Raw genomic sequence first — 66,060 nt, 5'->3', positions numbered from 1 at the left:
TATAGTGTTATATTATATATATGGTCTTGAAAAATAATTTTTAATCAAGAGACTTGAAAATTATTTATAACAAAGAGTTAACATGTTCTTTTCAAAACTTTTAAATTAAATTTCTAAGATTTGACTTGGTTTTGTATTGCTATAATGAAAAGATTTTTATAGTGTTATATTATATATATGGTCTTGAAAAATAATTTTTAATCAAGAGACTTGAAAATTATTTATAACAAAGAGTTAACATGTTCTTTTCAAAACTTTTAAATTAAATTTCTAAGATTTGACTTGGTTTTGTATTGCTATAATGAAAAGATTTTTCTAGGAGATTTACTTTGGAGTTATATATAAAAACGTTCTCTTGAGTATTAACAAGCTTCAATTAGAAATGTCTAAATATATTAAAGAAAATTAGTTATTTACTGACTTCTTTAACTTAGCAAGTTGACCGAATTTTGTGGGTACATTCACTACAAACCCTCACGTGACTATAACTCGTCCACTAGGGTAACCTAGGGGTTTAAATGCTTGTTGTATGCGCTAAATACAACTAGGATTCCTGCGAAAGTGAGTTAAGATATTTTTTTCTTTCTTTGCTAGAGGACTAGTAAAAGTTTAGGTGTGGGGGTATTTAATAATCACATTTTATTACAATTTACACCCTAATTATCTAATTATTTCAAGAAATAAATCTGCTATTATCACATAAATGAATAAAAATATAAATAAATATTATTAAATGTAAAAACCCTCAAACTCTCTCTTCTCTATTTTATTTCAGAATTGTGAAAAGCCCAAAGCCCATCAAGAAATTCAGCACAAGTTTTTTCTTTTTCTCAAGTGAAATTTCGAATTTTGAAGGCCCAAAGCCCGTCAAAAAAAAAAAAAAATACACCAAGGTCGCTGCAGCATGAGCTTGAACTGGACACTCCACGATGAAGGCAGCATAGTTCTCCAAGTTGAAGAATAGCAGCCCATGAAGCCCATGAAGCAAAGCCCAAAGAGGAAAACGATGAAGAAATGAAGCAAAGCGCAAAGGAAAATCAAAAGGCCCAAGAATCCAAACCCAAAAGCTCAAAGGCTAAAAAATGATTCCTTAGGGCTTAAGTCTTCATCTAATAGCTCTCATTCATTGTTGTTTATTATAAATAGGGATAGAGAGTGAGGGGTTGAGGGTGTGAAAAATTTTATAACTTCATTTAGAGAGGAGGGTTACTCTTAATTGAGAAGACCTTCCAAAAATTATAACTTTTTATTACAACCAATAAAAAAATTCACCACTTTAAATTTTCTTCTCTTTGTTTGATGATGATGATGGAAATGACGATCAATTTGAAGGTTTTCTTCTATTTTATTTTTCTCTTTTATTTTTTATTTTATTTTAGTAATTTCTTTCTTATTGTTTGTTAGTTTAGATTTACATTCATGTCTTTTAGAGTAGATTTATTTTCTTATCTTTATTTTATACATTTTTAATTTGCAGAGTAGATTTATTTTCTTGTATTTTTATTTCTTTTACAATTTAGTTAGATTTATTTCTTGTTCATAGTGTAAAGTTCCTTGTTCTTATTTCTTTTCTTTGTAATTAGTTCTTATTCTTTTCATTTCATTCATTGTTTTTATTTCTTAAGATGTGGAACTAATTCTTGTAGGAATCTTAGAATTGCATAAAATTAGCTTTATTTACTTTATATTGTATGAATTATTCTCTTATGTTTAAAATAATCATGTATAGGATAATGCACTAGAGAGCTAATTGGTAGAAAAAGAATTTGATAATCTATGCTTATCTTGAGTGGTTTGATAGATTATGCTTATGAATTCTAGAATTATTATCTAGTTGTTATTCTTGTCATGAATATTAATTTTGCTTAGATGATAATTTGATAGGTTATACTTTTCTTAAATGGTTTGATAGTCTATGCTTAATAAATCTAAAGTAAAATATGATAAAAAGAGAATAGTTCATATTTTATAATTGAAATTAGCTAGTGGAATTCAATTCTAGATTTCTCATATCTTTAATTGAATCATTCATCCTTTCTTTCTTGATTTTTCCTTAGTTCTTGATTTTCTCTTATTTGTTTCCTGATTTTTATTTCCTTCATCTTTCTTTCCTTATGATTTCATTTATTCTTTATCACATCCACTCTTAATCACCTTTTATGCTTATTTACACATAGCCACTCTCACTCTTTCTATCTCTTCACAATCACAATTTTCATCACTCCTAATTGTCACGCATACAACATAAGAACCGATTCTAATTTTCTCCTACAATACACCTTCCTCGTGGGATCGATAACTCTTTATACTATAACTTGATTAGTTGTGTACTTACAACTTTTGGTACATGTTTATGCCCCATCACACCCCCAGAGCCGCACACACCTGACGGATGAAAGAGTGAAGTGGAAATTGGAGCCCATACTCCGAATGCTTCAGATGGATAGGTTGAAATTACCCTGGGGGTGAATAGGATATTTGCTAATCTAATTTGATATTAATACTGATTTAAAACTTATTAACAATTATATCCTAGCAAGTATGACATTCAACAAGATATGAGTAAAGATATGTAATTAAACAATGGCGAAATAAACTATGATGCAATGGTGATAAACAATGAGCACAAGAAAATGCACCAAGGCAAACACAAACACAAAAGAAATGATCACGGAGTTCAGTCGACCCACGACCTACATCTGCACTCCTCACCCTCGAGGAGAATCTCCACTTTCAACACAAAAAGCTATACAATCAGTTTTCAACGCTCACCGACAAACGTTTACAACACTTACAATATAATCATACAATACACTCTCTAAGTGTTGGCTCACGTGTTCCCTTCCTCAAGTTCTCGGATTTACAACCTCTCCCTAGGCTTTACAACCGCCGCCACTCCTCTTGGAATTAACCACGTCTCTTACAAACCACTCCTCTCGGTGTACTTATGTATTACAATGTGATCTCAACAAATAGTCTCACAAATACAAAGTTTTTATTCTCTAACAAGATGTGAACTCAATTAAGCTCACTCTCAATGTTACAACCCCACAACCTAATAATTATACTATATGTGAAAATACTTAAGCTCAAGGAGTGTGTGTGTAAACAATGAACAATAATCAAAACTAAACTCAATATGAAATCTAGCTTAATGAAATGGTTAATCAATAAATATATATATAAAGCTAGAAATTGAGTTTAGAGAAAACTTCTCTGAAAAACAAGAGTGAGAGAGATTGAGATTGAAGCCCAAACACGAAATATATGATCTCTTCTTCTTCTTGTGAAAACCACTTCACATAAACACTTGTAAAACACTTGTAAAACACTTTAAAACACTTTAAAACACTTTAAAACACTAAACAAACTTGCCCAAAACTTGTTTTTATTTTTCTTAGTTAGTTTAGAAGTTTGTGGGTAAGGGGTATATATAGGATCACAAAACAAAGCCTAAAAACCAAGAAAATCCAAGGAAAAAGATAAAAACCTGAAAAATCAGCAAACTGAAAAAACTATCCATTACAGGCCATCAGTCGACTGATACTGTTCATCAGTCGACCGATGAGCTGACCGTTATAGGCCGCTCATCCGTCATCGGTCGACTGATGAACTCATCAGTCGACTGATAACCTGCATCGGTCGACTGATGGTTCATCAGTTGATTGAGCAGAAACAAAATACACTTTCCAGGCCTTTTCTTCAGTCGACTAATAACACTGTTCAGTCGACTGATAACATGAACAGAGCCTGTTTAAAAATAAAAAAATTGATTTTTAAAGTGCCTTTAAAAATAGCAAATAAATCCCAAAAATTATAAAACTTTGGGAAATATTTATAAACATGAAATAAACATGTTATAAAAGAATTTTTTAAATTGTATTTCTCATTTATGAAAACTCGTCATTTTGTAAAATTGGTCAAAATACGAAATCTCAAAAACACATGATTTTGACAAAATGATTTTAAATAAGTTTCAAACTTCTTTTAAATAGATTAATAGACTTTATAAAAGATGTAAAATAATATAAATGAGTCTTTAATCCTTAAAATACATATTTTGCAAACTTGCAAAAATATGAAAACAATAAACATGATTTCAAAACTAAGATGATAAATACGAAACATGTATATGTGTATATTTGAGATTTAAGTATAAACACATAAAATATAAGATCTAAACTAGAAACAATATACCCAAGCTAAGAGATCTTCAATTAGGCTCGACTTGGTTGCGGATGAAACGATATTGGATATTGATTTGAATTGCATATAGCTTCATTCCGATATCCGTCAATCTCCTTTGAATGTCATCATTAAGCTCAATTTCATCCAACCTCAAACATAGGATCTTTGTGTAGGATACCTAACAATCAAATATAAATACTCGACAAACATTGTTAGAAATTATTTATTAATCATCTAAACTAGATTAGATAGTAGACTCATAAACATGAGACCTAATAATCTCCCTCTTTTTGATGATGACAAACAATCTACACAAAGAGATATAAGACATGCATGATATCAAATGAATATACAATTTATAACTCATGCATGAAAATAAAATACTCACAATCCACTTGTTTCTCCCCCTTTGTCAACATCAAAATAGGGAAAACAATAAGAATGAAGAGAGCGAAAGCACCCCCTACAAATGAGCATAGGTGAGTATAAAACAATATAGGGAAAAAGCTCCCCCTATCAAAATGCCTTAATGCATAGATATAGAAGTGATAAGGCGAAAATGTGAGCAAGCATAGATAAAAACATGCTAAACAAAACTCACATTCAAAGAGATCAAGTGAACATCTAAAGATATATCATTATGAAAAAGGTGTTACAAGGGTCTTAAACATAAATATATCAAAACAAAAAAATTCCAGAAATAGAAATCAAAGATTCAAAAATTAAAAATCAATTGTTTAATCAATAAATCTAATTTTTTATAAATTATCAAATATAAATCTTGATTGATTAAGAACATGTATAAATATATTATTATTGAAAAACATGTCAATAAAAACAATATGTATAAATTTATGAAATCAAATGAATAGAAAAATATGAGAATCATGAAAGATATTTTCAAATGAAAACAAATTATGAGAACCATGAAAATCATGATAATCATGAAAGTCCAAATAAAATCAAAACAATCAAATGAAATCATGAATCATGATCTAAACCATAATAACATTAAAACATACTTAATCTACAAATTATCATTTTTGAAGAACAAGTGATCAAGCAACTAGTAATGTCAAAATATTTATATGTTTTATCCACAAATATCGAAAGAATTATGACAAAACAAATGAATATGAATAATATTATTTTTGATAAGAAAAACAATCATGCCAAGATCTTGGAGTTTGTTTCAACCCATATAGAAACATTTTGCACCCGGTAAACATGATATGAAAGAATACCAATGAAAGATCAATAAATCCGGGTTGCTCAAACATAAACCTCTTTATTTATAAAAACCATTTTGAAAGACATTTCTAACATGCATTTTAAAATAGTTTGAAATCTTTAAGACTATCAAATGCTAATACATATACGAATTTGACTCTATCCTTACAACTAGTACAAAGGATTTGTCACACTTAATGCCCTCAAAGTCAAAACCAATTGAAATCATAATATTCAATGAAACCCACATATATTTTTTAAAAAAATAATGTTTGATCAAGATAAACAAATATTTTAGTAAAATTTAATCAATATACATTTTTCAAAAAGAAGTTTTGCAAACATATTTTTCCAAAAAAATAAAATAATAAAACCGAGAATATGCTAAAAACGTGTTTTAAATTTTAAACTTGTTTTGGTACCCAAATACTCTTGGTACCGAAGAGTTTAGGGACATGACCCCTATCATTAAAGCTCAAGGCCCTTGGATTATAATCCCATTTGGGCACATGTGATGCACGAATCCAGTCATAACAATAATTACTCAAATGACCATTCCTATTGCAACAAAGTGCAATGAAATAGACCCATTTATTTTTGTGGACCATGAGATTGTGCATGAGGAACATTTGCAAATAAAAATGATCTTTTAAAATTATTTTGTAAATATGAAACTCTTTTCAAATCAAAACAAAATTTGGCCAAATGGCCAATTCTACCACAAAAATCACAATTATACACATGAGCATGCTTATGATAGGCATTGTGTGCATGCAAGTGTATGTATGATGAAGAAACTTTATGAGATTCACATGGATTAATATTAGACTTAGTAGATTTTTGTGATTCATAGCAAAATTTTGCAAGGTGACCTTTACGACCACAAATAGTACACTTATAAATTTTGCTATATATGTGTATATAGTGAGTGGATGATTTTGACCTATTTTCACTTGACTTAGCACACATATTCACAAGATTCTTATGATTGTTAATGCATATAGATAAAGTTGAATGTAAAGAAGATATATGGGTTTTTATAAGATTCAACTCATTATTAGGCACATATGCATTGTCATTAGAAGTAGAAAGAGCATGATTATTTTTGAAAGAATTAAATTCATGTATAACATTTTCTACTTCTAACATGACATCATTTTTATCATTTGATAAGCTAGATATTTTAGAAATCAAATTTTCATCTTCCAAGTTTAATTTATCATTGTTTTCTTTAAGTGTCACATTTTCTTTTGCAATGATGTCATACTTGAATGCTAGCATATCATGATCAGATTTTAATGCAACATGCTTGCTTTTTAAATCAATAAAATTGTGATGCAATTTATTATAGGTATGCATTACTTTCTCATATGCACAAGTGAGTTCATTAATAGATAATTCATCATCGGAATCAGACTCACATACCTCACTACAGCTATCGCCTAGTGGTCGTGTGCATGATGATGCTCCAATTGAACTTTAAGTGGAATCCGCCAAAGCTCGTCGAATCTCCTCTAAGTTTTCTTGATGTGCTTCTATGAATTTTCACAACGTGTAAGCACTATCAAACGAATCAAGCTTGTTAGATATAGATGAGTAAAAAATATTTAGCAAAAATTCTAACAAGAGCTTGTTCATTGTAAACATCCTTTTATCTTCATTGCTCCACTTGGATTTCTCCAATATGGGTACAATATAAGCATATTCAATTATTTTCCACAAATCAAAAATTCTAGATCTAACAAAAATTTTAAATCTAACACACCATTGAGTATAGGGGAAATTATCAATTCTTGAAGCAATATTAATGACATAACCTAAGCTAAGTGCACCATTCATGTCCATAATAGATATATGCAAGCAAGATAAAAATAATCTTAAAACTAGATTAGCAAGATATAAAAATTTGGATCTTTGACTCTAGTAGATTAAGCCACAAATCAAGAGCACCAAGCTCTGATACCAAATAAAATTACCCTAGGAGGGGGTGAATATGATATTTACTAATCTAATCCGATATTAATGCTGATTTAAAACTTGTTAACAATTATATCATAGCAAGTATGATATTCAACAAGATATGAGCAATGATATGTAATTAAACAATGGCGAAATAAACTATGAGGCAATGACGATAAACAATAAGCACAAGAACATGCGCCAATGTAAACACAAACACAAAAGAAATGATCACGGACTTCGGTCGACCCATGACCTACATCTTCGCTCCTCACCCTCGAGGAGAATCTCCACTATCAACATAAAAAGCTATACAATCAGTTTTCAACGTCCACCGACAAACGTTTACCACATTCACAATTTAATCACACAATACACTCTCTAAGTGTTGGCCTCTCACGTGTCACCTTCCTCAAGTGCTCGGATTTACAACCTCTCCCTAGGCTTTACAACCGACGCCACTCCTCTTGGAATCAACTACGTCTCCCACCAACCACTTCTCTCAGTGTACTTGTATATTACAATGTGATCTCAACAAATAGTCTCACAAATACAAAGTTTTTATTCTCTAACAAGATGAGAACTCAATTAAGCTCACTCTCAATGTTATAACCCCACAACCCAATAATTATACTATATGTGAAAATACTTAAGCTCAATGGTGTGTGTGTAAACAATGAGCAATAATCAAAATTAAACTCAATATAAAATCTAGCTTAATGAAATGGTTAATCAACAAATATATATGAAGCTAGAAATTGAGTTTAGAGAAAACTTCTCTGAAAAACAAAAGTGAAAGAGATTGAGATTGAAGCCCAAACACGAAATAGATGATCTCTTCTTCCTCTTGTGAAAACCACTCCACATAAACACTTGTAAAACACTTTAAAACACTAATCAAACTTGTCCAAAACTTGTATTTTATTTTTCTTAGTTAGTTCAGAAGTTTGTGGGTAAGGGGTATATATAGGATCACAAAACAAAGCCTAAAAACCAATAAAATCCAAGGAAAAAGATAAAAACCTAAAAAATCAGCAAACTAAAAAAACTACCTGTTACAGGCCATCAGTCGACTGATATTGTTTATCAGTCGACTGATGAGCTGACCGTTACAGGCCGCTCATCCGTCATCGAACTGACCGTTACAGGCCGCTCATCCGTCATCGATCGATTGATAAACTCATCAGTCGACTGATAACCTGCATCGGTCGTCTGATGGTTCATCAGTCGACTGAGCAGAAACAAAATGCACTTTCCAAGCCTTTTCTTCAGTCGACTGATAACACTGTTCAGTCGACTGATAACATGAACTGAGCCTGTTTAAAAATAAAAATTTGATTTTTGAAGTGCCTTTAAAAATAACAAATAAATTTTAAAAATTATAAAACTTTAGAAAATGTTTATAAACACAAAAATAAAGATGTTACAAAAAGAATTTTTTAAATTGCATTTTCTATTTATGAAAACTCATCATTTTGCAAAATTGGTCAAAATACAAAATCTCAAAAACACATGATTTTAACAAAATGATTTCAAACAAGTTTCAAACTTCTTTTAAATAGATTAATAGACTTTATAAAAGATGTAAAATGATGTAATTTAGTATTTAATCCTTAAAACACATATTTTGGAAACTTGCAAAAATATGAAAATGGTAAACATGATTTCAAAACTAAGACGATAAATATGAAACGTATATGTGTGTATATTTGAGCTTTAAGCATAAACATATAAAGTATAAGATCTAAACTAGAAACAATATACCCAAGCTAAGAGATCTTCAATTAGGCTCGACTTGGTTGCGGATGAAGCGGTATTGGATCTTGATTTGACTTGCACATAGCTTCATTCCGATATCCGCCAACCTCATTTGAATGTCCCCGTTAAGCTCAATTTCATCCAACCTCCAACATATGATCTTTATGTAGGATACCTAACAATCAAATATAAATACTCAACAAATATTGTTAGAAATTGTTTGTTAATCATCAAAACTAGATTAGATACTAGACTCATAAACATGAGACCTAACAGAGGTGACCTATAACCTCCGTGATGATACACCGCTTCAGATTCCCCCAGCGCTAACAAAGTAAAAGTCTTGGGAAGATCAAAGCGCTCATAATAAATCTCGAGCTCCGCCGTACAAAGTTTCGAGTGGAAGGGTCAAAGAAGGTCGTTCCTCATCTCATTATGGTCAGTGGTGAAAGCAACGAAAGCCATAAGAGATCGTCAAAAGTTAGAACAGAAGATCAATAAAAATAAGAAAGTCTAATCTAGGAAGCTAGGGCAAGAAGTGGGGAAGAAGAATCTCTCCACGAAGGGGAAAATATATATATACCTCGATGGTGACACGTGTCAAGACCGGAACAATTGACCCTACCCGGGATGAACGACTGAAATTGACCTTGGAATCTGAAAAGGCCTTACGAAAAATAAAGTGTCACCCTTCATTTGATGTGACGCCGTGTTCAAAAATCAAAGCGGCAATGATGCTTGTCATTTGATGACGTCAAAATGCCACCTCAATAGCCCCCCATCATTTCCTCCATAAATGCTCCTCGAAACTCAACAACCGACAACTATTCAAATCTCAGCTTGGGCTGAGCCCATCAAATTTAAGCGACCGACTCAATGGACCGATAGCTCATGTAGCCGACTAAAAACACGGTGTTAGTCGGCCCTCAATGAAGTCGACTCGAACAATAAAGATATTTGTAACAAGTTATCATTAATTCTCAGTCCATTATCAGTCTATTCAATTAAAATATCATTCATTAAGCCTACTCTAACAAGCCATTCCGATTCAAGCCTATGTGTACCTAGACTTGGTTGACTCTAATAGAGAACACTTCTCATTTTTCATGAGACAAATATAAAAAACGCCCAAGACACCGCCAAACCGACTAGTAGTTCAAGACTCAAAATTGAGTCATCCCAATCCATAAAACCTAGCATAGTTCAACATGAACACAAAAGATAGTACCGATTGACCAAAAAAAAACATTTTTATTTATATTTTTAAAGCATTTATGATACAATCTACAAAATAAAAATATATGGATATACAAAAGTCTTAAGGAAGATTGGAAGACCGAGATGGATCGACAGTAGGACTAGGAGACGACAAGGGAGTCGACTGTACTTCCGGCTAGGCCCCTTTAATTTTTTGGGTGAAATTACCCAACTATCTCTAGTCGAGCCCTCATCGGCCTGCTTGGACAAGCCCTCGCCTTACTCGCTAATCTCCTCGACATTAGCCTCGTCATCCGTGTGCTCATCCCCAACACCGTTTCTGCCTAGATCAAGTCCCCCACCCTGTTTCTCTACCTCTAAGAGCGTATCCAAGCAATTAACGACCCTCAAACAATAGTGAAAATGGTCAGGCACATTTCTCATTTTGGTTGGAAGCCCAGGAGATAATCATATCCCGCCATGCAAGCCATCGTGACCTCCACCCAAAAACACTATGGAGATCATCCTCAACGATTTCAAATCGATGAGCTTCAGAATCCAGGTGAGCAATACTGCTCTGGGCCTCGGCGAGGGACAACTGCGTTGGCCACTCTCTTCTTGGAGCTTCCTAGGGTCGTCCACTCCTCTTCTTGCTCAACCTTCAGATGTTAGGCGACATGACGATCTACCTCGGCTTGCTCCAAAGCTCGATTCCTTTCCCGCCTCCCATGCACGACCTCCTCAGATAAATGTCTTACCCTCTTATTCTGTTCGAGGAGCTCACACTTAAGCTTGTCGATCCCGATCGACTTCTGATTATCCGAGGCTATCCAACCCTCAATCATACTCTCCCGCACCTCCATCTCTTGACGCCAGTCGCCTAGTTCATCCTCCTTACTCGATAGTGATAGAAGATCCTTTTCTAGATCGGCTTTTTGGGCTTCTGACTCCTCCTGAAGTTTGAGATAGGAAGACCGAACTTGCTCCATTCGGCCACATAATTCTTGTTCCACAAGAGCCCCTCAAACCATGTAACTCCTAAGACTTAGGTGAAGGCCGACATATGGAACTTCCACTAGAATCTATGCATCACAGGGAAGCCAAAATTACTCTACCACTTTCGATTGGGCAAGTCGAGACTCGAGGACCGACCCCCTTGCATCAAGATGATGATTAGGCTGGTGTCTCTGCTCCAGGGTCGGCTCCTTCTTATATTGAGGGCTAACCCTGGAGGATCTTATCAGTAGCATCCTCAGCCTATCAATGTCTCAAACTCAATCTCATCAATGCGGTGAGGATATGGCCATCCATATTCCTCGAGAGGAGATGCCCCCTTTGTGGCCAACTCCTTCCCCTAACGATGGGTCGATTCGACAATACTCGGGGCCCCTTCGTCCCCTGCTTGGGCTTCGATTTAGGCTGAGATCTCACCTCCACTAGGAATCCCAACTTCAGCCTCGACCCTCTAGATACCGGGCCCCTCTTCTCGTTCTAGCAACCCCTTGTTGATACAAACGACATCAAGCCTCAACCGCCTTTTTTGGCGCCCTTGACTACCCACTTTTCTCAACCTTTTCTTCTTCTCGACCTGAACAGCCCAAATGCATCGGGAGCCCGCTAGCCTAGTGACTATCTGGCTGCCCTGATCACAAGCCACCGCCACTTCCTCAAGTGCCAAATCCTGGTGGAGACATTTCATTGGCCTCATCGAAAGTCCTTCCTGAGCCCCCTCCCGAGCCTCAGCTAGCGGGGCCCTCGATGCCTCGATGTTTTCCTGAAGGTTAGTGAAGTCGCCCTCGCTACATCCTTAGCAGGAGGAGAGTCGTGGGAGATACCGACTACTAGCAAGATCAAGTTGTCGAGTAAGGCTTCCATCTTACAAGAACCCGAGTACGCCTTAATTCACTCCAACGCCCGTCTCTCGATACTAGACAATAGCCCCTCCTTTAGAGCCTACCTAGAGATCTCAGGCCAGTCCGAGCAGCCCAAGTCCGAGTCGTCTCCCGAAACCCATAGAGCCTCTCCTTCCAGTCTTTATTCGACTCGGAGGGATCAATGACTATCTTGTATCCCCCTAAACCTAAAGGTGGAAATGAGCTTCTTGCTGATGCACCTTGACGATGACGAGGTGGCCAAGAAAATTCAAGGTTAGGTTGACTCCCAAACCAGTGACAAATAACGTCAAACCCCACTAGGATAGCAATTGAATTCGGCTTCATCTACTTGGTGATATCCTTAAAGCCTCAAAAACACGATGGAGAAAAGGATGCGGCGACAGACGTAAATCATATTCCAAATGCCTTATATACACCGTAGCCTAAATTGCATCATGGTTGAAGACCACCTCAGACTTCGCCAGTGCTATCAGAACGAACGCCCGTGGAATGTTGAACCTCTCATGCAGCGCCTTCAACTGTGGCACTGTCATTTTGGAGTGAAACTTCTCCGACTGACGATGTCGGACCGTAAGTGCAGAAGCTGTCGAAGTCGCCATCGGAATCATTCTAAAGATCACCGGAAAAGAAGATGATGAACCAGAGTCTTTTGCAATTAGGATTCAAGGATCTTTGAAAAAAAGCACCTTCCTCCATACCACAACAGCCATATTTATAGGTAGACTCGGTCAAACGGCTGTCAAGATCTCAATGGTTGACACAGCTCTAAGCCAACGGCTGAGATTAACCTGGGAATCCAAAGCAACCACTCCAGACTTGAGGCACCCCTACCTTAATTAACCCACACTCCGGCATGAAAGACGAGGTGACAACAGCCAATAATTATTCTTTAGCGTCAGCAACTTCAGATCCAAAATGACTTCTCAGTCACCTCTCATTAATGCACCCCATGACTCAACAAACCATGATTTCATTCGGATCCGGCCTACACCGAGTCCAAGTGAAAAGGGCCAAAAAATCACTAAGCATTAATATCCATTAAGACGCTGACACGTGTCCCTACATGCAATCAAATAAATCCCTAATCGAGACAACTCAAGCCATTTCCGCAGCCAATTCGATCGGCCAACAACTTGCGTAGCCGAGTCAAAAGGCGGAACTTGTCGGCCAACCCACCATATTAACCCGTACTCGGCCTACTGATCAGCCGGCAACTCGCGCAGCCAAGTCAAAAGGTGGTGCTAGTCGGCCATTGACCAAACAAATAGAGAACAAACAATTATCTCGAAACCCTTGCTAGCCGACTGTCCCTGTATTAACTGCTCTGACAAATTATCATTACTCTATTCCCCATAGTCTGTATGACTCACCGAACCCAGTCAGCGCCAAGCACCTGCTGTCGTTCCCGCATTATATGACCATATGAATCACCATCTTCTATGGCCGACACCTAGAAAATGATTGCCGACTCATCTACCTAGCTGGACCCCGCCCAAGTTACCTCTTTGCCCTTCTAATTCACTATAAAGAGAGTAGCATTGCATGCGGTAAGGGTGGGTTTTTTCAGGCAACTTCGAATTACCATCTCTATATTTCCCACTCAAGATCAATTACTGATCTGATCGTTGGAGGAACAACCAGAGATCCCAACTCCGCCCTCTTACGAGCTCTTTACGTGCATGGAAGAACAATAAATCCCAGAACCTGCCATCTGAAGGAGTTTGGGGACCTAACACTCTCATAATCCTCACATAAACCCCCTGTTTATTAACTGACATCAACACTCTCACTCTCAGTTTCTTGTTATTTGCCAAGAGTCATCAAACGTGAAGACCGATGTTCACACAAAAAAGCTCAAGTCATATTCAAAACCAGTTCCTTTTGGATTCACAAACAACAAATACTTAACGCGAAAGTAATATAAGCTTCACCATGATCACAGACCCCAAATTATCTAAATACCATAGTTTAGAAGAGTTTTGAATACTTATTCCACAATCAACCAACAAGTTTTTCATAAACGGCAAATCCCATAATACAGGCAATAAAGATTTAGAAGCAAAGCACAAACAGTCTTCTATCAACATGAGCTACACATTGTTTCCCTTTTTTTACCTTCACGACTAAAAGACTGAGGAGGGCAAAAATCACAAAAGAGAAAACCTGCTCGTTGCCAATGACCATCACAATGCCAATCACGATTCTAAAAAACAACCATATACAATGCCCAAAATTACCAACTAGTTAAACCGCAGACTCACAATGAAAACATCCATTATGATCATATTACTACTAATTTTTCTCGGGGTTTGATCCGCTGGGGACTTCATGCTTGACATCTTCAAACCTTGAAGGCGAAGACAACGGAGGCTCCTCACGATGGAACATCCACCTCCCGATACGACGACGAAGGGGGAAGAACACGCCGAGCCAGCAGACAAGGCCATCGCAGAGTCTCAACCCTCTACGGATTCTGTCATCTGAAGAACGAAGACATGAAACCAGAACAAGAACAAAAGCAGAGTTTCTTCTGTGGCTATCATCTGGTTCCATGCAGACCCTCCTCAAAATTTGAGGAATGGAAGAGTGCTCCAAATCCTTCTGAAGCTACCTATTTAAAGCACACGCCAACGCTGTAACCGAGGTAGCAATTGCAGGGGTTTTTTTAAAATTAAAATCAACAAAAAGAAAAAAAAAGTACTTTTTCTACACAAACGCAAGATGATGACAAAAGAAGGCGCGAACAACTTTTGGAAGCATGCATGTCAGGACCAGTAAATGAGAGATGACACGTGTGGCTCTATTGGGCTCGAGGCTCTCTGCAAAAGAGGTTCCTTTTCCCTCTGTTTCCAGAGTCAAAAGTCTCTGTGAGTTTTTGAACCGTAGAGCCTGAAAATTTGTGCAGAGAAGAACAACCATACACAAACACAAGTGCTCGGGGGTCTCCGGGGGAGTACGAGTAATGTGAATCAGTGCGCTTGTTTATTGCTAGCTGTGTAGGCAACGGTGCAGTTCACATCATCACAGGAAACCAAGAACCAACATGAATAGCATGAGAATGTTTAATTACGAGGTTTAATGACTTTAAAAAAAAATATGTTTTAGTTTTGCATAATCTAAGTTTGGTGAGTACTGAAGGCTTTAACATAGGAAATGAAGCCTATATGATGAGGATATGTATCGTGTTGGATTTTTTCTGGGTGTATGGTTGCTGGAAGACGCTTGCTATTTGGACTTTCAGGGACCTATATGAAAAAGATAGGTGAGAAGATTTGGTACCCACCATGTTCTCTCTCTCTCTCTCTCTCTCTCTACACTATTATACCCAGAGATTCTCTCTCTCTCTCTCTACACTATTATATCCAGAGACTGTTTCTACAGTTTGTGAATCCTACAGGAGGGAGAAAACTGAGGTGGGAAATTATGTGTTTGTGTCAACTTTCCATCGATGTCATAATTTGATAACACTCACACGCACAAAAAGAGACTACTATTTGCTCTAATCCAGTTTTGAATCAGAGACACCTCATGCGTGGTTGGGAAACATTACTGTGAAATTAATCCGGGCTTTGCTACAAAGACCAAAAATATGAGACCAACAGGGGGATAGGTGAGGTGTCCCCTCCTATTGCATAATGAGCTGGCCATGCAATAGGAGGGGGCACCTCACATGTCGCCCTGTTGGTCCCATATTTTGGGTCATTAGGGAATTTTTCTTGAAATAACACTAATAGGCAGCAATGCAAAGAGGGCAAAAATTTTCTGCGATTGGCCTTCCAGTTTGAAAAAGTGCAGAGTTATTCAGGAAAGAAAAGCAAAAGGGAGATTCCTGGGCTCTGTATTAATCGATATCAGCAAGAAAAGACAAACGGTTGCTCTTCAGAGCACACCATGCATCTACAGGTCCAACACATCATGCACGCCTTTCTTCATTTATTGTCTACTTTTTTTTTTTTTTTTTGGTTCTGGGCAAACAAAGGTCAAACTATTTCTTTAGTAATAATGCAAGATTTAGTATGACAATCTATCAATCTGGTGGAGCCCTGATGCCAGTTTCAAACCTTGGTGGTGATAGAGGATCGAAAAAAAGGAAACTGACACTATCTGATCAGAGATTATGTAGAAAGCCCTGCTAAGAGATCATGAGTATAATTCCTATCATAAATAAATAAATGTGTCGGGGTGATCTGATCCATCCAAGCGCGCGGCAGTGAAATACTGATACGCACCCCTGTGTCGCATCTTTATAGTAATAACCACAGCTGCCAAGGATTCCAATAATTATTTGGAACAAGGCTGAAAAGTTATAGCCTAGTAGTAGGCTACTAGCTTCTTTATCTGCACTCTTTAGGACTCCAGCTGCAAATTCAGGTTGAGTCTTGAGCCAATCACCTAGCAAAAGTGAGCATCCTCCTGACCCCTTTTTCTTTACTAAGAAAAAAACAAATGTTACAGACTTTTAACTTGGAAAAAACAAGTCATATCCTGACTTGAAGGAACTTGATAAAATTAAGAAGGGAAAACCAAGCATTTATTTGAAAGAGAGGCAAGATAAAGTGGAGGCAAGATCCTTGGGAGTATCAGGAGTATGCGATATTCATCTATCTTTTCAGAAAAAAGATAATAATCAACTATTGCTAAGATAAAATTAATTGGCTTCTAAAAATTCCATAGAACACACATAATTTGCTAAGGATATTAAAAAAAAAATTAAGGTTTTGAGAGTTCTTCCATCACTATATTCGTGATTAATGAGTAAAACTCTATTAGTCGTTTGCCCATAGACGTAGGCTAAAAGTCAAACCGTATTATTTTGTGTATACTCTTTTTTCCCTTCGCAATATGTTTTTGTACCTGTGCTTGACTGCTTTGTATTTTTCTGGGATTTGTAATACAATATCATACATAGTTATTAAATTTACAAACCCCGCAGTTTGCTCACAAGCTTAAAAACAAAAATACCCAAATATTGTTGCTAATACCACATTTTGCCTTCTACCACAGATACGTCCAGCCCAATTTATAGACTTGTTTTATAGCGCACTACAAATAAAGAAGACCTCCTAAATAATTATGAAGTTCGATAACTTGAGAAACATGAAGTTCGATAACTTGAGACAGGAAACTATGAAGGAAGCACAAAGACCTCACAATATATACCTTTCAGAAAAGAAAATTCAGTAAGTACCTCGATTGAGTTCAATAATCATCTTAGTTGAGACAAAAACATAATCAATAGTTGCTTTGAATTGGTCAAGAATATCACAAGTTAGAAAGTTGATGCCTTGAATAAACACATTATTCCACACAATCAGAAGGCGACTGCTTCACAAGCTCACTTCATATGCGAAAGAATAGAAGGATGCGCAACAAAAAGGAGTGAGCATCGGTAATGATATAAGAAATGTACTTGTACTATTTTCTTTTAGCCTCTTCATTATACTTGAAGAATCACAGGCTATTGTGCACAAATGGTACATGTTGCGGTAAAAGATGAAAAGAAGAATAATGAAAAAGGAAAATATCCACACAAAAAAAAGTTCACCTCCACCCCAACGACTGTCTTATCCCGGTGAAAATAAGCCCCAAAGATCTCCCAATCATACACATAAGAAGAAAAGACACAGCATTCCTGACCTTGGTGAAAATTGTTTTTACCAAAGGCATCATTATATCAGAAAATTCCAGAAACAAGCTGAAGTAGTACCTCCTGCAACCACAGAACATTGACAATCAGCATAATAGTCTACTTCTACGAAGATCCTTTAAGCAAAATGGTTTGTTCAAATGTCAGAGATAAAAAAGATGATTTAAAAGTACAAAATGACTGCGAAGCTCAGTATCAAGACAAATTCAATTGTCATTCATGAATAAAATGCAAACTATTGAGTAATTAAGAAACCAACCTTCCCAAAAGATGTTAGTCAATTACACAGACTAGATTTGGAAGTGTTCAAATGCAACTGAAATTAAAACGAAAATGTATAGGATGTTGTACTTTCAAGGCAACTTTGGCTTGTAAAATGGTGCACATTAAGATGATAATAGAATCAACAATTGCCTAATTCTCTATTCTCTAATAAATCCTTTCAGTTCAGTTGCTGATCTCATGTCCTTACTAATACTCTAAATAAACTCTTCTCAATTCCCAACTTTGAGTTAACTCTTTTTATAAATCCTTCCACAATTACTGCACGTTTTCAACGATTAACACTACACATCCTTTCCCGTTATGGAAAGTATAGACAACAGTAAAGCCACTACCTCACGTGGGCCAGGTTAGTATGCTTCCAAATAATAGAATATATCAGAACACTCAGAACATTTTTAAAATAAAATTACTAATCATCTAGTGAAGTAGCTTGAAGCTATATATCTGATACAAACTGTTAGTCTGCTACATGTTTTTGTGCCTCAGGTGGGTGGAAAAAGTGGGTAGATGGATGCCAACTTGAGTGATACGTTCTCTGTGCATCAGTATATCCAACAAAAGACTTAAAAGGTGAACATACGTTATTTTGTTCAATGAATGTGTGCACTTAATGTATAATAAATATTTCACATGAACAATGAATTACCATCCAATCAAGGCTCTTAGCTCCTTAGTCCGTTTGACTGGCAAAGAAACTGGACTGATCAGAATATAATTCAATGAGGGCAGTGTCGCTGCCTTCCTGAAAGTAAATTTCTTCCACCAAGTATATTTTTCACTTTGACTATCGAGTGGATCCTCATGTTTTTGGCTGCAGAACACAGACAACGTAAACCGATCCTCGTACATTGAGACAACTGACTCAAAGTTTTGCAGCAACCACCGGTTTAGTGCCACCTATTAAAAAGATAAATCAGGAACCTAATATAGGAAACAGTAATAATCCCATGCTAACATTGATTCAGCATCTACTATGCCCCGTCCGTTTACAGTGCATGCACATTTTTGACAAACACATAAGAAAGAAAATGATAGAGGCCAGAATCAAGATTGCACATTAAAGGGCATAAAGTGTCTTTTTTTCAGTACATGAACTCCACATCAGAACACATGTAGACTAGGGCATATTTGAATAATAATAATAATAAAAATATTACGTAGCTGACTTGTACAAACAAATGGCCACTGGTGTATTGTATATTGTAGCATGCTCAGACCAACAAATAGACACTGATGAACTTGATATTTATAGCCATGATATACTGGTAGGCTTCTGATGATTCACCAAAAAAATTAATGATAAAAATGAGGATATTTCCCCCAATAAATAGAAGCAACGAAACACGTGCGTGCACATGCACACACACAAACAAAAAGGACAACACCTACTTGAGGTGAGTGCAGAAACTTGATGCTTTAGACATCTGAGAACATTATTCTATTAACTCTGTGCAAAACTTTGGTGATGTGAAACATCACCTACTGGATTTCAAAGCCCGAACCTGCTCCTTGCCAATTATAATCAATGAAATGACAAGCTAAAATTAGGTTCAAAGATAACCAATTATATTTTCTTCAAGAGTAGTCAACCATCCACTTTACCTAAGGTCAATAGAAACTCTCTATGCACCAGACTATATAAATGTCGTCCAATAAATAGGTGGATACCCTCATCTAATTCAGTGATAGACTTTATGTTGAAGAGCATGATTCATGAAGAAAAATGAACTTGAAAATGACATCAGAAATTTACATAGCAAATGAAAAAAGTGACAAGCTAACATCTGATGCTATAACCAGCACCCTAACGAAATGTCTTTAGGCAGTAAGCTGTTTACCTCATTACGCAATCTCTGAAGTTCTCTAGTCGACAAAGAACACAAAGTTAAACCCATGGCATTTATTTCAGTAGACATGTTACTGTCCACAGAAATAAGCTCTAGGTAAGTGCTAGCAATTCCATCCGCCAACATAATCACCAAATCTTCTAGAATATCAATCCCATGTTGTGTTAGAAATTTGGAATCGTAGCAGCATGTAGTCCTGATAAGAATAGCAAATATAATTATTAAATTACAGAACGAATATCAGCATTATACGCAAATTTCTTATTACAGCAAACCTAAATAAATTCAATACAAACTGAATAAAGAAATACATAAATTATATGAAACAGAAGGAATGGGTACCGGTAGAGGCAAATCATCAAGATAGAGGTTGGGTTCATATATTGGCAATTTGTAGTGTTAATATGATATGCATGTTACACAAAATGCAGTTGCTTAACATTACAAGTTATTCATTCGGTACACCTCTCATGTGTGGTGCTTCTGATGCCCTGCACCATGTGATCATGGAATCTTATTTCATACTTACAACCTTTTCCGTATGTAGAGAACAAGCACTAGATCATGATACTAGAATCATTTCAATTTCTATCAAAAGTAATATAATCTATATGTCAAAAAATAAAAAGGACTACTCTTTGATGGAAAAAGAAATGCTGTGGGGAAAAAATGTCGAAGCTAAAGCTAATACCTGATACAACCAAATCTAAGGAAAAACAGCAAATCGGCATATAGTTCTTCCTTTCCTGATCTATCGATGTTCTGTAATACTGTATCATCTCCCTTCAACTTCTCAGAAATTTGATTTATCAGCATCTGAAATGGAAAGGGCACTTATCAGTAGGAAATTGAGAAGATCATGGAAAAAATGGTCAAGCTTCAAATCTTCTCTATGATACCATGTCAGAGTCTCCAATTTCCAGGGTAAGCTCCTCTTCCAGCCATTTGCTACATGCTGGCCGAATTGATCCTTTTATAACTTCTGATGCAACCACTAGCCAGACATCCCTGTTATCAGTTTCACGTGCTAGTGAGATATCACTGACCTGCCAATGCAATTGGCAAGATTTAGGTAGATAACAGCAGAAAGATATTCACCAACCGAAAACAAAATTTAGCTCGAATTCATGGCTGATATGAACATGGCTGACATGAAAGCTCTAAGGGGAAAATATTGGCTTATCCAGTGATATTATCTCAGAGGAAAAGAAATGAAATGGTATCAGCAATAAAAAGGATACAAACTGCTGTTTAACACTCGTCATTCAAAAAGGCTGCAAGCAATTCATCCAACCTAGAGAATTCATGTGCTTTTAACTATTACAATAAGCCGTCAGAAAAATAATACATGGATAATCAGGTCTAATTTTAAAAAATGAAATATAATCGTAACCATTAATTGCTAATTAAGCTACTGGGCCAATGAAACAAAAGATAACCCACAGGCTCAGGAGCAGTATCGTAATTCAGAGGACTAAGATATTCGAGTTAGAACTTTGAACACTTTCACAATAAGCAAACATAGTAAAATGACTTTTCTTTTCTCAAGTTGCTACAGAAAAACATATCATAAGTTGACACTAAAATGAGGATAATGTCAAGTTTGTTTACAAAACTACTGTTATACCTCAGCTTTACTACCACATTTTTTTCAAGTACGCAGAGAGTTCAGATTGTTTGAAGTGCAGGATGATTTTAGATCATCTTATGGAAATCCTTAACAAAGATATAATTATGAGATCATCTCCACCATTGCAAATAAATAAAATTATAAGCCAAACAAGTCAAGCATATAACCTTTTACACAATCAAATTATTACCAGATAAACAAGGATTAGAAGCTAAACTATTGCCTTAATAAAATGCTACCTTACACTTGCAGCATTTTAATTTCACAAATTTCAACTAAGCGGTTCGTATGTGACAACAAACTCAAAGCTCTTGAGCCAGACAGCAATTTCAACACACACAACAACAACAAAGCCAATATATCAAAACTCCCGAGTTGGCTAAATGAACCTTACTCTCCTATTAGTTCTACTTAGGGTTAACTCCTTTGTTAAGTTAACCACTGACATATCATTCTTAATTGTTCTCAACTGCAGATTCAATATGGTAACATTATTGGACTAGTAAAGATATGCAACAAGATACAAAAATAAAAGGGTAGAAGAGACAGTGCCTGCCTCTTTTTGGAGTTGCTGCAGAGAGGCCGAAAGCAATCGCAATCTTGGACCTTCAGCCAGCGCAAACAAACTTAAGGGACATGTTTTACTATGAATTTCGGATTCCACAGTTTTACTACTGAAGCCATAACCATGCTCATTTGCATTCAGAGCATCCAGCAATTTTCCTTTGACTTCACTCCATGAGTCATTTGACTTTGATCCCATGTCATCATTTGTGAAAGATTCTGCCCAGAAAAATGTCCTATATAAGTGACACTGACATGACAAGTACATTTCCCATAAGTAACAAAAATAAGACATGCATATAATAAGTATAGACAACAAAATGAGGCAACTTACTCTTACCTACCATAAGGGTTCGAGCTCGAAGATGGAGTATTCTGGTCAATGTTGTTACTTCCAGTACCAGGGATGATCCTATTCTGGGGTATTGCTCCTGCCATGTATGCAAAAATTACACTGACGACAAGAAGTGCCTCGTCATAATAAGAAGCCAACCCTGATGGTGCGATGCTCTCAGGATCCATCAATGCCCCTAAACAATAACATCTTAGGGAACTCTTGCTAAGCGGTTTCAGCCTTTGGCTTTTTCTAAGTGACGGAACACGAGAACTAAAATAAGCATTCTTGAAGAATAGACATGTCCTGTACAAACAAGTTAAAAAAGACCATTAAAGGTGCAACCTTACATGAACAATGAGTTAACTCTCGTCAAGTCATTGACACTCGAGAATTACAACAAATATTCTTCCTCTCATGCTAACCACATGACCTATTACTATGTACTAAAAATGTTTCATAGATTGCATGAATGCAACACGGGGCAACGATACCTTCTTGGTTTTTCTTGGAAACAATACAGTTTTCAACCACATCAAAATCGTGAGGCATTTTCTCTTGGAAATAATATTACATCAATGAAGTTGTAATATTACTATACACCTTGATTTTTCCTACTATTAAACCTGCCTTTTCAGATTGTCTATATGAGGCATCATCACTTCACCTCAACCATATCAAAATTCCCCAACAGACCCATGAAAATGGCACTTCACCTAACTCATTTATAAACAAGATGATTTAAATTGAAAACAGTCATGCATATGTATTTGTTATCATTAATGTTTGTTTCTTATGATATCCCACATCAAACAGATGTTACAAACTTATCCTAACAATTGCAAACAAATAACAGACGAAATTATGACAAAGAGAGGATAACCACCTTCTTGATGAAATCACATTCGTGCTCCTCGGAACATAAAGGTTCGTCATGGACCGATTTCTCCGGATTGACACACGGGCACACGACGGTATAACAGCACAATCTGCCATTTCCAATTTCATCTAAATCTCTCTCTCTCAACCAATGCATTCCATCATTTCAACAGCTTCCTGAACAACTTGCAGGGGGAAAAATTCGCATAAAGAATAAGCGCATTCTACATACTAAGCTTAGCTCCAAGAGTATCAAAACTGACTTTTATCAAAGATTTTCAGTGAACTTCACAACAAAAAGATCCAGTAGTCTCGAACTCAACGAATCAAACCATAAATCGACTGGGTACAAAGCGGATCCACAAATGGGCTAGATTATGAAGAACGGAAATTGAAGAATTAGGGTTAGGGTTTCGTGTTTTCACCTTGATTTCGACTTCCTCATCCTCGATTCCATCGTCGTCAGTGGATTAGTAGTTGGTACGCCGGCGCTCGAACAGAACTTCGCGAGGGTGGAGCCTTTTGTGGGCTCACAAGATATGGGCTGTTGCCTTTGATGGGCCGAAACATTGATTTTTATCCCAGCAGGCCACCTGAACGTTATCTCAATTCTTAGGTTCTGTGTGGTTTATAAGCTACACTCAAGAAAAAGACACATGGGGAGAAAAATCATAAATGTGTCCTTTAGTGAAAATATTAATAGGAAGATGGGGATGAAGATACATGATCTAGCATGAATTTTGATGCATATGTCAAATGAGTTTTGCTACAGGGACCCAAAATATGGGACCAATAGAGGGGACAAATGAGGTGTCCCCCTCCTATTGGATAATGAGTTGGTCATCATTAATGATGGCCAACTCATTATCCAATAGGAGGAACCACCTCACTTGTCCCCTCTATTGGTCCCATATTTTGGGTCCTTGAGGAATTTTTCATATCAAATATCAGTTATTAACATAGTAGTATATACTGATACTGATAGACAACCTGACGACATTGACTAATAATACGTGCATCAGAAATTTAAGCTGGGTCAGACAGTATCCCAATTGCCTATATGATTTTCTATAGAGCTCAATTCTAGCTTTGTTTGTCCGGGACATATTTTAGAAATTGTTAATCTTATAAATTTTCCCTTCTCTTTGCTTGTTCGGTCTGGATATCTTGTTTGGTTGGGATTAAATATAGTTACGAATCTGTAACTTATCTTAATTTATTTTTTATGAAATTATCCATAAATTTCTAATATATTTAGATTTAGTTCATAGTCGCTGGGATTGAATATAGTCACGACTGTGCGAATAATTTCAATACAATTTTCATGAAATTAATCATCTATAAATTTCTAATATATCTAAATTCACTTCATAATTGATGTACAATTTTTAGAACATTTATGATAAGGAAAACTATTTAATCATGGTACCAGTGAAGATTTCCCACATTTAATTTTTGATTTGTTGTATCCAAATGTCCTTATCTTTTTGTACATGTCAGTGCAAGTATCTGCTTATGAGACAATTATATAATTTGATGAACAGAACATACTGGGATCATTTAAAATTTCATCATATCCATCAAATAAATAAATAAATAAATAAATAAATAAAATCATCATCTAGTTCGACCTCATTACCAATATAGTGAGCTAAAGGGCATTAATTAACAAGGGAAATTATGGATAACCATATTATTGACTTGTGCTTTAAAGCAAATATTAAAAAGAAACTGTGTTTACGGTCACATCATTCTCGTCAGAAAAAAAAAATTTGTACAAATAATACCAATATTACTATATACGCATCAATGGAGTTGTAATATTACAATATTAGCATGATACAGGTGAAAATGTGAAGAACCATTAAGCACAAATAGAAAAATAATAACACAAAGTTGGAAATCAAGCTTCGTATCAGGTTTGCTTCGGCATATTTTGGGCTTGTTGACTTGGGTCATCTGAACCTTTTTTGAAAAGAGGAATGAGAGCAATGATTATGATAACGATCAGGACGATAAGGGCGATGAGCAAGTATTTCCTCGTATTGTTTCGAATCTTCTTCGCTTCTTGGAGTTTCATTGTCGCCTTTTGAACATGATCAACCGAGCTAACAACCTAAGAAATAGAGGAGAACTTTTGTCACTTGCACATGAAAAACTCTTAAAACTTCATTCCAATGTCGTAGAATTTCTAAGTTATGATGAGCATTAAGGGTTATGGATCTAAACCTAGATTTGTAGGATAAATTTCACAAAACACCCCAAGAATTTTGGCACATTTTGAGATAACTACAAAAAGTTTGGAAATGTCATGTTACTTGAACCCCAAAACCTTTTCACATAACCGCAAAAGCTTGGCGGTCATCTAAATTAGATTCAGAGAAATGCAAAAATTTTGGAGGTCAAGTGATATTACGAAAATTTTTGGGATCATCCCAAAATGGGCCAAGAATCTTCGAGGTTGTTTGAAATTTTAAATGCATGAGTGACGGGATTAAGGTCTAATTTGATAACATGTTAAAGTCCATTCCACTATATCAAATCTTTGAAGTTTTGCCGTCTCTTTTTCAATTCTCTAAGTCAGTAAAATGGTCTAAGGTCCCTATTGTATCAAAAAGAAAAAAAATCTTCAAAGTTCTATTTTAATAGTTATATTTATACTTCAACAAAAATATAAGGTTCTTTCATGTCGAAAATATACTAAACCTGAGCTTCGATATCATCCAACATTTCTCCCTGCGAATCGACCACTACTGCCATATCCATGAAAGCCTGCACAATTAGCTATCACTCTATCAATCCTTATGATGCAAATTTTAAATGTGCAAGGACCTATTTTAGGAATATAATACTTGATGCAGATCAAGAAGCATCCTCTCTATTTCGAGCACAGTATCTCTACGCTCTTGAATCTCTGCCAATGTATCCATAATCTACAAAAATCTGGACGGTGAGAGCTATCTTTTGAATATAGTATCAATTTGAATCTGATAGTGTAGCTACCTGTCCTTGACCAATTGCATTTGCAAATATTTTTTCACTGTTTCCAGTTTCGATCAAGTCATCAATTGTCTGAATCCATACAAATCGTGTAGCAGCATGAATGATATGAAATAGCATAGAAGCCCAAAATCAAAACTCAATGGTAGAAGATTATCTTACTTCTTCACCAGGGTGTGTTCCTGTTACTGAAATTGCATTAACAGGAGAAAAATTCGTTACCATAGGTGAGTTCATTATCATTAGTGAAATACATTTGATGTGCAGTATGTGAATTTGATATTAGCATACCTGTGAATACTCTTCTCTCTACAACCTCACGATATTCATCCTGGATATTTTGCCTCAGGATCTAGAACGAATTTAAGGGGAAACTTGAGTCTTGGCGGATGATACACATAAATTAAACAAGAAAAGGGTTGAAAGCTGAAGAGGTGAAATGTGCTGAAATTATGTACCTGAAATTGGGACATTCGCTCTTTTAACTTCGTTCTCAGTGCCCTGCAACATGAAATATATCATAGAGCAAAATGATAATTTGCCTCAAGGAGCATTTGGGGAGAGCTCGGTATGGAAACGTAGTTAGAAGCAACCGAGAAGAATATGATCATGGTTAACTTAATGGAGGAAATTGCCCCCAAACAGAACTGAATGAAAAATATAACTTATCCAGCTATGTATATCCCAACTCAATATCCACATTAGGAATACAAATTTTGATACGAACTGAATCCAGATATTCCTCTGATATTAGTTTGAATATTAATAAATATGGCTAAAGACTAGAGAAAAAGAGGAATTATGCTCAATTTAATTTTTCTTTTACATGAAAATGAGAAAAATGCGAGTGAGTATCTTTTTCTAACAAAGATGTCATAACATACAATACTTTGTGGAGTTAATATATATGTAAATTCAGGTAAATTAGATGTAATTGGATATATGTTTGGATATGTCACTATCTTTTACTGATATTGTACCGTTAACTATATTTTAAATAAATATTGGATAAGAACTTTAAAACAAGGCAGACTACTCTTTAGCTGTTTGATCACAGTAAGAAGCACAATGCTATACTAGTGAATATTAGGGTGATAGCTCAAAATTTTATGACTGAAAATCCAATCAAGTTCATTAGGATCCAACAAGTAGAGTATAACAAAAAGAAAGAAAACTAAAAGCTTAGAGATTTAACCAACAAATGAATGAGCAGTAGTAACTTACTTACGCAGTCATTGCCGTTCTAGACCTATCGACACTTGTCCCTGCTTCACATCCTGGTTTCCTCCTGTTGGCTAAATTCTGAGTGAAAAAAAATACTTTCATGAATAAACTTGACAAAACTAGATCAATATGGATATAAATAACAAGCTTAATAGTACAAAACTATATATGAAGCTAAGCAAACACAACACGTACATCTTTGTCAAGTGCTTCCAGGCTAGCTTTGACTTTTATAACAATTTTTGCAACTTCACCGATATCCTTCTCCATTCGTTCCTTGATTGCTGAAACAAAAGAAGAAGCTTGTGTAAGTGATATACAGTTAACATCCTTAAATTAAAACAACATTACTTTTATGATCGCCTAAAAGGAACAAAAATATAAACTGAAGTTCCGTTTGATGTACCTTTCATAGCAGAGGCCTTTGTCACCTGTTTGGATTCTTGATTTGCAGCCTAAGAACAAATGATAAGACTTGAAATCATAAGAAACATTGAAGCAATTTGTATGTAGCTTGCTTATGGTTATTTGTACTAGCATGACAATGCACCAAAGTATGGCACTTATACGTGAACATTCTAGATTAATTACATACATATATAGATATATTTACATGTACATATTCATATTCACCTAGCCACTATTAACCACTTTACAACTTACTGCCTATTGCAGACCATAATCAAAATGTAATATGCATTTTGATATATAAGCCACTTAATTCACCCAACTAGGCACATTCAAAGTATAGCTTGATACCAAAGAAATTTGATTTATGTGCAAATTAGACATACATATGCATTTTGAAAATACTGGCATTATGAAGAATTCAATTACGTGAAACTTTTAACCTCATGTTCGTGATCAACTGCAGTCAATTAGACCACATGATTCAAATGGAAGAAGGTTGATCAGGATTTAGTAAAAGTATGTTATCATAATTTTGTGTCATACCTGAAGCTTGTCCAATTGTGTGCTTACTTCCTCAATGTGCTTCTCCACTTCTGCCACCTAGAATAAGCAATGTATTGAACATGTAAGAAGAATATCAAAGACAATAATAAGAAAGACAAGTTTACGAGTAATATATTTGTTACTTATCTCCCATTATTCCAATATCCCTTGAAAAATAACTGACCTTTGTAATTGTATCAAACAAAGTTAGTATTACCCAAGGTTATCGATAGCGGATAGCGTTGCGTAGCGGTGAGGCATCGCTAAGGTTATTTCGGGCTATTACGACAAAATAGCGGTAAAAAACGTAAAGTCAAATAGCGGTCTAATTTAGATATGTATAAATACTAAAAAAGAAAAATTAAAAAAAATCTAAGAAATCTAAAAGTACATATTGGATGATTTAAAGAGATCCTAAATATGAAATAGACATGTAACCATCACGTAATACCGAAGATGACTGGAGGAGTCAAAAAGTCGTCGTCTTTGAGAAGAAGAGCTTAGCGGTGACATGACTGTCCTAAGAGGAGCCCACGGTGAAGGAGGTGAGAGGAAGTATCAAGGTAGGTGTCAGAGGCTATGAGAGGTGGCAGGAGTATGCTAAAAATCACAGGAGACGGTGGAATGCAATGGTCAATGGTTGAGTTTAATTTTAAAAAAATAAGCCTCAAACCGCTTTTAAATAGCAGTCAAAAAGTAAATTTCGATTGTAATCGCTCACTATTTACCGTTATGACACACTATTGACCACTTTTGCGAACAGACATATTCCGCAATATGTCATCGTTATTGCACGATAGCGTAGCGGGCGATAGCATCGCGGGAAGGGACCGCTAACGCTATTAGCGTCGCTATTGCGGGGTTATTTACCGCTATTTATAACAGTGGTATTACCAACTAAAACCTACTAATATGCACCTGTGATTATCATAAGATTTTGCTCATTGTGTTATTTGTTACTTGTGTCCATCTGACACCTTCCCTTTAATATGCTTCTCCTTATGTTATACCAAATTCTACTATCTTACCGGTTAGTTTATTTGCATCTTTTCCAAAATTTAATTGAAGCTTAGTTGCATGAGCTTAAAAAATATAGCAAAAAAAAGATATCAGCTATGTTGACTAGCCATCAAGTTTTTATCGCATAGACTATAACCCTCTTTGGCATGTAGGTAGTGTAACTATGAATTAGCAACCAATTACAACAGGGCACAAAGCCTTGTAGGCGTCAAAAAATGCTGAAAGATATCCAAATACAGCTCAAGAGGAAATCATCCAAAAAGGCAGAAGAACACAAGTCTTGAATGTCTTGCCATGCGAGACAGACTTGACTGTCTCGCCGCGCGAGACAGTCTTTACTGTCTCGCCGTGCGAGACAGTCTTTACTGTCTCGCCAGTCTTTGTTGTCTCGCCGTGCGAGACAGAATTTACTGTCTCGAACGTGAAACAGCTTTCAGATGGTCAAAACTACCTTTGTAACTGCCCTACACGTGGCCACTAACTGTTCAAGAACGTGAGAAACGTCGTGGGCGAGAATCACGTGGATAACTGCCAAAATAACGGAGTTTGAAACGTGAGAAAGCAGTTACATCGAAAACTGCCAGAAATGTAGACAGTATTTTACTGTCTCGCTGAGCGAGACAGCAAATTTACTGTCTCGCTGGGCGAGACAGCAAACACTGTCTCGGCCAGCGAGACAGCAAACACTGTCTCGCCCGCCGAGACAGCAAATGCTGTCTCGCGAGAATCCTTGATAATCAGGCTTTGACTTGATTTCAAGAAGAACGACTATCTTACATCGATAAGATATCGTTTCAATTTCTCACTTCGATAAACGAAGTCAGAATCATAAACCCCTCACGGTTCAATCAGAATCTGTGATTTGGTGGTCCACGAGTCAAAGCGCTCCCGGCACAGGCAAAGATCCCACGCAAGCAGCGATCCAAACAACGATCCTGCGTTTGTTTCTCAAAAGTTGTAATTTTTAATTTTGTTGTGTAAAAGAGGTCTTATAAAAAGACTATTTCTTTGAATTTGTTATAATCGACCGAAGATATAATGAATTCCATAACAAAACCAACTTTTGACGCAAACAAGCTGGCGACCACAGTGGGAGCCAACGGTCTCGCTGCCGAGACCGTCGTGTCGCAGCCGATCAAGATTCCAGTTGAATCCATGGTCGAATACGAATTCGACCAAACCAAGTTTGAGGAATATCTCTCATCATCCTCTTCAAGATCTTCATTATCTCGCAAGTACGAGAGGATCTCACAATTGAGGAAGAGTTACATGCCAAAGAAGGCACAAAATGAAGACTCTCGCTTGATTGTTGCTGAGAATTTCACTCGCAACACCTCTGCTCACAATGGCTCTTATCTAGTTGAAGAGTCATCGAATCAAAGCCCGCCGGCATTGACGAAAAGAGCTCGTCAGAGACAACGTCAACGCCGTGCTCGCCAAATGGCTAAAGCCTTGGAACAAACCGACGGGGTTCGTTACCACGCGGACCTAGAGTCGAGGAGGCATCGAGTGGTTCAGTTGTCTCAACGACCAATCACTCATATCTCTGCTAAGTTAGTGATGGAGGAATGGACTACAGTCAAAAGGGCTCGTTCAAACCTCAAAGAACGTATACAAAACGTCGTGCAAACGCTGTCCATGCCCGTGCTCTCTTACAACAAAGACGAGAAAGGAGGAAGGAAACGGTGACCAAAGAACCACCGAAACCCCGCCAAGTTTGGATTCCAAAATCTGGACTTATGCAAAGTCAGCATTCGGAGCCCGTTAAGACCCTATACCCGCAAATGGGTGGTTTTAGACGTGCGACTCCCAACATAACCTTGGGTCGCTCAAAGACAAAAATAAATTGTCCTGAGAATGCCAACAATGTTTTACACCCCCAGAAGAAGACGCATTCACCAAATGATATCGTCATACCTGGGAGGTCATGTCAACAGACGATACGATTTTTTGGAAATCATACCGATAAATCGTATTATCAAGTTGGAGTAGTGAATAATTTTCGAAATAGAGTTATTCGAGAAATAAACCCTCGGTGTTCCTGTGCGCGACTCGTTAAAGCAGCATTATCAGGATGTGATTGTTTCAAACGAGAAGCCATCCCACGAAGAGTCTCTGTATCGTCGAAGCCTAAGCCGAGACATTTCCAGAAGAGCAGCTGTCCAAAATGATGAATTCCCTGAAGTCACCATCAACGTAGCTGATAGAAGAAAGTCTAAACAGCATTCAAGTGACTCAAATCCCGACTTTTCCCCGAAAGGAAAAGTCAATCTAAGAATTGCTCAAAGGATGTCTCGACTCCAATTAGGAGCCATCAGACGCAGAGACTATAAGAGAATGCAAGAAGGAATGTCCTCGGAGGATGAATTCTCGGACACTTATTCTGCAATCGCTTCTGATGATACAAGGTCTAGCACGGGACAAATCAGAGAAGTATTCACAATCACTGCTGATCAGTTCACTCAAATACTTCAGGAAGCTCTAGCCAAACAACGTGAAGAAATTAGAGCTGAAGTGAAGACAGAAATGGAGTTAGCTATCCAACAAATGAGCACCACACTCGGAATGTTGTAGATGACAGTGATCCAGAGGTGGATGAAGTCATTATGGCTGATACACCTCCCAATGGCAATAACGCTGGGGGTGGTTTAACGGATCCTCCCAATAACGATATTGGGGGTGGTTCAATAGCACCTCTCACTGGGGGTGGTCCAATTATCTTTACTCGACATCATTCAGAAAGAAATGAAGACGATGACGGGAAAATGCAAAAACTTGAAGACAAAATCAATGCTTTGATGACGGCTCAAGAAGTTAAGAAGACGGGTATTCCATGTCCTTATCCGAGGGAATGGGATTCAATACCATACCCGACCAAATTCAATCTGATTAACTTCACACCGTTTGAAGGGAAGAGTTCGCCGATTCAACACTTGATTTATTTCAAGTCTCATTTGGGCATAATCTCTGGAAACGAGGCCTTAATGATCCGGTCATTCGTTGGCACCCTTCGTGGGCCCGCCTTCGATTGGTACCGACGGCTCAAGCCAGGGAGCATCAATTGCTGGGATGACATGGAAAGTTTGTTCCTCAGCAACTTCTTCGATGATGACACCGAAGTGTCAATCGGAATCCTTTTGGATGAGAAGCAAAAAGACGGAGAGTCAGTCGACAATTTTGTCAAGCGTTTCCGTAACATGGCGATGAATTGCAGAGATCCTATTACAGAGGAGTTCATCCTGCAAACATGTCACAATAACCTCTCCATCGATGTCCTGGAAGCTCTGGGGGTCGTGCCATCCACAACTTGGAAGGAGTTAAAATCTCGGGGTGAACAAGCTGAGCACTTTCTTAAAAGAAAGAAAGCTGAGAGAGGCCAACCAATGACATCTGCAATCGTTGAGAATGCGACTCTCGATCCGAGGTTTCAAAAGGAATATTCTTTCGAAGATGATGAAGCTCCAGCCATCTTGGAATACCTCCTCGCTAATGACAAAATCGAGCTACCACCTATTAAAGATCAGGATGGAGCTAAGAGGATTACGGATCCAAACTACTGTGCGTACCACAGAAGGGTTCTTCATCCCACTGAGATTTGCTTTGGACTCAAAAACAAGATCCAAGCCCTAATTGACTCCGGCGTCATAACGACGAAAGAAGTCGAGTAAAGACGACCATACAACTCCAGTGAGTGCACGAGTATAAACTGTTTCCTCACACTCCAAAGAGTATATGAGTATAAACTGCTTCTCGATTATCCAACTGAGTACAATGTTAAACCCGGTTTCGCAAAGGAAGCTGGGGGTGGATAAATCATATAACGGGAAGTTCCTGGAGAATCTTATATTCTTAAGGATAACCCGAACATGCGACTGAGGATAACGTACTCCTCGTTACACCCAGTTTTGCAAAGAAAGCTGGGGGTGGATAATTCATGTAACGGGAAGTTCCCGGAAGAATGTTAAATGTAATATTCTTAGGGATAACCCCGATCATTATGAACAAAGTGATAAACACTAAACTCTTACTATAACTTCTGAATACTCTTTTGCTGAGATGAGATTCGATCACCTCTTTAGATCAATCTTCCCTCACAAAATTCCCATTTTGGTCAAACCTTTAAACAGTTAGGACCAAAGCCAAAATCCCCTCTCGATTCGTTCCATGAACGAGAGGTCCACAAATTGAACGATCAAACCTTTAAACAGTTAGGATCGTCTCAAATTCCCATCTTGGTCAAACCTTTAAACAGTTAGGACCAAAGCCAAAATCCCCTCTCGATTCGTTCCATGAACGAGAGGTCCACAAATTGAACGATCAAACCTTTAAACAGTTAGGATCGTCTCAAATTCCCATCTTGGTCAAACCTTTAAACAGTTAGGACCAAAGCCAAAATCCCCTCTCGATTCGTTCCATGAACGAGAGGTCCACAAATTGAACGATCAAACCTTTAAACAGTTAGGATCGTCTCAAATTCCCATCTTGGTCAAACCTTTAAACAGTTAGGACCAAAGCCAAAATCCCCTCTCGATTCGTTCCATGAACGAGAGGTCCACAAATTGAACGATCAAACCTTTAAACAGTTAGGATCGTCTCAAATTCCCATCTTGGTCAAACCTTTAAACAGTTAGGACCAAAGCCAAAATCCCCTCTCGATTCGTTCCATGAACGAGAGGTCCACAAATTGAACGATCAAACCTTTAAACAGTTAGGATCGTCTCAAATTCCCATCTTGGTCAAACCTTTAAACAGTTAGGACCAAAGCCAAAATCCCCTCTCGATTCGTTCCATGAACGAGAGGTCCACAAATTGAACGATCAAACCTTTAAACAGTTAGGATCGTCTCAAATTCCCATCTTGGTCAAACCTTTAAACAGTTAGGACCAAAGCCAAAATCCCCTCTCGATTCGTTCCATGAACGAGAGGTCCACAAATTGAACGATCAAACCTTTAAACAGTTAGGATCGTCTCAAATTCCCATCTTGGTCAAACCTTTAAACAGTTAGGACCAAAGCCAAAATCCCCTCTCGATTCGTTCCATGAACGAGAGGTCCACAAATTGAACGATCAAACCTTTAAACAGTTAGGATCGTCTCAAATTCCCATCTTGGTCAAACCTTTAAACAGTTAGGACCAAAGCCAAAATCCCCTCTCGATTCGTTCCATGAACGAGAGGTCCACAAATTGAACGATCAAACCTTTAAACAGTTAGGATCGTCTCAAATTCCCATCTTGGTCAAACCTTTAAACAGTTAGGACCAAAGCCAAAATCCCCTCTCGATTCGTTCCATGAACGAGAGGTCCACAAATTGAACGATCAAACCTTTAAACAGTTAGGATCGTCTCAAATTCCCATCTTGGTCAAACCTTTAAACAGTTAGGACCAAAGCCAAAATCCCCTCTCGATTCGTTCCATGAACGAGAGGTCCACAAATTGAACGATCAAACCTTTAAACAGTTAGGATCGTCTCAAATTCCCATCTTGGTCAAACCTTTAAACAGTTAGGACCAAAGCCAAAATCCCCTCTCGATTCGTTCCATGAACGAGAGGTCCACAAATTGAACGATCAAACCTTTAAACAGTTAGGATCGTCTCAAATTCCCATCTTGGTCAAACCTTTAAACAGTTAGGACCAAAGCCAAAATCCCCTCTCGATTCGTTCCATGAACGAGAGGTCCACAAATTGAACGATCAAACCTTTAAACAGTTAGGATCGTCTCAAATTCCCATCTTGGTCAAACCTTTAAACAGTTAGGACCAAAGCCAAAATCCCCTCTCGATTCGTTCCATGAACGAGAGGTCCACAAATTGAACGATCAAACCTTTAAACAGTTAGGATCGTCTCAAATTCCCATCTTGGTCAAACCTTTAAACAGTTAGGACCAAAGCCAAAATCCCCTCTCGATTCGTTCCATGAACGAAGCGAGACAGCAAACACTGTCTCGCCCGCCGAGACAGCAAATGCTGTCTCGCGAGCATTGTTCATCCAGAGGGTTATAAATACCCCACGAAGGCCATTTTCGCAGGGGCTGCGAGCAGAGATCAAAAGCTGATCATTTGGAGCACTTCAGAGCAGAGAGAGAGCAGAGTTCTTGAGCCTCCGGCAAATCCTTGAAATTGAGCTTTGACTTAATTTCAAGAAGAACGACTATCTTACCTCGATAAGATATCGTTTCAATTTCTCACTTCGATAAACAAAGTCAGAATCATAAACACCTCACGGTTCAATCAGAATCTGTGACTTGGTGGTCCACGAGTCAAAGCGCTCCCGGCACAGGCAAAGATCTCACGCAAGCAGCGATCCAAACAACGATCCTGCGTTTGTTTCTCAAGAGTTGTAATTTTTATTTTGTTGTGTAAAAGAGGTCTTATAAAAAGGCTATCTCTTTTTTTTTGAATTTATTGTAATCGACCGAAGATATAATGAATTCCATGACAAAACCAACTTTTGACTCAAACAAGCCTATGTAGAGCAAACCAAGTGCTCAACTGGATGCAAGACACAAACCCAAGTCCAATGTATCGTTTATTCTCACAGGGAGTCATATTTGTATCAGATATCAATGATACATTATTCTCACTTGTAAGACTTCATATTTGACACCAGAAATCACCCCATCTATACCGAATCAAGTAGTGTGCTTGTGTAATATGTACTTACAAAAATTAGTATGCGTCAAGTGTATGAAGTGACGGCTCATTTATCAAAAAGGCAACTAACAGGTTAGAAGATGTGAGGTCCAGCTACTTTATTCCATTTAATTTTCTTGTGTGTGCGCGCGCGCACACGTGTTGATGTATGTATGTATATAATTAATTGTAAGTAATAAGTTCACTTAGATGTGGTTTTATTGTGGATTGGATGCAATGTTGAGCTTATTACTTAGTTATGTGTTACCTTATGAACTTCGTTTGGTAAATGTACGATGGATTCATAGTTGGTTCATGATTGAATTACAATTTTCAAAATATATAATAAAGCATTATTTAACTTTTGTATCTGGTATTGTAAATTTGCATGTTTGTATTGTATCATAGATTCATAGCTCATATTTGTACTTGCATCCGTACAATTTATCCTCAAATTTTCCTGCAATTGAGTCACTAACCCCATTTAACCAGAAAAAGAGATATCTTGTGGTTTGTATTTTTATCTCTCGATATAAGCATATACAAAAAAACTATTTTCACCAACCTTTACAGTTTTTGCTTCGTTAAACCTATTTTTAGATTGTCTCTTTGTTAGACAAATATGCGAATTTATTTTTAGGATTCAGAATCTACTCTTGGCCTATCATGATCATGGAGTTTCGGTCCACACATTTTAAGAGAAAAATGTAATTTTTTGCTCTTAATCTTCGTATTATATATGTCCTTTCACTTTTATGATAATGTGAGCCAAAAGACTCTCTCTTTCAAAAAAAAAAAAAAACCTTTTTTTATCCCATTTAAATACAATAATAAGAGATAACCAAAATTGGAATTAATGAGTTCTGCTGTTCGTATTATATGCATTGGCTAAGACCCTCTTTTATATGGAAAAAAAAAACTATTTACTGAATTGAATTTAATAATAAAAGATAATCAAAATAGAAAATTTCAACGAATTGTCGGAGGGAATTGAAAAATACCTGTTTGAAGAAGCCATTCATGCCGTGCGTAGACCCGTTAACGGAATCCCCATCCCCCTCTCCTGGATACTTCCCTTTGATCCTCTCAAAAGATTCCTAATTTTTAAAATTAAAAAAGAAAATCATCATGAGTAGCAAACAAAATTATCCAAAAATCAAATCTTGAGAAATTATAGAGGAATCATGAAAATCGAAATGCACCGTCATAAGATTGAACATCTTGATCGGGAAGTTTGGCCGGCGAGGCCAAAGAGATGATCAAAGAGGCGGTTAGGGTTTCAGGCTCTTTTCCGAAGAGGAAAGAGACGAGCCCAACAAAAATTTCCCCAAAAAAAATGGATTTTATTTGGTAATTGTCATGAAAGTTGCTATTTTTAGCTCTAGTTTTTGAATGAAGGCCTAAGACGAGGAAAGAGGGGAGCTCGTCAGGCTAAATTCGGACTGTGGGTGACGTGGCAACCTGCATTGAACGGATCAGACTAGATGCAACATCAGCCGTTCATCCTGGCGGGAAGGCGGAAGAGTCCGTCAACCGTTCGCCGTCTCAGACGTTAGGAGCATGTCTTTTCACCAACATTAATTTCAATTATGCACATGTATGCATGCCACGTGGTATTAGTTTATGAGCATATAGATTTTAAATTTGGGTCTTCTATAATATTAAACTAGTGCCCGCCGCCGTGCAAAGCACGACTTCCTATTTTTTTAAGCACTGCATTTTAAACTTGCATCTTTTTAAGTTTTAATACATTTAATTTAGTTATTGTATGCTTAAAATTAGAAATCAAAAGATCCAAGTTTTAATATGTTTGATTGAGAAATCATGTCTAATTCTTTATATTTAAAGAAGCAACTAAATTTTAATACATTTGATTTGCTTTACTGTTTATGATACTGTAAATTATTGTAGCATAATAAATGAATAGTGACTTCAAGAATGGAGAAGCAGATTTGATTTACTATTACGCTACAGTAAATTACTGTAGCATAAACAGTATTTGGGGGTGCATAGGACCATATTTAGTTCACCACGCTACAATATTTACTGTAGCATAAACAATAATTCTTTGGATTCTCTTTTAACTATAGAGGAGTGGATAGTAGCGAAGAGATTACTATTTTGATTACTGTTGTTCGCCATTTATGTGGTTGATTCTAACTTTTAATGTTGGTTGTATCGCCTTTTTCCACAAAGACAAATCATAATCGTCAACTGAAATAATCATCGGTTATAATTAAAAGCGGGTTTCCTCCTACTAGCGGGTAGGATCCATGTCCACAAAGCTTATCAAACATCGGAATACAAGCAGAGTACTTGTAAGAATTTAGGCCTCGTTTGGTACGCGGGAATGGGGCGGAATGGAATGATCATTCTCACTTCTCATTCCTTTCTACCAAACACACCCTCTTTTTTGAAGTTCGAATGCTCATTCTCACTTCTCATCAATTCCCACTTTACGTGGGAATGAGCATTCCTAATGAAGTGATAGGGAATGGGCATTCCCACTTAAGTGGGAATCAATAAAATATACAATTTTAAAATACATAATGAAGTGATAGGGAATGGGCATTCCCACTTAAGTGGGAATCAATAAAATATACAATTTTAAAATACATTCATTCTCATTTCATTTTATAAATTACACTTTAAGTGGGAATCAATAAAATATACAATTTTAAAATACATTCATTCTCATTTCATTTTATAAATTACACTCAAACGTGAGAATGGGAATGACCATTCCATTCTCACATTAATTTCATTACATTCCTTCTTCCATTCTATTCTCATTTGAGTCCATTCCCGCGTACCAAACGAGGATAATTCATCAAAACGGAAATGCAAAATTTAGAGGAAGATACTCTTTTGTAGGCTACAAGTCAGTTATGGGATATATAGTTGCTACAACTTTCAGTTGTGGAGGAGGCTATGCCTGTTGTGGGCGTCACTACATCCCCACGTCTGTAGTATTCTTATATATTCACCATGAAGTGTTTTGATAAGATTTGAATTATAGGTTTATAACTATGACAACATATATTTTGAATTTTAAATGTCATTTATTTAATAAACTTGTTTTCTTACATGTTTATGGTTTTAGATATAATCTCTTTTGTCTCTATTTTTAGGTAGGATCTTGAATAAAATTTTTATAAGTATGAATTCTAAATTACTAGGAAAATAAGGTAGAATAGAAAATACACAAAGATTTCAAGCTATTTAGTGAAAAAATTGTTGTGCCTCGAGAATCCAAACCAATCGCCGAGAAAAGATAAACCAACACACCAAACAATAGCACAAACACAATCAACACCAGTTTTACGTGGTTCGGCGAGATGCCTACGTCCACGGGGCAAGAAGGGGGAGTTTTCACTATTAGAAATCAAGGGGATACAACTAGGGTTACAAATCTCTCACCAAAACCCTCAACAAATCACTCTTGATCTCTCCCAATTGCTCCAACAATAGAAGCCCAAGAACTCACCCTCAATGGCGACCGCTACCATCTTCGGTCGACCGGTCCGGTCGACCGCCACCAATCCTGAAGCACAGTAAGTGACGTGCACGAAAGCGGTCGACCGGACCGGTCGACCGCCACACTGTCAACCTGAATCCTGAGCTAGAAATCCACTTCTGCTGCCAATTCTACAAATTTCCACCTCGGCGAAGATTCTACCAAACTGAGCCGACACCGATCAAACCAATGCCTCAACTGCTGCATCCAGTACGCCATGGCAACGGACTCATGACAATGGACTCCATCCACAGCACGTCGAGACCCAAACGGAAGTGTGAACACTCAACCCCAAACCAACTGTGTCTACTCACCAAATCGGCTGCATCAGAAAACTGCCTGCCTACGTATCCTCTCCAAGGAATCAAGCCTTCACGTAGTTCACCCATTGGCCTCCAAAGGCCCTCAATCCATCTTGCGGCTGATAGCATCATCAATGACCCCAAACTGAAACGATCCGAACACCTCCACCTGAGGTGAAACAATGGCCGTATCCAAAACATATCCACCAGCTGCATCCAAATCAACCACCTCATCATCTGTACCCATAAATAAATGACTCCCACGCTGTGCCACCTCAGCTGGAATCCCAACCAATGCAGAATGACCTGGAGTATGTGGGGAAATCCCCACCCAATGTGGAGTAGCATCAACCTCCACCCGCTGCGATATCCCTCTGACCTGATCAATACTCTCCACCTGCCGAGAGTCCAAAGTGACAAACCTGCTCAGACCAAACTCAGAAGCTCCCAACTGATAGCCAATGCGCAATCGGATCCAATCTCACATCCACGATGTGACCAAGTGCTGGGTAGCCCAATATCCGACGACAACCAAAATCTGAAACAGCTCCACCAGATCTAACAACTCTATACGCAGCAGTCGGTAACCTCATAAGATGACCCAAACCTGTCGAAGCCTGAATACCAGATCCGTTGCTTGACAACCAATGCCGATCCTCCTCCAGAAAAGAACGGCTTACTAAATCCGCCATCTCATCACGTCGCCCCACTGTCTCCTCCCCTCCGAAGTGTCTCCAATTGCCATGAGCTCGGCACCGATGCAAGAAATGACTCCTACTAGAACAAGTATGACTGGTAACCTTCTTGCCCATACACCTCCTCCAACTATTGCGGACTACTAGGGCTTTATACCAATGGGACTTGGTTGCAACCCAAATATGCCTAGTTCCTCCAACTATTGCGGACTACTAGGGCTTTATACCAATGGGACTTGGTTGCAACCCAAATATGCCTAGTACAATCCCCAACATAGGAAACAAAATAATGATTACCTCCCACTGATGCATACATGGAAGGCCCCCCAATGCCTAACTGAACACCTCCAATAAGACCCCTCGATTGGTGGATAGAAGTGCTGAACTCCACCTCGGTCTCCTCGCTCATCCCAGTGTGCTCACAGGACTTCAATCTGCAGGTCATAGCACTCCTCAACAATCTGTGCACGGCATAACCAATAATATATCCCAGCACCAAACAATGCCACAGTCTAGTCATAGAAGTCGTCAGCGCTCTATCAATCACCGTGCTCCCAAGCAGATAATATAAGTTACTTCTCCTGACGCCCTTCATCACAATCATGGATCCCGATGTGACCTTCAAGCGAGAATCCGCCAAAGTCACCCTATAGCCTGCTGCCTCCAATGCCCCAAGTAAAATGATGTTCTTCCTCAGTTGAGGAACAAATCTCACATCAGCCAACTCCCGGATCATCCCGTCACTCATCCGAATCCGAACGGTACCAATACCACCAATAGGGCATCTGTGATCATTACCCATGAGAACAGCATCCCCTCTTTCCAACTCCTGAAAGCTGGAGAACCAATCCCTCCTAGGGCATATGTGGTAAGTAGCACCTGAATCCAACATCCACTCGGTGGAGTCGGCAACATCAACTGACGGAAGAGCTGGGCACGAATAGCCCGAAGAATCTGAATCTGAATCTGAAACATCGCCACTAGCCTTGGCAATATTCACCTCTGAAGCTTGAATAGCTTTCCCTTTATTCTTCACAGCTTGCAATTTTGGGCATTCGGCTTTCCAATGTCCATCCTCTCTACAAAAGGCACACTGATTCCTACCAACTGCAGGATGCCCCCCTCTAGACTGCGATCTCCTCCCACGGTTTGGACTTCTAGCTCTTGCAACAAATACCCCCGCAACCGGCTCAATGGAAGTCTCCTTGTCCTTCTTTCGAAGTTGATAGTTCACAAGGGCTGTGGTGACCTCACTATACGAAAGAGATGCCTTCCCATTAATAAGAGTGAGGACGAAGGTCTCATATTCCTCGTCGGGCAAGGAACTCAATAACAACAATGCTTTATCCTCATCTTCAACAATGACATCTACGTTCGCCAAATCTGCAAGTAGCTTCGTATAGTGGTTCATGTGATCACTAATAGATGTCCCCTTCTTCAATTGGAAGCGATAAAGCCTCCTCTTCAAATGCAAACGATTTTTGACGCTCTTTGTCAAATATTTGCCCTCTAGGACCTCCCAAATCTTCTTTGCCGAAGTTTCATTCATCACATCATATTTAAGGTCTTGGGTAAGGCAAGACCTAATCACACCACACGCCGTTCTATTCATTTTATTCCAAACATTTTCATTAACGTCGGCCGGTTTTCCGCAAACTATTGCGGAACAAATAGGAAATAGATCCAACTTAAAAAAGATAGAAACTTTACCACAAAGATCCCACCTTTATCACCAATCGAAGCTCTAGATGAACTTCCCAACTGATCTACACCTCCAAAAAGCCCAAGCGTTGCCCGGAGCTCTGATACCACTTGTTGTGCCTCGAGAATCCAAACCAATCGCCGAGAAAAGATAAACCAACACAGCAAACAATAGCGCAAACACAATCAACACCAGTTTTACGTGGTTCGGCGAGATACCTACGTCCACGGGGCAAGGAAGGGGGAGTTTTCACTATTAGAAATCAAGGGGATACAACTAGGGTTACAAATCTCTCACCAAAACCCTTAACAAATCACTCTTGATCTCTCCCAATTGCTCCAACAATAGAAGCCCAAGAACTCACCCTCAATGGCTGCTAAAACCCCTTGCTTACAAACCCTAAAACCAAGTTTGGGTATTTATAGAAAACCCAAGCAAAACGGGTCTGGAAAACAGACCCAGCCCAAAACCGCTTCGGCGGTCGACCGGACCAGTCGACCGCGATCCATCGCAGTCGAATCCAGAGAGTTCGGCGGTCGACCGCGGCGGTCGACCGCCACCAGAGCAGAAACATCTGCGGTCGACCGCGCCGGTCGACCGCCACCACCACCGAAGCCCAGTAAGCCTCGTGCACGAATGCGGTCGACCGCGCCGGTCGACCGCCACCCAATCTGCTGAAACCTGAACTATTCTGCCAGTTCTACAAAAATATATAGGTGACTTCGTCTAACCTACAATTTCTTGTTGCCCGTTGCCACTTTATTTTATTTGAACTAAATTTAATTCATTGATTACTACATTCTAACTTCTTCATTTTTAATAAATCATGACAAGACATTTTAGCTTGATAAAATCAGTCATTTCCCTTTCACCTGCATTTCACGGGTTGGGTCACCTCAGAAACGGCGGATCCGACTCGTGACAGCAGCCCTAAAAGGCCCACGGGCTAAAGCCCACTGCTAATGCCATTTTCTCGCAAGTTCCAGCCCGATTCCATCCGACCGTACTTGCATGTCTGGCGCTGTTTTAATGGGGCCCACTACGTAAAGTGACTGCGTGATTCTAGATTGCACGGGTTTGAGACTGGGTAGTGTGATTGTGGGCCCACTTGATATTTTAGCTTTTAATGATTAAATTAATCTACAGTCCATTTCTGATAGAAACAGTCCTACTACTACTAATGATAATGATGGTTACTCTAATGACTTTCATTATCAACCCTTTACTGATGAGAAATTACTGAGCATCATAATATGACTTGTTTGGTAGCCCAATTTTATTAAGAGAAATATAAGACGGTAACCTTGGAGAAAATTACAAATGTTGATAGAGGATATGTACAAATTAGAATAGGTGAAATAAAATAGATAGAACACTGAGCACATGATTTGTCACGTTTGTGTGTGCGTGTAAGTAGAGCTGAACTCCGAATCATATCAATTACTACCAAATATTTCTTCTAGTCCTGACTTTTTCTTCTCAAAGCAACTAAAGGATTTTGGAGCAACAGTCTAAAACATGTTGGGAATTCAAGCTATTCGATCACCTGTCAAATATGAACCCTCGTACGGAATTTGTCCTACAGGATATTGTGGTAAGACAATAGAAAGAAGAAATCACAGCAAATAAAAATTGTAAGAAAAAGGAGAACACCGAGTTTTAACGAGGTTCGGCAACTTGCCTACGTCCTCGGGAGCTACACAAATAATTTCTTTTATATCAAAGAAGATTACAAGCTTGCAAAAAGAATATCTCAAACTTGAGATCTCTCAAAAGAGAAGTAACAGAAACTCTTTGTTCTTCTTTCAAGACGTGAGATTTTCCAACAGGAAAAATCTCCTCTCAAAAATCGATACAAAAACTCTCCTTAAATAGACGAGTTTTTCTCTGAAAACTCATGCTCAAAATCGCTGTGGAGAAGACCCTTCTCAAAACCGCCGCCAAGCTCTCAGATAAAAAACCACCGCTAAGCTCTCAGATAAAAAACCGCCTTGAGAAAAATCCCCACACCAATTTCTCGTGCACAGGGCCCTTTTATAGGGAAACCCTAGCCAACTAGCAATAGGCTGTCGCCGGCCTCGCTTGTAGCCCGCGTTGACCCCGTCTGCAGCCCGCACTCAACCTTGCCTGCGGATCTGCGTCGACCTCGCCTGCGTTCGACTTTGAGCTTGCCTGATAGCCTCGAGCTCGCCAGTGATGGACTCGAGCTCGCCTGCAGCCAGCCTCGCCTGAAGCCGCCTGAGGAGCTCGCCTAGACTTCAATCTCGACCTCTCCTGAGTTGGAGCTTGCCTGACTGGATGCATCGACCTCGCCGAGGTTTGGATCTACACCCCATTTTCTAACAATCTCCTATTTGGAGACCAAACCGTCATCAGCAAGCTCTCTTAACAAGCATCTTTTCATCATGTGGCTCCGCCCTCATCTCCTACATATGAAGGTCAACTGAAGTTGCACATAACTTTAGTTTTTGAATGGTGACTGTTTTAGCCAATATATCTGCAGGATTTTGGCTCCCCAAAATCTTCTCCAACTGTAACTTTTTGTCCTCAATCATCGAGCGTATGAAGTGGTAACGTAACTCGATATGCTTCGTTCTAGCATGAAATACTGGGTTCTTGGCAAGGTGTATAACACTCTGGCTATTACAATAAAGAACTTCGTTCCCTCGCTTCAGACCCAACTCTTCCAGGCACACGGTTAACCAAATTATTTCCTTTCTCGCCTTGATCACTACGACATACTCTTCCTCAATTATGGACAACGTCATAATCTTCTGCAAATGTGAGACTCAGCTCACTGTTGTCGACCCTAAGGTATAAACATACCCTGTGATACTTCGCCTTGTATCATGACCGGTAAAATCTGCATCCACATATCCTTGTAGTACCAATTTCTTTCTCCCAAAATACAGTAGAATATTCGTAGTCCCTCTCGGATATCATAATATCCACTTCATAGCATCCCAATGTTGTTTCCCTGGGTTGCTTACAAACCTGCTCACAACCCCAACTGTATGGGCGATATCCGGCCTCGTGCAGACCATTATGTACATCAAACTACCAATGACTGATGAATAAGTCACTTCCTTATGTGCTCCTTCTCTGCATCTGTCTTGGATGATTGTTCTCCAAATAACTTAAACGACTCCAAAGGGGCGTGCTAACGATCTTAGCATTCTGCATGTTGAATCTCTGAAGTAATTTCTCAATGTATTCAGATGGACTTAACTCTAGCGTCCCCTCAGCCGTATCCCGACTGATCCGCATCCCAAAAATCTGTTTTACTGTACCCAGATCCTTCATGGTAAACTCATTTTCTAACTGCTTCTTCAGCTTATTTATCTCCTGTAAACACAGTCCTGCAACTAACATATCATTAATATATAGTAATAACACGATATAGGTAGACTCGAACCTCTTGAAGTAACAGCAATGATCTAAATTGCATCTACCATAGCCATTGCTCTGCATGGAGTTATCAAACTTCTTATATCACTGTCTTGGGTCCGTTTCAATCCGTATAAGATTTTCTTAAGCCTACACACCATCTCTTTATTTTCTTCCTCAATGAAGCCAACATGTTACTTCATGTAGATTTTTTCATCCAAGTCACCATGAAGAAAGACAGTCTTCATATCTAACTGCTCAAGGTAGAGATTTTTAGCAGCTACCAACCTTAACACCACCCTGATGGTTGTAAACTTCACAATGGGAGAAAATATCTCTGTATAATCTACCCATTCCCGCTGTTAGAACCCCTTCATGACCAATCTGGCCTTGTATCTCTTCCTTCCATCACTCTCCTGCTTAACCCGGTAGACTCACTTGTTATGTAAGGCTTTTTTCTGTGCAGGTAGTGGGGCTAACTCTCATGTCTCGTTAAAGTGGAGAGAATCCATCCCTTTTTGCATTGCATGCTCTCACTGTTGAGATTTGCTCACTTGCATAGCTTCCTCATAGCATTCTGATTCTTCACTATCTGTCAAAAGTAGGTAGTCTAGTGACGAGAGATACCTGAGATTCGGTTTGGGTACCCTGGATGACCTCCTAAGCTCCTCACCTTGGGTAATTGGTTCTGCACCTGGAGTCTCCTTTGTTATTTGGTCAGAACTGATATTGTCTTCCTTATCTGGAAGTTCCTCCAAATCCATGTACTCAGATGCGTCCGCATCTGTAGTGTTGCTCCCACTGCTTTGGCTAGCCTTGCTATTGTCTCTATCCTTGTACATCACCTTCTCATTGAATATAACGTCTCGGCTCCTGATAATTTTCCTATTCTTCTCATCCCAAAGATGATATCCAAACTTATCAATGTCGTACCCAATGAATGTACACTTCAGTGACTTAGCTTCCAGCTTGTCTCTACCATGATCTCTCAAGTGTGGGAGATTAACCTTCTTGCCACTCCAAACCTCTTCCAGAATCCCAAAGTTCAATGGAACTGATGGCCCGTGATTTATTAGGTACACTGTTGTATGCACCGCATCCGCCCTAAAAGTTTTTGGTAGACCTGCATGTAGACGCATGCTCCTTGCACGCTCTGTCAGCGTTCTGTTCATTCTTTCTACTACGTCGTTCTATTGCAGTGTCCCTGGAGTAGTCCTCTCCAAACGAATCCCGTTTAGAGCACATAATTTCTTAAACTCCTCTGGTTCATATTCTCCACTATTATCTGATCTCAGACACTTCACTTTCAGACCAGTCTCGTTCTCCATCATGGCTTTCCACTTCTTGAAGATGCTAAACACCTCCGTCTTGTGCTTCATGAAGTACACTCACACCTTCCTCGAGTGGTCATCGATAAAGGTTACGTAGTACGCCGAACCGCCAAGGGAGGACACGCTAGCTGGACCCCATATATTTGTATAAACAAGCTCTAACTTGTGAGCTTTAGGTGGTCTTTCACCCTTCTGAAAACTAACTCTCTTCATTTTCCGAAGATGCAGTCTTCATAAACACCAACTTTCACCGAATCGATATTAGTTAGCTTCCCTTCTGAGTGAAGAATCTCCATACCCTTCTCACTCATATGTTTCAGTCTATTATGCCATAGATCTGCACTCTCCTTGTCTGCTATAATTGCGAGGGTATCACTCGTATGTTAAGTTAGGTAGAGGGTATCGGTCTTGTTGCCACGGGCAACCACCATTGTACCGTTAGAGATTTTCCATAGATTCTTGATGAATGTTGTAACATAGTCTTCTACTATAAGCTGGCCAACCGAAATAAGATTCTTCTTCAGCTTCGGTACATGTCTGACATTCTTCAGAGACCACTTGGAGCCCTTTAACTGTATTTGCACATCACCTCTTCCAACAACACTACAAGGTTCATTGTCCCCCAAGTATATTTTTCCAAAATTCTCTGCTATATAGTTCTGAAATAGCTTTCTATTAGCTGTGGTATGGAAAGAGGCTCCTGAATCAATGACTCATGAATCAGAATTACTATCCATAGCGAGAATTGATGCATCTTATACAATATGAGCCTCCTGTTTATTTTTATCCTTCTTCGGTGCTTTACAGATTGAAGACATGTGGCCCTCTTAGTCACAGTTCTAACATTTCTCTTTGATAGGTCTCACCTTCAAGTTAGACCTTTTCTTCTTCGACTTCGATCGATTACTATTTTAGTTCCCCCTATTATGTCTTCTGCCTCTCTGCTCGAAACTTAGGACTGAACCTCAACCTTCTGATTCATTTGATTTTCTTTTAACCTCCTCGGATAGAATCATAGCCACCACCTTATTCAATTTTAACTTCTCTTTCCTCACCGAGTTGCTGATTGTGGTCACACAACCTGCCCAACTATCCGACAACTGCAATAGTATCAATAGAGCCTGTTCTTCGTCATCAAATGTGATGTCGACTGAGATGAGTTGATCAACAATCATGTTAAACTCGCTGAGATGCATCGTGAAGGAACATCCTTCTGCTATCTTGAGTTTGACTAGCGTCTTAATGAGATGCACCTTATTTGCAGCCGATGGTTGCTCGTACATTGTTACGACCGCTTTCATAAGCTCTACCGTCGTCTTGTCCTTTAAAATATTATATGCTATAGATTTTGCGAGCGACAATTGGATCTGCCCAGGGCCTTTCAATCCAATATTTCCAAGTCCTCGTCAGATTCATCTTTCTTCTTTCCTTTTGCTTTACCCATCAACGGACGGTAAAGGTCCTTCTAGTACAGATAGTCCTCCATCTGTGACTTCCAATAGGCGAAGTCAGATCCGTCAAACTTCTTAATTTTAGATTTGTCTTCTTCTGCTATTTCTTACACACACAAATCTGAACAATGGCTCTGATACCAGTTGTTGGAAATTAAAGCTATTCGACCACCAGTCAAATATGAAATCTCGTGCGAGATTTTCTCTACCAGATCTTGTGTTAAGACAGTAGAAAGAAGAAATCACAACAAATAAAAATTACAAGAAAAAGGAGAACATCGAGTTTTAACGAGGTTCGGTAACTTACCTACGTCCTCGGGAGCCACACAAATAATTTCTTTTATATCAAAGAAGATTACAAGCTTGCAAAGAGAAGATCTCAAACTTAAGATCTCTCAAAAGAGAAAAAAACATAAACTCTCTGTTCTTCCTAATTTCAAGGCGTGAGATTTTCCAGCAGGAAAAATCTCCTCTAAAAAATAGCTATAAGAACTCTCCTTAAATAGACGAGCTTTCCTCAGAAAACTTATGCTCAAAATCGCTGTGGAGAAGACCCTTCTCAAAGTCGCCGCCAAGTTCTCAGATAAAAAATCGCCTTGAGAAAAATCCCCACACTAATTTCTCGTGCACAGGGCCCTTTTATAGGGAAACCTAGCTACCTAGCGACATGCTGTCGTCGGCCTCGCCTGTACCCCGCGTTGACCCCGCCTACAGCCCACACTCGACCTCGCTTGCGGAGCTATATCGACCTCGCTTGCGCTCGACTTTGAGCTCGCATGTTAGCTTCGAGCTTGTTTTTATCGAAAGTTGTTTCCATTGTCGATTCCATTAAAACTTAAATCGTTTACAGAGAATTACAATGAAAAATAAGCAAATTACAACTTTCTTGGAAAATAATACAGAAATCGTTTATCGACTCCTATTTTGTGGGACTTTGCCTGTGCCGAGAGTGCTTTGACTCGTGGACCACCAAATCACAGATTGTGAAGGGGTTTAGAGATTCTTCCTTCGTTTATCAAAGTAGGAATTTGAAGTGAATATCTTATCAAAGTAAGACGATCACTCTTCTTAAGATCAAGTCAAAGCTCGAATCTCAAGGAATCACATGAGGAACTCAATTCTTGTTGTTTTCTCTCTGCTCTGTATGCTCAGATCTGCTCTAATCTGCTCGATCTTCGTCAGTAATGACCCTAGGGGGGTATTTATAGCCTCTGGGATACTTTAACTGAAAATACAATCATGTAAATAAGTTAAGGCTGCGAGATAGTGTTTACTGTCTCGGCGGTCGAGACAGTGTTTGCTGTCTCGGCTTCCGAGACAGTAAAGACTGTCTCGGAAAATCTAACTGCCAGACAGTTTCTATTGTAACTACCTTCCCACGTTTCAAACTCTGTTATTTTGGCAGTTATCCACGTGATTTTCACTCACGATGTTTCCCACGTTCTTTGACAGTTGATGGACACGTGTGTGGTAGTTATTTTAATAATTTTTAACCGTCTCAGAACTGTCTTGCGTGCGAGACAGTAAATGCTGTCTCGCTGGCCGAGACAGTATATGCTGTCTCGCTGGCCGAGATAGTATATGCTGTCTCACTAGTCGAGACAGTAAATGCTGTCTCGCTGGCCGAAACAGTAAATACTATCTTGCTGTGAGACAGTAAACACTGTCTCGCTAGCGAGACAGTAAACACTGTCTGTGATCCTTTGGGTGATCTTTTCTATGTTTGGATATCTATCAGCATTTTTTGATGCCTACAGATACCCCCTCCAAAGTATTCCAGACTCATTCTTTTATAGAGAAGTCTGGGATACTTTGGATAAGATAGATTTTACTTACGACCCCTTCAATACTTGGTTGAGTAGATCATGTAGAAGGATCCGTAAATGGCTTCGACTCTTGATCTCTTCATCCTTTAGTCTATTCAGTTCTTTGTAGAATAGCTAATATTCCTCCGGTACTGCGTTTATCGCTTAACCGTTGTCGAGATCTTGAATCGAAGCTGGCATTTGTACTTGTGAATTCAGATTTTGTCACCAAATTGATACTGGATTTTTTTTGTTGTGAGACAGTGTTTTCTGTCTCGCGTTGCGAGACAGTTAATACTGTCTCGCAGGGCGAGATAGTGAATACTGTCTCACTGTCCGAGACAGTAAATACTGTCTCGGACTGCTGAGTCGGGGGTATAAAACCTCGACTTAGGGTTTTCCGATGTTTTTTTACATCGAATTTCCAGCGAATTCAGGCGATTCTTGGGCGATTTTCCGGCAATCTTCTGCCAGTCTTCTGCCTCTTCTTCTTCTCTTCATCCCTGATTTGGGTGGGGCTTTCGTTTGGGGAGATTTTGCTTGAAGATTGAAGGTTTGATCTCTCTTTCCCCTTCGAAATTTTGATTTTCTTTGATTCTTCCCCATGCATGCGTATTTCAACTGTATTTTGTGATATTTTTGTCAATTCCATACTCAAAACCCTAACTTTCTCATTGGATCTCGATAGGGATCATACTTCCATCATGTCGCCATGTAGATCTCAAGTTCCCCGGGGCCATCCGACTGTTCACACTACTGAGGGGGCTGATCCCGTTGCTGCTTCGCATGGGGGTACACTTCTTTCACCCTTTCACGAATTTAAACACCTAATCTTGTCAATTTCATACATAAATATCCGTATTTGTATGTAAATCCTCGTTTGTCATCCTTTGAGATACATTCGAGAAGAGCCAGTATCCTCCTTTGAGGGGATCGACGCTAGAAAGTGTTTGTTTTGCTTGGACAAAACACACTTCAGAATATACAGGGGAGATTTCGTATCATCCCATGTGTGTTGAAAGGTTTTGATATGCCGTTATAATGCTCGTGCATAGTAACACATATCTCTTTTATACATGTGGTAGATAGAAAATCGTCGCACCTGTTATGAGGTGGCGATTGTATCTTATGGAGTAAGATATACTGCATTCTCTAAAATTTTAGGACTATTCTTACACAATTTATGTGTATGTCTTCTTTATCAGTCCATTTTCCTTCTGCAATCTTCATTGCTGATGAGGTTACGGGCCAAAGTAGTGCTACCCACTCCTATTATGAGGGGATTCCGTTAATTGAATCAGCTCCCCAATTCAAGCCAGACTACAGCGAAAGAGCTAGAGAGTTGATTCGGCGAGGTAGTTGTCGTATTCTGCGACGGCTAATCACGGACGCAACTTTAATTTCAGAGCAAGACTCAAATCAGTGCATAAGGAAGCCAGATTTCTTGTTTGGTGACTCTGTAAAAGATCCGGAGATCCTTTCTTGCAGACCTGCGCAGTGGTTATATGGGAGCGGGTCATTATTCTTGTATCTGCCCTGGATTCCTCGAGGATTTATCCGAGAGGAGCAACATCCAGATTGGCTAGCCAATATCATTCCAGTCATGAAGAAGAACGGCAAAATCAGGATTTGCATTGACTTCAGGGACCTGAATACGGCATGTTCAAAAGACGACTTTCCTCTCCCGATCACGGATGTCATTATCGACAATACATGCGGATTTGAGAGAATGTGGAGCATTCACTTTTAAAGTTCAGAAACTTGTCTGTTGGACGTGAAATGTTCTGGAGATTGACCGAAAACCACGAGCGTATTCACTGTGGTTTTATTAGGAAGGAAGCCACCCCGGGTTCCAGTGATAGGGTTTCTGTGCGAGGACTTCATCCAGGTGTCTTGGGCTAAGATAATATGCCTCAGAATGAGAAGGCAGCACAGACAAATATTGTGAAGAATCGGTTAGCTGTAGTGGGAAAGAAATTAACCAATAAGAACTTCAGATGTTATGGATGGGTTGTGAAGAATCGGTTAGCTGTAGTGGGAAAGAAATTAACCAATAAGAACTTCAGATGTTATGGATGGGTCCATTATTTTGGAGACAAGTGGTGGACCAGAATGACCCGATATATATTGAATCGCTGGGGGTGAGAATTGACAGAGTTAGGGTTGTCAGTCCCGATCCGTGCCAGTATGTATGGTTTGCAGATTAGTGTAGGTCATTTCCTCTGTTTGTTCGAGATCTACAACCCTGACACCAATACATTCTTCACCAAGAATGAGGAGCTCGGATTACCATTACATAAAATGATGAAGGTGTCTGGTTTGCCTATAGGTGATGTCCCGTATCAAGAATTCTTCCCAACCGCCAGTCAGTTGAATAAGATGAAAGATCAGTCAACTGTGACCCACGACACTTTATGGGAATTGACTTGTCATTATCATATAGCTATGGCCGAGATGGAGACTAGAGCTAAGAAGAAATCTCCCCAGATTAGCTTGAAACAATTCGCCGATTATTTGTTCAAGAACCTTGAGAATCGTTCGGAAGACGTGTGCGGATTATGTCCTTTGACTCCGAATGAAATCAACCGGCTGTTAGAGAAAATGAACGCACAATCTTATACCTCTCACTCAGAAGACGGATTTCCTCATGGTACTAAATTCCGTTCTTATTTGTGGCAAGCTGGTGTTCCGATCCATCCTACTACCCTGCTGGCCGGCTTTCTGGCTTTATGGCTGAAAAGGTGTGTCGTTCCCCATCAACCCTCTGATGCTATGTCGATTGAAGTGTTGTATCCATCCGTCCAGTTAGTTACAGGTCGCAAATTATCATTGCTTCCTGCTATGGTGGTCGCTATTCACAGTGGATTATGAAAATTAGTTTCTGTGCTTACTCAAGAGGGAAAGAAACCCTCCGCCAGCGTATCCGTTCCGAAGCTGGAACTACCCTACACTTATCTGATGACCTGGTTGGTACTTCACCGGCCAGATTTAATGGAGGCTCCTGAGACGGTGGATCCCAGCCTCCCTTTGTTGCAGACTCTTGAGTGTTATAAATGGGTAAAACATCGGTGGATGGATATAACGAGGCAATTCAAAATTCACAAATGTTGGGAGTTCTTTCCCTGCTTCCCTCAATTCTCCGGTATGTACAATACGACCTTATTGGATGCTGAAGAACCAAGACAGAATCGCACCATTTTGGATGTCGGGTGTTTCAGATGGCTGGTGAACATTCGACCTGATTATCTAGTGTTCAGGGTGAAAGATGTTTGTCATATCGAACCTTATGATTGATCGGATTCTTCATCAAGGGTCACCCTTCGACAGCTTCAGGAGGTCACTCGATCGCCATGTAGCCGGAATCAGAGAAGATGGATATCCCAAATTGGCTGACTCTATTGAAGCCTACCTAGTTTAGTTAAAACAACAATTTGAACACCTGAGGGAACTTAAGACCAGCGACGTTTCTTCTTATGTATCAACTCAAGTAGGTCTCAAATTGCAAGAGTGGCATGCTTCACAAAAATCAGCATAGCTTGAGCTTCAAAAGTTGAGAGATCGTGTAACCCAAATGAGGTTGGGTATTGCCAAGAAAGTACAGGCCAAGGCTGGTTTACTTCAATCTTTAGAACTACGTCAAGCTCATATAGCTCGCTTGGAAAAGGAGCTTGTAGAGGCTAAGGATGCTGAGAGTATTCTAAAACTTGATTTGGCTGAAGCTGAGCGTGTCGAAACTGACTTATTCCAGCAGCTGGAACTTCAGGATAGGAAACTTGTTGAAACTGAGCAAGAAGTTCTCCAAGCTCGAAATACCAGCGAAGAATCTTTAAGAGCCAACCTGAAAGCTGAATTTGAACAAGCTTATGTGGAAACGCTCTCAGAACTTGAAGGGCAAATTTGTAATTATAAGTTATGCTTGGATTAAAAGCAAACTCTTCTTTGGTAGTGATATTTTGTTTTATCAAAAAGTTCTTATGAATAAAGTGGACTCTTTTGCTTACCAAAATTTTATTATGATTACTCATTCTTGTTTAGAATAAATAAACATAATACTTATAGGATTTTAAGCAAACCCTCAGCCATAAACGGATTTAATATGCCTTTACCGACTACCGTTTGAATCGGACTAGTATGTGAATTATCTAAATCCGTTTCACATATAACATTGGGCTAAAAGAATTAAACTCTTTTAGACTTTAAACTATAATATTGAATATATAGGCTACATGTGTTAGATGTAGGCTTATCTCTAGTAAGGGATAGAGATAATATCCCCAATGTGTGAATGATATGGATTTTAAAATGTAAGTAGGCTACATTCCCTATGCAAGAAAATGAACCCAAGATTATAAAGAAAGAATCAGATATTCTATCTCTCAATCTCTTATTTGTTGGTAGAGATGAACCCAAAATCGGAGAGTATATTCTATCTCCTGGTCTCTTGTTTATTGGTAGAGATAAACCCAAAATCGGAGAGGAAGAATTTTATATTCTATTTCTTGGTCTCTTGTTTGTTGGTAGAGATAAACCCAAAGTCGGAGAGGAAGAATTTTATATTCTATCTCCTGGTCTCTTGTTTGTTAGTAGAGATAAACCCAAAATCAGAGAGGAAGAATTTTATATTCTATCTCCTGATGTGAGGGAAACTCGAAGGGGGATCCCCGCTTAGAGAATATGGACTGGTTTAAATAATCCTAACTGTCATAAGGTTTGATTATTCAATTCAAAAGTAGACCTCTCGTTCGCGAACTGAATCGAAAGGAGATTTTGGTTATGGTCCTAACTGTATTAAGGTTTGACCAAGTGGGAGTTTTGAGACGATCCTAACTGTAGGAAGGTTTGATCGCTCGATTTGTGGACCTCTCGTTCATTGAAGGAATCGAGAGGGGATTTTGGTTTTGGTCCTAACTGTAGGAAAGTTTGACCATGTAAGGAATGGGAGTGGGGTATAAATAACAATGAGTTTGTTGACTTGTACAAACTACTCAGTGGAAAGTTTGGATGTCAAACACAAGAATTTGACACGAAATGGTTCGGCGACTGATATGAACCGATAACCTGAAATTTTTGACAATGTATCATAATTTCAGCATTGGGAATATTAGAAAACAGATACAACAAAAGTTTAAAGGATTTTAATCCATGACGGATTTTAATGGACCCACTGTCGATCAATTTGATCGGTGAGGGGTTTTGTGAGGAAAGATTAACTATTTTCTATCATTGAATCTCATCTCAACAAAACTATAAAAGAATCTTAATTATTTTATGATAATCAAGAGTGGATTATTCAAATGATCAGTCTTGTATTTAGAACAATCAACTAATCTCGGGTTATCCCGGAATATCCTATACAAGATTCTCTAGGAACTTTCCGTTTTGCATAGGTTATCCTGACCCCATTACGGATAATATTTCTTCAGGAACTTCCCATTTATTGGCATCATTAATTTGCTGCCATCCTGGGTAATCAGGCGATACACACCATTTGAATAGACCGTTTCTATTACAAACGGGCCTTCCCATTTGGGTTGGAATTTTCCTTTCTTCTTAGAATTGAGAATCATAGGCCTTCAAACGGCAAGAACCAGATCTCCTTCTTTAAAACTTCATCGTCGGACCTTTTTATCAAAAGCCCGGGAAATTCTAGCCTGATAAAACTCAATTTGTTGTTGAGCTTCCAAAAGTTTTCCGTCTAACATCTCCAATTCCTCGAGACGTTTCTGATGATTTTCTTCCGTCGTCATTCCCGTTGCGAGAGTGATGCGGAGAGAGGGAATTTGTATTTCTAAAGGTAGGACAGCTTCACATCCATATGTTAAGGAGTATAGGGTTGCTCCCGTTGGCGTGCGGACAGTCATACGATAAGCCTAGAGGGCTTCGTCGAGTTTGTCGTCCCAATCTCGCTTATTGGTTTTAACAAGTTTTGCTAAAATCGTGATAATGGTCTTGTTAAAAGCTTCGGCCAATCCGTTAGCTGTGGGATTATAAGCAGTTGATGAAACATCCTTAATCCCGAATTTGCCACAAAATTTGATAAACGCATTGCTAACGAATTGAGGACCATTATCGTGCACTATTCGCCTTGGAACACCATACCGATATATGATATGGTGTTTAATGAACTTGATAACATCACTCATCTTTACTTCTCTAAGTGGAACTGCTTTTGCCTATTTCGAGAAGTAATCGGTGATTGCCAGAATGAAACGGTCCCCTTTAACCGAAGGCGGAAAAATAGGACCCATAATGTCCATTCCCTATGTTTCGAATGGCTATGATGTTGCCGATGGGTGTAAATGTTCGGGAGGCTGGTGCATATAATTTGCATGTAATTGACACACTTGACATCGTCGGGCGTAGTCGACTGTATCCTTTACCATAGTTGGCCAGTAATATCTAATTCTCCTAAGTCGGTCGTAGAGTTTAGGACCGGGCTGATGTGCACCGTAGGTCCCATCATGCGCTTCTTTGAGTGCTTGTTCCGCTTCATTACTGGATAAACAACGGAGTAATAGACCATCGTACGACCGTCGATACAGCATTTGTACTGCAGTGTTGTAGTAAAATCTTGGTGCTCTTCGTCGAATCGAATCCCTTTCTCTTACGTCTTCAGGTAAGATACCATGTAGGACATAATCGATAATAGGGAAACGCCAATCTCGAACTTCGGGTTCAACTCTCGTTGAGTGGGCTTCTTTGGCAATCGAATCGTAGATTGGAACAATAAGCTGGTGAGTTCTCACTGTAATTAATTGTTTTGTTTCGGGAGGCTGAGCCAGAGATACCGACAATGCCGCCAATGCGTCTGCGTATGCATTTTGGAGACGTGGAACATACTCGATGAAAAATTCTTCGAACGAGCTTGCCATCTCAATGGCTACCTGGTGGTATGGAATCAGATCCCGATTTCTAACTTCATACTCTCCTCATATCTGATTAACTACCAATTGAGAATCACCAAAAGCTTCAAGGTATTCGACCCCCAGTTCTTTGGCAAAATTAAGTCCAATTATTAATGCATTGTACTCGGCCATATTATTAGAGCATGGTTTGGTCAACGAATATGCTCTAGGCAAGACATGTTTTTCCGGGGAAACTAAAACGACCCCCACTCCTGAGGAAATTTTAGAACATCCGGGTGTTCTTGCCACGTTGGTTGCTCGGAAAGCCCCATCGAAGTATAATTGCTACACTTGCTGATGTGAGGTGATATTAACTTCGTGAGTTTCGTTCGGCAGATCATCGTACAACTCGGCTATATCTTTTGTAGGGTTTTCCGCCAAAAGATCGCAGATAGCTTGCCCCTTAACTGATTTTTGTTGCTTAAAATACAAATCATATTGCGATAAAAGTAGAGCCCACCTGGCTAAATGCCAATTCATGGAGGCCGGTTAGGTCATGAATACTCGGATTGGATTTATGTTGGAAATAACATAAATTGTCTGTCCAACTAAATAATGTCGTATTTTCTGGATTGCAAATACTAGGGCGAGACATTCTTTTTCGATCATCGGATAACGAGATTCAGCTCCTACCAATGTGTGACTCAGATAATACACCGCTTGTTCGTGACCGTTATCATCGTCTTGTGCGAGTAATGCACTTAACGAATGGCTCGTCGCTTTGACGTAAATCAAAAACGATCTGCCTAATTTTGGTACAACGAGGATAGGTGGATTTGCTAGATATGTTTTAATATATTCGAATGCCTTCTGACATGCTTCATCCCAAATGAACGACACGCCTTTCTTTGTGAGTTTAGAGAATGGTTGACATTTTCCGGACAGATTTGATATAAACCGACGGATATATGCCAATCGACCTTGCAACCCTCTGAGTTCTTTAAGATTTCTCGGGGGTTGTAGTCCATGTATCGCCTTCACTTTATCGGGATCGATATGAATACCTTTTGTGGTGACGATGAATCCAAGAAACTTACCGCTGGACATTCCAAGGAATGACTTAGTCAGGTTCATCTTTAACTGGTGAGTCCTCATAAGATCAAACACCGTCTTCAAATCTTTAATGTGGTCATTTTTATCACGGCTCTTAATGACCAAGTCATCAACGTAGCATTCAACGGTCTTTCGAAGGTGCTCTTAAAAGATCTTCGTCATTGCTCGTTGGTACGTAGCACCGGCGTTCTTCAAACCGAAAGGCATAACAGTATAACAAAAGACACCAAGGGGTGTTCTGAATGCTGTATGCTTTTCATCGTCCGGGTGCATCTTGATCTGATTATACCCCGAAAATCCATCCATAAATGACATTCTCTCAAACCCGTATGTGTTATCAATGATGACGTCCGTAATTGGTAGGGGAAAGTTGTCTTTAGGACAGACGGTATTCAGATCTCTGAAGTCAATATAGATTCTGATTTTTCTATTCTTTTTAAGGACTGGAATGATATTGGCCAACCAATCAGGGTGTTGTTCTTCTCTGACAAAGCCTGAATCGATCAGTTTTTTGTCTTCAGCTTCTATTGCCTCCATGATTTACGGACGAAACCGTCTTTGTTGTTGCTTGACAGGTTTAGCATCCGATTTTATGTTAAGGCTGTGCATTGCTACATTTGGGTTGAGTCCCGGCATATCTTCATAGTTCCAAGCGAAAACATCGATATACTCTCTAACGAGGGCGATTAGTTCCTCTTTCTCATCCGGTGGAAGATCACCACTAATAAATATAGGTTTCGGGTTAGTTTCATCACCCATATTAACTTGGACTACTTTATCCTCAGTAGGAGGTTCTCTTTGTTCAAATCGATCGCCGTATTGGATATTCATGTAATGTATCCAGGGATCTTTCCAAGTGGGCAACTGATCATCTCCTTCTGTTGTGGAAGGATGAACTGTCGCCATGTTCGACATTAGGGTTTTGAATCTTTCCCCAATGCTCACGTCAGAATCCCAGGTTGAGGCATCGGATGAATACCCGCTTTTACTTATTAGCTGGCTAATGATCTGCTGGCAATATTCATCATCAGATGACGAAACATAACCTAGACCTCTTTTATGGCTGTAATAATTATCAGGTCTCCCTTTCGGTACATAGGTAGGACGGGGTGGAACCTTAACTCCTTGACCAAAACAGAGACCTTCACCGAGTGCTAGGTTATATCCTTGCTTCTTCATGTAATTGTTTGCTTATGAACTATACCTAGAGAAATGTTGTCCAGGCCCTTCATCATCTGAGTTGGTGTCCAAGAAAAGATCAGGAGTTGGGGATGGATCCCGCTTTCCAAAGATTATTTCTTTTTCACTCTCTGTCTTTGCGGGTAGGATTACAGTCGTTCTGACTGAATCTTGAAGATATTTCGTCGTCGTGCAAGATGAGCGAAGTGGCATGTGTAAGTCTAGGTTATTACATAATTTGTGTAATACATCATCTAGACAACACGAGTACTCTAAATTATTATTTATTATTTTATCGGCAAGTTGCCAGTTACAACTTTCATCCGACGAATTACCACCGTCAAGATCGATTACAAGAGGTTCAATGTCATTCAATACAAGACCTTCACTATAATCGAACCCGGCTTCGGTATCAGCTTCTTCTCCACTGTCCGTGCCATGGGCCGATGGTTCAGTATCGGATTCGGCACCATAGAGAAGGGAGTCAGTAAAGTAATTTTCTAACCCCTTGAATGGTTGTTTATCCGGGACCACCGTCTTGACCTCATCATTAGTGTCGACATATTTCAGACACTGATGGAGTGTGGAGGGAACTATAAGATTACTGTGGATCCATGGGCGACCTAACAGTAAGTTATAGGAAGTCTCCGCATCAATCACATAGCAAGTAACTTCCGACTTTAAATCTACGAGCTGACACTTCACTCGAATTTTCCCCAACGGTCTTGACCCACTAGTATTAAATCCGTAGATAATGGTTCCTATTGATGCTAGCTTGTTGGCGGGGATTCCGAGGTGGTACATCAACCGAAGTGGCATGATGCTAACAGCGGAACCCGGATCAACTTGAATCCGGTTGACAACGCTCGAACCGATATATCCAATAAAATATAAAGGTCTATCATGCTTAGAATTCTTAACTTACATATCTTCTTTCGTGAAAGCAATGCAAGGAAACTTTGTGGCTGCCAGATTGCAATGCTGAATTGATGACTCTGGCTCTTCAGAAGTTGGCTTAATGTGAGTAAGGAATACCTCAGAATCAGCTAAGGCTTCTTGTAAAGCTTCTCTGGTATCTTTTGAGAGGCGTAATAACTTATACAGCATGATCCTTGCTGGGATATTAGCCAACTGAGTCATGACATCGAAACGATATGGAGTATTCGAGCTTTCCGGTTTATCTCGTCCAATTGGTCGATTGAAGCGAGACTGCTTCGGAACTTGAACCTCTCTATGTTGGGGTTCTTTTTCTTTTTGTTTAACTGGTTGTTGTGGCTTTCCAGCAGCTACAGGAGGAGTTGCAACTACCCCCAGCTCCGTAAGAGTTTTAGCGTTTGGGTTAGAGGTTTCAGGATACTTATAATGGTATTCATTCCCACCCCTGGTAGCCAAAGATTCTTGCTCTTCCTCAGAGAACGGTAAAGCTGGAATTTCTTCGTCATTCTTCTCAGGAATTGCCGAGGCTCCGTAACAGGACTTCTCTTTTCCTTTGCCATTTGATTTCTTCTTTGATGTGGATGTCGTCCACTGTTCATCTTCAAGCAAATCTGGATGAACCCAAAGGATTTCGCCGTTGGGGGTCGTGTGTGACACTAGCCCTTTTTGGCGCTGTTCATGAGGGTCATCGTTGATGGTTTGCATTTTAACCTTTGATACTGGCTCATTTTGAAACCAGGATAAAGGAACTAATCCGAAGCTAATAGACACCGCGTTTGCACCTACTTTCTTCTCTTTTGGTTTCGGTGTCACGATACCAATATCGATTAAGGTTTGTATTTTGTCTTTTAAGACATAACACGCCTTAGTGGGATGGTGGACCCTTCGGTGATATGCACAATACTTCGGGTCGTTAGTCTTCTACACTTCTTCCTGATTTGTGACCGGTGAAAGTTTGATCTTGTTGTTATCTAAAAGATATTTGAAGATAACTGGTACTTCATCATTCTTGAAAGAATACTCCTTCGGGAATCTAGGCTCTAAAGTCTTAGGTCGCCTCGGAGGCTGTTGATTCTGATTCGGTGCTAATTGGAAGGATGACTGCTGTTGTTGCGGCTGTTGTGATGTTTGATGCGCATCAACAGCAGCTGCAGATCCTCTCCCTCTGCCTCGAGGGTTAAAATTTTGTTTTTGAGGATTAGTTGGTGGCTGACCCCTTTCCAAATTCTTTCTCTTGAGAAAGCGTTCAGCTTGCTCACCTCTCACTTTTAACTCTTTCTAAGTTTTAGAGGGCACAACCCCCATGACTTCTAATACATCCAACGACAAGTTATTATGACATGTCTGTAGGATGAATTCTTCTGTGAGTGGATCTTGACAATTTACCGTTTTGTTCCGGAATCGTTTGACGAAGATATCAACCGACTCCCCATCTTTCTGCTTCTCATCCAACAAGGTGCCAATAGAGACCTCAGTGTCGTCGTCGAAGAAATTGGTGAGGAACAATCCTTCTATATCCTCCCAGCTAGTGATACTCATGGGTTTAAGACGTCGGTACCAATCGAAGATAGGCCCACGAAGGGTTCCTACGAATGACCGGACCATCAAGGATCCGCTTCCGGATATTGCGCCAAGATGCGATTTGAAATAGATCAAGTGTTGAGTGGGTGAACCCCTGCCATTAAAAGGAGTAATATTAATCAAATTAAATTTTGGGGGATAAGGAATCAGATCCCACTCCCTCGGGTATGGGTATGGAATGCCCGTTTTCTTCATTTCTTGGGCCGTCATCAGAGCATTGACTTTGCTCTCGAGATCTTGCATCTTCTTATCCTCTTCCTCACTCTTCTTTAAGTAGATCTGTGGAGGTTGAGTAGATGATTTAACCAGACCGCTTCCAGAATTGTCTTTATCAAGAGGAGGATCAGCAAAGATAGTCTTATCTTCTTCATTATCGACCTCAGTTATACGTACAGGTATAGCGTTACGCTGGCTGGATTCTGCTTTTTGGCTCGATTCCGGTTGATGTTGTTGAGCTTGCAAATCTCGCATCTGCTGCATTGTCAACTCCATCTCGGTTTTGATTTCAGCTCTAATTTCCTCGCGTTGTTTAACCAATGCTTCCTACAGTATTTGAGCTAGTTGATCTGGCGTGATTGCAAATGATTCTCTAACTTGCCCAACACTGGACGTGGTATCGTCCGATACAACGGCAGAACAAGTATCTGACAGTTCTTCATCTGAAGATAACCCTTCATGCATTCTCTTGTAGTCTCGATGTCGGTTGGCTCTTCGTTGTAACCGAGACATCCTTTGAGAGAGACCTCGCTCAACTCTCCCTGCCGGAGAGAAATCAGGGTCAGGGTTGACTAATTATTGATTTCCTCTGCCGGTCATATTAATAGTGACCTCTGGAAATTCATCTTGTTGAATTATAGATTTGTTCTTGTTGAAACGCCTCATTTTGGGTTTTGACGCTTCGGTAGAAAGTCTTCGAAATACGGAGACTCTTGTTGGCTTAGTTTTGGAGCAACAGCATTCTGTCAACACTGCCTTAATGAGCCTCTCCCAAGTGCAATGAGACTCATCTTCTCGTGCAATTCTTTTTCGTGAGTTGTTATTTTGATAGTACAGCTCATCACTATTGTGATTTGAACAACCTATCTTTTGCTTTTGAACCTTGTTAACATGCACAGGACGACTAGTTGTCGCCTCTGGGCGATCCAAGGTTGAATTCTTAAATCCACCCCCTTGCGGGCATGGGGTCTTCCTAGGTCCTAAACGAGAATGAATTGGTATTTTCTCGTTTTGGACTTATGCAATTCTGACAGGGGGATGTTTACGACCCCCTGCATAAGAAACCACTAAAGGTTTATTTGCTGGATTCGAGTATTCTTTGATTGAGGTTTTGCCTCGATCATTAGCCAAAGGACCGAGGCAATCCGCCATTGTAATTTTGAATTTTGATAAGTCTGGACTAACCCAGGGTTTCACTGGTGATGCAGTAGAATCCGCCATTGTAATTTTGAATTTTGATAAGTCTGGACTAACCCAGGGTTTCACTGGTGATGCAGTAGACGGACCCGGAATGAATGTTTGCGGCGTCTTCGGAATCCAAACTTTATGGTTCTTTGGTGATTTTTTAGACACCATTTCTTTCTTCATTCCTTGCGTCTGTTGACGAAGGGCACGGGCACGAGTGGCCTTCATCTGACGCCTCTGTATACGTTCTTTAAGGGTCGAATGGGCTCTTTTGACGAGAGTCCATTCCTCCGTCGTAAGTTGTGTAGAAACGTGATTAGTTTTCCGTTGAGGCAACTGTACCACTTTATGCTTCCTTGACTCTAGGTCCGCATAGTAATGGACCCCGTCGGTTTGTTGTAAGGCCTTAGCCAATTAACGAGCACGGCGTTAACGTTGTCTCTGACGAGCTCTTTTCGTCAGTGCCGGCGGGCCATGATTCAATGACTCCTTAATTGGTGCAGAGTCATTTGGAGTAGAGATGTTGCGGACAGATTCCTTAGCAACGATCGGGCAAGAATCTTCACATGCGGTCTCCATCGGAATTGAAGACTTGAAAACTTTCTTGGAAGAGGAAATCTTCCTGCACTTGCGAGGAGAAGAAGATTTTGAGGATGAGGACGATAGATACTCCTCAAATTTTGCTTGATCGAATTCATATTCGATCTCTTTATTGATCACGATCTTGATCGGCTGTGACACTACGGCCTCGGCAGTAAGACCGTTGGCTCCCACTGTGGTCGCCAGTTTGTTTTCGTCGAAAGTTATTTTCATTGTCGATTCCATTAAAACTTAAATCATTTACAGAGAATTACAATGAAAATAAGAAAATTACAACTTTCTTGGAAAATAACACAGAAATCGTTTATCGACTCCTATTTTGTGGGACTTTACCTGTGCCGGGAGTGCTTTGACTCGTGGACCACCAAATCACAGATTGTGAAGGGGTTTAGAGATTCTTCCTTCGTTTATCGAAGTAGGAATTTGAAGTGAATATCTTATCAAAGTAAGACGATCACTCTTCTTAAGATCAAGTCAAAGCTCGAATCTCAAGGAATCACACGAGAAACTCAATTCTTGTTGTTTTCTCTCTGCTCTCTATGCTCAGATCTGCTCCAATCTGCTTAATCTTCGTCAGTAATGACCCTAGGAGGGTATTTATAGCCTCTGGGACATTTTAACTGAAAGTACAATCATGTAAAGAAGTTAAGGCTGCGAGACAGTGTTTACTGTCTCGGCGGCTGAGACAGTGTTTGCTGTCTCGGCTTCCGATGAGACAGTGTTTGCTGTCTCGGCTTCCGAGACAGTAAAGACTGTCTTGGAAAATCTAACTGCTAGATAGTTTCTATTGTAACTACCTTCCCACATTTCAAACTCTGTTATTTTGGCAGTTATCCACGTGATTTTCACCCACGATGTTTCCCATGTTGTTTGACAGTTAATGGACACGTGTGTGGCAGTTATTTCAATAATTTTTAACCATCTCAGAACTGTCTTGCGTGCGAGATAGTAAATGTTGTCTCGCTGGCCGAGACAGTATATGCTGTCTCGCTAGCCGAGACAGTAAATGCTATCTCGCTGGCCGAGACAGTAAATACTATCTTGCTGTGAGACAGTAAACACTGTCTCGCTAGCGAGATAGTAAACACTGTCTGTGATCCTTTGGGTGATTTTTTCTATGTTTAGATATCTATCAGTATTTTTTGACGCCTACAGAACTCACCAGCGCCTCGTCGTCGACCTCGCCTACGCTCAACTTCGAGTTCACTTGTTAGCCTCGAGCTCGCCAGTGATGGACTCGAGCTCGCTTGCAGCCAGCCTCACCTGAAGTCACCTGAGGAGCTCGCCTAGACTTCGAGCTTGACCTTGCCTAAGTCAGAGCTCGCCTGATTGGATGTGTCAACCTCGCCGAGGTTTGGATCTACACCCTATTTTCTAACAAAACACTTGTTTTTCTTTCATGATCATATATGCATTCAAAATGTCGAAATTTCTTCCCATAGTTATTGTTATAGACCTTTTCACTGTGCACCGAATTGATGTTTTGAACAAAACTTGAATCTTATTACTAAGCATACGTCATAATCTGGACTTGGTCTGAAAATGCTCACAAATTTCTCTAATGTTTTTAGTACGCTACTTTATCAGTTAGCATTAAAAAAATACTACTGAAATGTTGTGTATCTATAGAATTCTCTCTATTCACTATTGTAGAATTCTTTCCATTTACTATTTTAAAAGTCAATAATGACCTTCCAAAAGAACTAAAATAATATGATTAGAACAAGCAAGTACTGATCAATAAAGTATAGCAATGCAGTTAGCCCCAAGGTTAAAACTTAGAAAGACAGAGATTCCTCTTCACATAATAATAAGGGTTTTGCTAAATGCCCTAAGGGTAATAGTAAAGAAGGAAAGAGAATGAGACTCATTATCTCTCTTCACTACACCTCTCTCTATCTCTCTCCTCTTTATCCATTGTCCTAAAAGCAATGGTTAGCAAAACCCTAATAATAGTAGTAATAATAAATATT

The 66,060-nt window shown here is 39.2% G+C and overlaps 2 protein-coding genes across 4 annotated transcripts; both read right to left on the bottom strand.

Annotated features, from left to right (window-relative positions):
• Nucleotides 17,490-24,014, bottom strand: LOC109849595. 3 transcript variants are annotated; one of them, XM_020419447.1, is made up of 9 exons: nt 23,839-24,014; nt 23,421-23,598; nt 22,545-22,840; nt 22,193-22,419; nt 20,906-21,052; nt 20,698-20,822; nt 19,998-20,202; nt 18,806-19,056; nt 17,490-17,937 (listed from the first exon to the last, which is right to left on the bottom strand). In XM_020419447.1, the coding sequence occupies exons 2-9, from the start codon at nt 23,540-23,542 to the stop codon at nt 17,769-17,771; spliced, it is 1,542 nt and encodes a 513-aa protein (XP_020275036.1). In that variant the 5' UTR covers nt 23,543-23,598; nt 23,839-24,014; the 3' UTR covers nt 17,490-17,768. The 3 variants fall into 3 exon arrangements, with proteins under 3 accessions (XP_020275036.1, XP_020275035.1, XP_020275037.1); XM_020419446.1 differs by having other exon boundaries at nt 23,421-23,590; XM_020419448.1 differs by lacking the exons at nt 23,421-23,598; nt 23,839-24,014 and having other exon boundaries at nt 22,541-22,667.
• On the bottom strand, nt 25,185-37,615 carry LOC109849461 (syntaxin-132-like). Its single transcript, XM_020419293.1, has 13 exons — nt 37,445-37,615; nt 37,244-37,339; nt 28,592-28,648; nt 28,044-28,092; nt 27,833-27,921; nt 27,642-27,715; nt 26,872-26,914; nt 26,705-26,765; nt 26,576-26,601; nt 26,417-26,485; nt 26,266-26,346; nt 26,120-26,185; nt 25,185-25,529 (listed from the first exon to the last, which is right to left on the bottom strand). Exons 1-13 carry the CDS (start codon nt 37,460-37,462, stop codon nt 25,329-25,331), a joined length of 930 nt encoding a protein of 309 aa, XP_020274882.1. The 5' UTR covers nt 37,463-37,615; the 3' UTR covers nt 25,185-25,328.

Source organism: Asparagus officinalis, chromosome 7 (assembly GCF_001876935.1).
Source record: "Asparagus officinalis chromosome 7, Aspof.V1, whole genome shotgun sequence".
NCBI classification, from domain to species: Eukaryota; Viridiplantae; Streptophyta; class Magnoliopsida; order Asparagales; family Asparagaceae; genus Asparagus; species Asparagus officinalis.
The sequence above is the reverse complement of the archived record's forward strand: the minus strand, read 5'-3'. Positions and strand labels throughout refer to the sequence as shown.

Bases quoted from the DNA above. Each gene is read 5' to 3' on its own strand.
- LOC109849595 (XM_020419447.1), bottom strand. From the start codon at position 23,542: ATGAAATTGGAAATGGCAGATTGTGCTGTTATACCGTCGTGTGCCCGT. The intron at 20,823-20,905 runs GTATCATAGAGA...TTTCCATTTCAG, and splicing joins AAATTGGAGACTCTGACATG to ATGCTGATAAATCAAATTTC. The intron at 20,203-20,697 runs GTATTAGCTTTA...TATTCTTATCAG, and splicing joins CTTAGATTTGGTTGTATCAG to GACTACATGCTGCTACGATT.
- LOC109849461 (XM_020419293.1), bottom strand. The intron at 26,602-26,704 runs GTATGCTAATAT...ATGCAATTTCAG, and splicing joins AGAGAGAAGAGTATTCACAG to TAACAGGAACACACCCTGGT. The intron at 26,486-26,575 runs GTAAGATAATCT...GTATGGATTCAG, and splicing joins GAACACACCCTGGTGAAGAA to ACAATTGATGACTTGATCGA.